Here is a 69,638-nt window from a genome sequence, read left to right as displayed (position 1 = left end):
AGTTCATGAAGGAGGCAGGGCTGGTTGTTAAGTAAGAAGGCTGGCCGATTATGGCTGGCTGAGGGCAGACCAAGGTTGGTGGGGGCACTGGGGCGAAGCCCCCCATTTTTCCAGATGGTAAAGGTTAAAGGACCCCTGGATGGTTAAGTCCAATCAAACTTGACTATGGGGTTGTGCCACTCATCTTGCTTTCAGGCCGAGGGAGCCGGCATTTGTCCACAGACAGCTTTCTGGGTCTGATGGCCAGCATGACTAAACCGCTTCTGACACAACAGGACACTGTGATGGAAGCCAGAGCACACGGAAAACCCGTTTACCTTCCCGCCGCAGCTGTACCTATTTATCTACTTGCACTGGCGCGCTTTCAAACTGCTAGGTTGGCAGGAGCTGGGACAGAGCGACAGGAGCTCACCCCGTCATGAGGATTCGAACCGCCGACCTTCTGATCTGCAAGCCCAAGAGGCTCAGTGGTTTAGACCACAGCACCACCCATCCCTAATGTCCAGATGGACCGGCCTGCCTCAGCAATAGTTCATAACTATTTTCATAGCCAGCATGCTCTTTTAGGTAGTCCCTGAGATTATGATGAAAATATGCTAAAGAGAAAGTAAAGGGTTCTTGTCTCTTTTCAATTTAGAAACTGAAAGCAACTTGCCTTTTTAGCAGCATAAGCAGCTCCAGCGGAAACATCAGAATTTTCTTTGCTCCCCTATGCAATATTTGAGGCTTTTGAGTTTTTAGGTTCTCTAGTGGCATGAGAAAAGGAGAAAAAAAATATTTCTCCATCCCATGCATAAATTTATTCACCCTCGCCTATTCTTCACCTTATTTGCTTCCCCTGCCTAAACAAAAAAGCATCAAATATCACCACCTATCCCCATAGGGGTGTTGCTGCAGCAGGCACGATCTTTTTAACAACCAATCTGCCACAATAAGTATTTTTATAATATAGAAATAAATGATAAACCTGTTAAATCCTGAATGCCTCCTCTGATGGCCTTATGATGATTTTGCTGGGCCTTTTTCTGCAGTTATAACTTCAGTTATAAGTTGCTTCGAGACGTTTTTACGTAGCCTGCAGCTAATAACTGTAATAGCAGTACTAATAATAACAATTAACAGTTTTGTGGTTTTATGTTAGAATTGTGAGCTGCCTTGAGTATCATTTCTGCAGAAAGGTGGAGACACAAAAGACTGCAACAAAATTATGTGATTATTATTTAAATATGCGTAATAAATGCATATTAAGCATTTACACCACATCTTTTCCCTAAGTAGCTCAAGATGGCTTCCTCCCTAGTTAATCCCCACAACAACCCTGTGAGGTTTGTCAGGCTGACAGGCAGCAACTGGTCCTACGTCACCCCAGTGAGTTTGATGGTTGTGCAGGGATTTGGTCTCCCGTGTCCTATTTTGATACTCTAACCACTACACCACACTAATAATAACAATTTGCTGGTTTTGTATTAAAGCAGTGAACTGCCTTGCCTCTGCAGCAAGGTGGAAACACCACTACCAACAACTTGCCACTTTGTGGTTTTAAAATGAAAACGGTGAGCTGCCTCGAGGGGGGGGGGGTTATGCAGAAAGGCGAGACACCAACCATTGCAATTAATTATTATTACTACTGTTACTACCACTGTCTGCTGCTTTGTGGTTTTTCAGATTAAAATTGTGAGCTGCCTCGAGTGCCATTTCTGAAGGCAGAAACACAATACACTGCCATCATTATTATTATTATCACCTGCAGTTTTGCATTAAAATTGCGAGATGCCTCGAGCAGTTTCTGCGGAAGGGCGGAGACGCATACCAGAGCAGCGAAATAAGTAATAATAAACTAGGACCGGAATGTAATTGAAATTAGTAAGATTTTGGAACGCAGAATTAAAGAAAACCATCACACCATCCATTCTAGCACGCGGTGGCCCACCTTATCAACATTATACAATTCGCTATTTGATCGATTGGTATTAGTAACGGTATTATAAATTGGTATTGTTTTAACGAGGCTATTATTGGATTGTAATGGAAAACTAATAAAAATTATAATATCTGAAAATAAATAGTAATAATAATTCGCAGTTAAGTGGTGGTTGTTTTTTAAATATTGAAATTGTGGGCTGCCTCCAGTCCCGTTTCTGCAGAAAGGTAGACGAAGATAACATAATAATGAAATAATAATAATAATAATAATAGGATGCAATATCCTCCAGCAGCATCCTGCCCCCCTCTCTCTTCCCCCTTTTTTATTGGGGGTCTTTTCCTTCCTCAAGCCCCTCAGGTGTGGGGATCCAAGGAAGAAAAGTCGTCCCCCTGTCCGGCCCGGGCCCTTCCCTGCGCGCTGCCCAGCCGGCGAGGGTCCGAGGCGAGGCGGCCTCCGCTGCTTCTCCCCGCACCTGGGCAGGTCCTTGACGAGGGCCTGCAGCTCGGAGAGCAGCTGGTAGTGGCGCTCCTGCTGACGGGCCAGCCGGTCGCCCCCGCCGAAGCCTCCCAGTCCCCCGGCTCCGGCTCCTGCTGTTCCGGCTCCGGCGGCCAGGCTTTCCCCGTCGTCGTCGTAGGCGAAGCCCGCGCCGAAGCGCGCCATGGCTGAGGGAGGCGGCTAGGCCCAAGCGCCAGACTCCGCCTCCCCGAGCGCCTTCCCCTCGCGCGCGCTCCCTCCGAGAGGGGCCTGCCCTTAAAAGCCAGGCGCTTCTTGCTGTGCCCGCCTACGGTGCCTCTGGCTGTAGACAGAGGACTGTCCCTCTCTCCTCCGTCGAAGCAGAACCTGCCCTGAAGTGCTTCGCTTTTGGGTGTACAGAATGAGGGCTGGGTGCTTTTGAGCTTGGGCAGAGCGCCCTTCTTATCCTACCCCCCCCAAAGCAGAACCTTAAGTGTTTTCTCTGGCTTTTGGGTCTGCAGAATGAGGACTAGGTGCCTCTGAGCATGGGCAGAGCGCCCTTCTACCCCCCCAATCAGAACCTTAAGTGTTTTCTCTGGCTTTTGGGTGTGCAGAATGAGGGCTAGGTGCCTCTGAGCATGGGCAGAGAGCCCTTCTACCCCCCCCCAGCAGAACCTTAAGTGTTTTCTCTGGCTTTTGGGTGTGCAGAATGAGGGCTGGGTGCTTCTGAGCATAGACAAAGCGCCCTTCTAACCCCCCTCCCCCAAGCAGACCCTGAAGGGTTTTCTCTGGGTTTTAGAAGTGCAGAATGAGGGCTGGGTGTTTTTGAGCATGGGCAGAGTGCCTTTATAATCCCGCCCCCCAAAAGCAGAACCTTAAGTGTTTTCTCAAGTTTTTGAGTGTGCAGAATGTGGGGTAAGTGCTTTTGAGCATGGACGCAGCGCCCTTCTACTTCCTACCCCCCCCCAAAAGCACAACCCAATGTGTTTTCTCTCCCTTTTGCCTGGGCAGAAGAAGGACTCGGATGCTTCTGAGCATGGCCTGAATGCCTTGACAGAATGCCCACCCCAAAAGCAAAATAAGCATGATGTACTTTTGAGCATGGGCAGAATGCTGTCACCCCTAAAACCAAAACTGAACAATTTCTCTTCCTTTTGTGTATGCAGAATAAGTACATAATGGCTAAGTGCCTCTGGACACGAGCAGAGTGTTCTCACCCCTTAGCAGAATAGCAGGGTTTTGTGACATGAGGATACAGGAATGAATTATTTCTGAGCATGTACAGATAAGAAGTAGTAGCATTTAAAAAAATAATCACGGCAAGCACAGAGTGTATTTGAGCAGAGTTCTACTCAGAGGTAAGTCCCATTGAATTCTGTGGGGTCTATTCTCGGGTAAAAGGGGTTAGGACTGCATCCTATTGTGTTCAGGTTTGAGGCCTACCAGCCTATATTTATCACTTAGGCCACTGGGTGTTGAGCAAGCTTTGCCCATGTGTCTACTTTAGCATCCCCTGGGCCACTGCTGGCAACCACAGGCTGTGCCTTTTTAATGCTCTCCTGCTTCCTTGGTGCCCACCAAAGTCTCCTGCCTCCAAAACCACCACTTGTGTTGCCTCTTGGAGTCATCCCAACTCCAGGGAAAAGCCTCCTCCTCTCCAATTGTAGAGTTGGAAAAAGGTTTAACAAAGGGCAGCCCATATGATCAAGGGGGTGAAGAAAGGTTGTGGCATATGGAACTTTTTAATAAGAGCTGACATGATAGAAGTTTATAAAATGATGCATGCTATCATTTTGAGAGTGGATAGAGAAAAGTTCCTCTCCCTCCAGAGGTGGTGGACATCCAATGAATGTTGGAAGATTCAGGACAGATTTTTAAAAAAGTCCTTCATGCAACACATAACCAAGGAACTCTCTCCATTGGATGGCTTTAAAATCGGATTTGCACATTAGTGGAAAGGGCTTTCAGTGGCTACTAGCCACAATGACTGTGGTGGAATCTACACACATTTTTAAAAACACTGAAAATGTTATTTTAAAACCGTTTTTTTGGGGGGGTGGGGGTGGAATTACATTGAATTTGCCTTAGCTCACTGTTGCCATCTAGTGCAACATTTGTATATTGCACTTTAAAAAACACTTAAATTGCCTTACAGTGGTGCCCCGCAAGACGAATGCCTCGCAAGAAGGAAAACCCGCAAGATGAAAGGGTTTTCCGTTTTCAGAGGCGCTTCGCAAGACGAATTTCCCTATGGGCTTGCTTCGCAAGACGAAAATGACGAAAATTTTTGAGTTTTTTCCCCGCTCCCCAACCCCTTTTTCTAAAGCACTAAGCTGCTAATAGCCTTTTAGCAGCTAAACCGCTAATCCCTTAAGCCTTAAAAAGCCGTTAATAGCCCTTAAACTGCCAATAGCGCTAATCCGCTAATGGGCTTGCTTTGCAAGACGAAAAAACCGCAAGACGAAAAGACTCGCGGAACGGATTCTTTTTGTCTTGCGAGGCACCACTGTATTTGCGGCTGTATAGCTGAGTCCTGTCTCTGTGGTCAGAGGCAGCAATGCTTCTGAATGCCAGCTGATGGAAATCACAGGAGGGGAGAGCACTCTTGCGCTTGAATCTTGCTTGGGGGTTTTCCACAGGCATGTGGTTGTCCACTGTGAAAACAGGATGCTGGACTAAACGGGCCACTGGCTTGATCCAGCAGCCTCTTCTTATGTTCTTAAAGCTCTCAGATCACCCCTCTGATTCCCTTTGCACTTTGTAGACCAGTCTTCCCTAATCCAGTGCCCCCTGAGGCTGATGCCCCCAAGCAACCAAAGGGCACCAGGTTGGGGAAATCTGCTGTCGGCTGTATCGAGTCTCCCACAATTCCTTGCACTCCTCTCTCCCCCCTCCTCTCCCCACAACCCCACTCAATAGCTACCAGATGTAGGTCCCAGGCATCTTCCTAATTCGTCTGGCAAGAGCCTCCGTGCAGTTCTCGGCTGCCTGCCTGTCTCTGGGAAGGGCTGGGATCCTTGTGGGAACCGCAGCGGTGCCCAGAGATGTTTAATTTGGCAAGGAGCTTGCGGGGTACCGCTAGAGTAACACTGATGCCTCTCGCAGGCCTTGTTGAGGTGCTCTTGGCAGGCCTGGGCAGTGGGGGAAATTGGGTGGTGGAGGTTGCAGCAAAGGGCCCGTCAAAACATTTGCAGCCAGTCCAGAGATCCCCCTTCCATTTCCTATTGCATTGCGATGATCAGGCACCAGGAGGCGCACAATTGGGATATGCTGGGGTGAGAGCTGCTCAGGGGCAGGATTAGTTCTGTAAACTGGGGGCCCAATCCATTGAGAAGTTTATGCCATTGCAGTTTGCCTCAATCCTTTTCTGTTACGTCACTTCTCCAGGAGTGTTCAGTCCTTTGGCTGCAGGGTTCCCTGTAGGATACATGCTTGCTGAAGCAGCACCCACCATTGTCTGGGGAAATGGCCTCAAAGGGATAACTCCAGCAGTTGTCAGAGTCTATTATTTCTAGTGCAAATCTGAACTCATGGTTTCCTTGTACAGAAAAGAAGAACGGGGCAGAGAGGTGGTGGTGAGACAGTTTGGCCTAGCAAAATGGGAGAAGCATTTTAGAAAATGTGCTCAGTGCTGCGTCTTATTTAAATCCCCGGTATGAAGATCACCAGAGACGCGGGTGGCGCTGTGGGTTAAACCACAGAGCCTAGGACTTGCCAATCAGAAGGTCGGCGGTTTGAATCCCCGTGACCGGGTGAGCTCCCGTTCCTCGGTCCCTGCTCCTGCCAACCTAGCAGTTCAAAAGCACGTCAAAGTGCAAGTAGATAAATAGGTACTGCTCCAGTGGGAAGGTAAACGGCATTTCCATGTGCTGCTCTGGTTCGCCAGAAGTGGCTTAGTCATGCTGGCCACATGACCCGGAAGCTATACGCCGGCTCCCTCGGCCAATAAAGCGAGATGAGCGTCACAACCCCAGAGTCGGCCACGACTGGACCTAATGGTCAGAGGTCCCTTTACCTTTTATGAAGATCACAGAGGCAGTAATGCTTTTGAATACCAGTTGCTGCAAACCACAAGGGGACTGGGAGAGTGCGCTTGTGCTGCTTGTAGTCGTTCTCCCCTGCAGGGCCAGTACTCCAGCAATGCGGGGCCTCTCTGCTCCTCAAAGGTTGAACGGAGGCTTGTGCTCGCATCTTCCCAGGACCACTCACTCCGCACCTTTCAAATCTCAGAATGGATAGTTCCTTCTGGCTATGCTCTGTCTCCACGACTGAAGGCAGCAATGCTCCTGAATACCTTGCTGGAAGCCACAGGAGGAGAGAGCATTCTTGAGCTTGGGTCTTGCCAGTTTCCCACGGGCATTCTGACAACAGGATTCTGGACTCGATGGGTCATTGGCCTGATCCAGCAGAGCTCTTTTTATGCTCTCCCAGTGGTTGGCTATGTTGCAGGGGCAATGCTCCACCAGGAACCAAACAGACTTTGCTCACTCACTTTGCAGGCTCCCGCATACAACCGGTTTATACAACATTCACTTTGATTTGCTTGCACAAAGCAGAGAATGGAAAGGTGTCGCTGTGCTCCTGCGTCCTCCACAGCACATATTTTGGGTAAGGAGGCCAAGGCATCAGCTGAGGCAGCTCACGTGGGCCCTAATGAAAGCCAGACCCTGCCATAGTGATGACATTGGGCTGTGATTTGTGCTCTCCTGCACAGACTAAACAGGCAGGGGGGGGAAAAAGGAACTTTGGCACAAGCCACATCTCAGCTCCAAATATAAACCAGGAAGCAGCTGACGGCTGCCCAGTCTCCAGCAAGGGGGTCTGTCCATCTTTTTCCGGTTTCAAATACTCATTGCCTCAGCTGGATTTTGATGGCTACAGAAAAGGGTGTGATCTTGCTTATAAACCCAGGAAGGGACATGGAGAGCCCATGAAGGAAGATGGCAGCGTTTGGGATTTTTTTTTTTTTTTATTTAGAGAAAAGGCAAGCAAGAGGCGACTGGATGGAAGTTTATTTAATTATGCCTGGCATAGATAAAGTGGATAGAGTTTCTCTCTTCTAATGCTGGAGCTCGTGGACCTCCAATGAAGCTGAATGTTGGAAGATTCAGGACAGGCAGAAGAAAGTAGTACTTCATGCAGCGCATAGCTGACCTATGGAACTCCCTGCCACAGGAGGCAGTGATGGCCACCAACCTGGATGGCTTTAAAGAGGCCTGGGCAAATTCATGGGGAAGAAGCCTGTCAGCAGTCACTAGCTAGCTATGATGGCTATGCTCTGTCTCCACATCCGAAGGCAGAAACACTTCTGAATGCTAGTTGCTTGGTGCATTTGAGGACAGGTTGCTTGGAGTATTCTGTAGCATGTCAGGGGTGTACAGTATATGTACAGTGGTACCTCTGGTTACGTATGCTTCAGGTTACATGCGCTTCAGGTTACACACTCTGCTAACCCAGAAATAGTGCTTCAGGTTAAGAACTTTGCTTCAGGATAAGAACAGAAATCGGGCTCCAGCAGCGTGGCAGCAGCAGGAGGCCCCATTAGCTAAAGTGGTGCTTCAGGTTAAGAACAGTTTCAGGTTAAGAACAGACCTCTGGAACAAATTAAGTACTTAACCCGAGGTACCACTGTATATGGGTGTTGTGGGAAAGGCCGTTTCTTAGGAGTTTGGTGATATACAGTGGTGTAGTGGTTTGGGGTCTTGGGGAGTTGAAGCCCTGTTACTATTTCTGCAGCATCCTAGAGCCGCCCAATCAGCATGAAAGGGAAGCCTTTTAGCCACTGAGAGGAAACCTCCTCACCCTTTTGTGCCGGCTGGAGTCCATCAGAAGGCAAGTCAGCCCCTGAGAATGGGCTCCTAGGGCCACTTTGGGGGAAGACATGCAGGAAGAACACTGAGTTGTTCTATACGCTCCAAAGCGAAGCATCTAGGAACCCTGAAAATGCGCGGTGCTTCAGTTGCAAGAGAACGGCGAGTGCAAGTTCTGCTCCACACAGTAGAGCTTCACGTTAAACACTACTTGGGTCTCTCTGGGAAAAGATACTGGAGCACTAAAAATTATTTGCCTGTGCGTGTGCACAGAAAATAGCAAATCTATCTTTAAGGCAACACATGGAGATCTGCAATGCATCCCTAATTATTGGAAGAGTAGCAGATTATCTTGCATGGGTGTGACTATCATGAAGGTACCTTGTACACCTGAACCTGCAGCTACTGGCAATATAGCCCTGCAGGGCTTTTATAGTTCTGTGAAGCTGAGGATGTGTATATTTGGCCACATACCTGCATTTAGGATCATAGGAAGTCAGAGCATGGGTCCATTTAACCCAGTATCAACATCAGGAGTCACCAATCAGGGGCCCTCCAGGTTTCTGCAGAATACAATTCCCCATCTTCCCTGGCCATTGGGCTATGATGACTAGGGCTGATAGGGCTTGTAGCCCAACACTCATGGCGGTTGTCACTGGCTGTGGCTCTTCAGGATTTCAAAAAGGAGCCTAGTCCCAACATACCTGGAGACACCATTTGGTTGATGACCATAGCCTTCTAGTAAAGGGCAGCTCTTCTTCTCTGGATGTGTTTCCTGGGTCGAAGAACGTGGACCTGGACATGCTTATGCACTCATCCCTGCAGCAGCAGTGGGCTGCTGTAAGGCGCCATTTGGAATGGCCAAACCAACATGGCAGTTGCCCCAGGGCACTGTGGGAGATTCAGCACAGCAGCTCTCGCCACCCCACCTGCCATGGTTCCTTGAGGGTGCTGATCTCAGGTGTGCTGGAGGGCCAGCCGACTCTTACCAGATTGCAGGGAAGGGTCCAAACAGTTGGCAGGAGAGTAGACAGCTGCCAGGAGAAGAGGTCAGGAAAGGCCAAAGCACAGGCACCGAAACCACACAGGGAGATAGAAATACACCGTTTCTTTTTAATGGAGGAAGCTTTCAATGGAGACGCTAGACTTGTGTACCAAACTGCCCTTATCATAGCCAGGACAGGCGGCCTCTTATGGTGGCCAAAACCACTGATGCAAAATGGGGGGGGGGGGGCACAGGGCGTCCATCGAAGCCAGCTCGAGGCAGCACGGCTGCAAGGGAGGACGGTGCCCATGTTGGCACCACAGGGTGAAAAAGCTCCAGCAGAAGGCATGCCCAGTCAGGTCTGGGATGCTATCCCAAGACTGGGTGTGCTGAAGCTCCAGGCCAGTGCGAGGCCTGCACACATGGCCGGCTTGAAAGGAAAGTTGCCTCCCACATCTATGCCCACAGAGCAGCCTCCTTTGCCAACCTGATGCCCCCTTGCGCGCCTCTGGCCTGTATCTCCCATCAACTGCTAATGCAATTCTAGGCTGCATCAACAGAAGTCCAGGGTTGAGATCAAGGGAAGTCATAGCACAACACTATTCTGCCTAGGTCAGACCCCACCCGGAGTCCTGTGCCCACCACAGTTTAAGAGGGAGTGGCAAGCTGGAATGTGTGCAGAGGTGGGCGGCCAAGATGATTGAGGGTCTGGAAACCAAGCCTTATGAGGAATAGTTAAGGGAGTTGGGCATGTTTAGCCTGGAGGAGACTGAGAGGTGACACGAGAGCCATCTTCAAATATCTGAAGAGTTGTCACAGGGAAGATGTATTCTTCTGCTCAAGAGAGAAGGATCTGAACCAACGGATTCAAATGACCTGAAAGGAGATTCCGACTCAGCATTAAGAAGGACTTTCTGACGGTGAGATCTGTTTGGCAATGGAATGCACTCCCTTAGAAGGTGGTGGGCTTTCACCATTGGAGGTTTTTAAAACACAGGTTGGGTGCCCATCTGTCAGGGATTCTTTAGCTGTGATTCCCACAGGGCGTTGAATTGAATGACCCCCTTTGGTCCTTTCCAGCTCACCAATTCTATGATTCTACGACCAGCCCTGGTCAGCATGGCCCCATCACAGCCTCAGCATCAGGCGGATGTTTAGCTTGGGGCTTTATGTGAGCGATAGCCCAGGACGTCGGGAAGCAGGGCAGCAGATTGGCAAGGGTCTCTGCCCCGTGAAGCTTATGCCATGGCCTTTTGCGACCACCATGCTCAGAACCTGAAAGCCAGCGACTCCATTGATGCAGGTTATAGCAACTTGGAAATCCCTAGGGGAGAGAAGCATGGCATACGCAATTATAATACTGGTACAAATAAAAGCCACCCGACCCACCCTGCTAAGCCCTCCCCCTCCCCGAGCCCCAGGCGCCCAGCGCTTGGTCCACAAAATCCCTTTCCCGCTCCACAAAGGGGGGGGGAAAATCAGAAGTGCTTTGGTTCTGCTGTCGGTGGGGGGGCGAGGGAGAAGGCCTCTGTTGTCAATAGGGTCTGTGTCTCAGTGGTGGGGGGCACCCTCAAAAGAGTCTTTGCCAGTCTCCTGGCTCCCCCCGAGACAAGTTCTGTGCTTCCCCTGCAACCCCCAATCCTCACTTCCTTTGTTTTTGTGTGTGTGTGTGCAGTCCTCTCTTAGTAATGTGGCCACCTTCTACTGCACGGTTTGAGGTGACGTGGTGGCCGCTTTGGGCTGCTGCTCCATGGCGGCTTCTCTGCTCTTCTTCCTGGGGGGCTTTTTGATGGGCGTTTTCTTGACCACCTGGTCCCCGGCCACAGGCGTCGTTGGCTCTTGGCTGCCACCGGAGCTGGGCTTTTCCGCCTTTCTGGGCTCGCCGGCTGGCGCCTCCGCCACGGGGCTGATCAGTTTCTGCAAGTTCGGGGAGGTCGGCAGCACGGGCTTGCTGGACTTCTGGCTGCCGGCGGCCACGGAGCGCTTGGCCTTCTGCGGCGGGGTGGGCTTCTCCCTCTGGGCCGGCAGGGGGCTTACCCCGTTCTGCCGTGTGCCCCCATCACCCCGGTTTAGGCTCTGAGTCTTTTCCTTCAGCTGTGCCGCCAGCAGCGTGGCTGCCTCTGAAGACAGGTGGGGGTGAATGACTTCGGAGCGTAGTTTGCTGTGACTGGGGCTTTTGGGGGCATCGCTCCCTTTCCGGTCCGGAGGGTAACTGCCCATCTTCTTGATCACGTTCTGGACAGCTCCGTTGATGTTCTCCATCTGCTCCGCGCTGGCCTTGTGCCTCTGCTTGAGCTTGGACGGGGACAGCTGCTCCCCGGAGAGGGAAAGGGCCTTGCCTTCGGGGGAGCTCAGCTCCCTCGGGTGCTTCGGGGCTTTCTCTTTGCCCCTGGCGGCAGGCACCTTGCCATGGACCCCGGCTGACGTCTCGCTGGGGCTCCTCTTTCTCTTCGCCAAGCCCTGTTTGTGCTCCGTCAGGTCAGCCATCCCAATGGCAGGCAGGGAGTTGGACTGGTTGGAGCTGTACTTGCTGTGGATCCAAGAGACTTTGGGCTTTGTCGAGGGGTCCGGCGGAGGGGGCTTGGCTCTCTCCGGCGATGGGGGCTTGGCGGCACCTGCGTTGTCATCCTCGTCTCTGGACTGCTTGGAGAGGCGAGCGATCCGGGCGTAGAGGGCCCCGCTGACCGAGCCAGACCCGGAAGAGGAGCGTTCGCTGTCAGAGGATTTGAGCAAGGGCGTCTCGCTGCTGTCCGCGGGGATGGAGGGGCTCTCTTTCAAGACGGTGTACTCTCCGGCTTCCTCCTCACTGATGGGTGGTGCCACCTTCTCCACTGGGTTGCAGGGAGCGGAAACTCTGTCCTTGCTGTCGCTCACACTCTCTGCAGAGGGAAAGCAGGCGGGGGTCATTAGGGGTCAGTGTGGAGCCATGTTTTAAATATCCCACAAGGATGGAGGACTCTTGTGGCCCTCCAGGTGTTGTTGGGATGCCAGGGACTGACAAGTGTGCATTGAGGAAAGGGGGTCTGGAGTCTGTCTCAGGAGAGAGGGGGCAGTGATTTGTGGGGATCTGTATCAGCCAGCGGGCAAGAATCAGAGACAAGGGGAGATTCAGAGCTGGAGGAAGAGGAGAAAGTTGCAGGCCTGGCAAGTAAAGAGCCAGGTGCTTCCTCACCCTCTCCTGCACCCCTGTCTCCCAGAACCAGGAGGGGATTGAAGAGGGAAGAGCAGAGGCAGTTTCCATGCAGGCATAGTCTCCAGCTGCATGCATGCAGTCCATCAGGAGGAGGTAGTTAACTATCTGCTGTGTCTGGGGTGCGTCTGTGATATGGGACTACAGATGGGATTGCTGCAATGTGCTCTAGGTGGGGCTGCCCTCGAAGACGATTTCAGCTGGTTGAAAACACAGTAGCAGAGTTCCTGGCTGGGTTTCTGTTTAGATCTCATATAACCCCTGTTTCTAAACAGCTGCACTGGTTGCCAAGTTTGTTTCCAGGTCCAATTTATGGTGCTCAGGCTGGTGTTTAAAACCCGGAACAAACTTAGGCCCCAAATATCTGAAAGGCAAACTCCTTCCTGACAGAGCCTCTCGGTCGTTAAGTTCAGCAGAGGGGGCCCTCTTGGTAGTTCCAGTAACCTCAGAAGCTTGCGGCTATCTGCAGTTTGGGAGAGGTTTTTCTCTGGGGCAGCCCCTAAGTTGTGAAAGTGCAGCCACGTTCACTGTACAGTTTTTGTTGAGTGCTGAAGATGCACCTCTTTATCCTGACCTTTGGCACTTGAGATGTATATTTTCAAGACTCAACTTATTCTGGTGATTTAAAACTATTATTAATCTTTTATTTTAAATACCTGTGGCTCATCCTGGGCCCTTGGGGTAAGGGCACATAATAAATGATACATCATACCCCTGACTATGCTAATTGGGGGTGATGGGAACTGGAGTTCAACCACATCTGGAGGTCATGGGTTTCCCATCCCTGGCATAAATGAAGCTATGAATGAATTAGGGAGAGTGCAAGCTCCTCCCCACCTTCTGCTTGAGGGGGGGGCACTTGATCCACCCCCCCCATTTTGTAAGATGTGTTAAGGCAGCCTCTCTCAAACCTGTGGCCCTTCTGCTGTTTTGTACTACAACGCCCATCAGCCATAGAGCTCAGGTCCTGCTTTTGGGCTTTCTAGAAGAGGCATCTGGTTGGCCACAGTGAGAGCAGGATGCTGGACTAAATAGGAGCCTTTGGCCTAATCTTTGGCTGGGGCTGGTGGGAGTCCAATGGGGCAGTTGGGTGCCTCATTGATTTTTTTCTACCTGTGGAAATAAAGGACTGGGATCCCAGGAGTTAATTTCCACTGGTGGGAAACTCTCTGCCTGGCAATTATGGTTTTCTGTTTTCTTTTTTCTCCCTCTCTTTTGGAGTCACGCATGTGTGGCCTTAGAATTCTTTAGTCATTACAGGGCTATTTCACGAAGGCCTGCTATTTGCTGCAGAAGGGTTGCGGTGGAGCTGGGCTCAGGCCAAATTCCTTTGCTCTGTAACGATTGCCAAAATTAAAGGAAGAGGGAAAAGAAAGGAGCTCAGCGGCTGGTATAGCAATTTAACCTCCTGGCTATGGTTAGGCTGCAAGATGGGAATGTGGACTTCAAGCACTGTAAGCACCGATGTACCCATCCCAGTTCCAGACAACCCCAGCTCTCTTTTTAAGGGTTCTAGTCCTCAGTGCCGCAGATGAAAGCTTAGAGATGACATCAGGGGCTGCTGACGTCATCTTCAGAAAATATTCATTGCAATGAATGGGATAACTCCTTAGGTACAGTATGAGTCTTAATCTCAGGGTTGTGGGTTTGAGACCCATTTTGGGCAAAATAATTCCTGAATTGGAAGGGGTTGGACTGGATGGTCTTCGTGGCCCCTTGCAACTCTACAATTTTATGTCTCTGACTTAAGGTAGGAATGTAGGAAGCAGACAATTGGGCCCAGCAAGTTCAGTATTGTCTACACTGACTCGCAGCTTCTTTGCAAGATTTCAGGTGGGGGTCTCCTCTGGTTAGGGATTTAACCAGAGACCCCGTGCAAGCAAAGCAGAAGCTCTACAAGTGAACCATAGCCCTTCCCAATACTGAGTCTTACACTGAATCAGACCATTGGCCCATCTAGTCCAGCATTGTTCGCACTGACTGGCAGCAGCTGCCCAGGGTTTCAGGCAGGGTTCTCTCCCAGCCCTCCCTTGCTAAGCCACTGAGGACTGAACCTAGGCCTTTCTGCATGCAAAGCAGATGCTGTACCACTGAGTTCATCCCTTCTCCATAAAGCAGCCATATTCATTAATTTAAATGGGTCAGCTCTGAATATGACATTATTAGCTACAGCTCAAAATGTTTTTTTCTATATTACAAATGTTCAATGTGTCACTTGACTCATATCACCTCAACACACAGAAGGAAAACCAGATATAGTTATGCTCCGGTTATCTCCCGCTTAGACTACTGCAATGCGCTCTATGTGGGGCTGCCTTTGAAGGTGACTTGGAAACTACAACTAATCCAGAATGCGGCAGCTAGACTGGTGACTGGGAGTGGCCGCTGAGACCATATAACACTGGTCCTGAAAGACCTACATTGGCTCTCAGTACGTTTCCAAGCACAATTCAAAGTGTTGGTGCTGACCTTTAAAGCACTAAATGGCTTCGGCCCAGTATACCTGAAGGAGCGTCTCCACCCCAATTGTTCAGCCCAGACACCGGGCTCCAGCTCCAAGGGCCTTCTGGTGGTTCCCTCACTGCGAAAGGTGAGGTTACAGGGAACCAAGCAGAGGGCCTTCTTGCTAGTAGTGCCCTCTTTGTGAACACCCTTCCATCAAATATCAAGGAGGTAAATAACTTTTAGAAGACATCTGAAGGCAGCCCTGTATCAGGAAGTATTTAATGTCTAATGTTTTACATTTTTTATGTGTTGTAAGCTGCCCAGAGTGGCTGGGGAAGAATAATAATAATAATAATAATAATAATAATAATAATAATAATTGTCCTGGCCTAAAGATCTAGGGTGATGTAGTGGTTTGAGTGTCAGACTAGGACCTGGGAGAACAGAGTTCAAATTCCCACTGGGTGGGACCAGTCCCCACCTCTCAGCCTAACCTACCTCACAGGGTTGTTGTGGGGCTTAAATGAGAAGGGGAAGAAGCACAGTGTGTGCCACCTTCAACTCCATGGAGAGGAAAGGTGGGATATAAATGCAATAAATTAATTTCAACTAAGGTTTTCACTTTGGAAGAAGCCATGGCAGCAGGGGATGCTGTAAGAAGGTGGCAGGTTTTTATGGCAGATGCGCCCGTTGAGGCTCAAAAGTCTGGACTGCCATTGTACTGGGGTTCCCCAGAGCCCTGCCTTTCTGCCCTGCTCACCTTCGTGTGGCACGCAGTAGACGGGGCCCTCATCCGTAGTGTCAAAGGACGAGAAGGAGCCCCGGGAGGACCACGAAGGCGACGGCTGCTCCACCACTGATGGGGGCTCAATGAAGCTGCAGTTCATGGTGTTCTCCAGGTCATGATGAGCCACTGCAACACAGAGAAAAGGTTGAGAAAGAGGTTCTTGGTCTGCATCTGAAAAAAGCAGGGCCGGATTTAGGTTTGATGAGGCCCTAAGCTACTGGCAGTAATGGGGCCCTTTATATGTCCAGCTGTCCTTTGTCAACAACAAATTGTTGCTATTTTGTGTTGAACATATGGTAATTTATACACCTAATAGGTATCTAAAGCCATTTGCATATAACAAATAGGAGCCTACAAAACACTGTTACTGTATGTAGGTTTTATTTTATTTGTTTTTTATCTTATATTGTGGAAATGTACATCCAGTTTCATTTCCTTTAATTTGGGGGGGGGGGCGAAGAGTGTGGGGCCCTAAGCTATAGTTTGTTTAACTTATACGTAAATCCAGCACTGGAAAAAAGCAATGAAAAGAAGAAAAAGAAGGGGGGGAGTAGCCGTGTTGGCTCAGAAGGAAATGAAATCCACACCCGAGAGACTAGATTCCCTTAATTATTAGGCCAACTAAAATCTCACCAAAAATTAGTGTGCAAGCTTTTCAGCTTTCCACAATTCTTCATCAGGCTAGAGGGGGGGACAGGGGACGGACGGACCCATAACCCTTCTTTTGTTTGTGTGTGCGTGTGCATATTACTGATTTTTTTTGCTCTTTAATTGCTTTGAGATTTTGTTTTTTGTTTTACAATCAAGCGGTGTGTACACACACACACACAATGTATATACTGCTTGATTGCAAAATAAAAAACAAAATCTCAAAGCAGTTAACAAAGAACAAAAAAATATTTAAAGCAGCCAAATATATATATATAAATCAGCAATAAACTAGAAACAGCCAAACATACACCAACATTCCACATGTCTGGTAGGCTTGTTTAAACAACAACTTTTTTTTGGCAGGTGCCGAAAAGAGTACAGTCAATAGTCAGGGAGTTCCAGAGTGCATGTGTTGCCATGCAAACACATTTATTACAGATGTGGGACGGGTATTATCTGGCACCTGTGACAGACGAGACTCTTGACAGTCCCATGGACTGCAAGAAGGTCAAAGATCTCCATTCTTAAGGAAATCAGCCCTGAGTGCTCACTGGAAGGACAGATCGTGAAGCTGAGGCTCCAATACTTTGGCCACCTCATGAGAAGAGAAGACTCCCTGGAAAAGACCCTGATGCTGGGAAAGATGGAGGGCACAAGCAGAAGGGGACGACAGAGGGCGAGATGGTTGGACAGTGTTCTCGAAGCTACTAACATGAGTTTGACCAAACTGTGGGAGGCAGTGGAAGACAGGAGTGCCTGGCTCTGGTCCATGGAGTCATGAAGAGTCGGACATGACTAAACGACTAAACAACAACAACAACAATATTGCACTGCTCGGTATTTTATATTAGTACTTTGATAGGGGTTTCATTGACAGCATTTATATCTGTGTTAATTTTTAGATTGTGCTGCTCGTTATTTTCTTTTAATAATAATGATTCTGGATTTTTACCGAGAGTATTTTCATTAACCTCCCCACACACAATCAGAATGAGTGCTCAGTGAAGACCAGGAATTGGGCTAACCTCCACAAAAGCTTCGTGCGACCAAATCAGGTTGAATGCTTGAATAAGCAGGCTGGCTTCAAGGAGGAACCGCCATCCTAAACTCAAGAGGATTAAGAGAGACCCAGAAGTCCTCACAAAGAAAAGAGAAACTTTTAATTTATTCTAACAGCAGAGGGTGCCCTCTCCCTTTCTGGCTAAGGACTGCCTCAGGAGGGTTTATGCCGCCTGCTGAATTTGGCTGTCCTAGGAAATGAGAAGGTGCGCACAAGGCACTGAAGCTTAACCACAAGAGTTAAGAAAATTGGGCTTGGGCTGACAGGGGATGTGAGGTCAGGGGCAGCAATGCTTCTGAATCCCAGTTGCTGGAAACTATAGAGCAGGGTATATTGCGCTCCAGAATCTCAACATCAAAAAAACTAAGACTATGGCCACTGGGCCAATCACCTCCTGGCAAATAGAAGGGGAAGAAATGGAGGCAGTGAGAGATTTTACCTTCTTGGGCTCCATGATCACTGCTGATGGTGACAGCAGTCACGAAATTAAAAGACGCCTGCTTCTTGGGAGAAAAGCAATGACAAACCTAGACAGCATCTTAAAAAGCAGAGACATTACCTTGCCAACAAAGGCCCGTATAGTTAAAGCTATGGTTTTCCCAGTAGTGATGTATGGAAGTGAGAGCTGGACCATAAAGAAGGCGGATCGCCGAAGAATTGATGCTTTTGAATTCTGGTGCTGGAGGAGACTCTTGAGAGTCCCATGGACTGCAAGAAGATCAAACCTCTCCATTCTTAAGGAAATCAGCCCTGAGTGCTCACTGGAAGGACAGATCCTGAAGCTGAGACTCCAATACTTTGGCCACCTCATGAGAAGAGAAGACTCCCTGGAAAAGACCCTGATGCTGGGAAAGATTGAGGGCACAAGGAGAAGGGGACGGCAGAGGACGAGATGGCTGGACAGTGTTCTTGAAGCTACCAGCATGAGTTTGACCAGACTGCGGGAGGCAGTGGAAGACAGGAGTGCCTGGCGTGCTCTGGTCCATGAGGTCACGAAGAGTCGGACACGACTAAACAACAACAACATATTGCACTCCAGTCCTGATTTTGGGTTTCCCATTGAGACATCTGATTGGCCACTGTGAGAACAGGATGCTGGGCTAGATAGGCCATTGGCCTGATCCAGCAGACTCCTTATGTTCTTAACTGATATTCAGAGGCACACTGCCTGCAACAGTGTAGACAGAGCACAGCCGTCGTGGATAGGCTTCTCCTCTGAATTTTTCTAGCCCTCTTCTAAAGCCATCTAAACTGCTGGCCATCCCTGCCTCTTGTGGGAGCAAATGCCATAGGTTAACTCTGTGCTGTGTGAAGAAAAATAGCAACACTCTTTTTTTTCATCTGTCCTGAAACTTTCAGTGTTCAGCTTCATTGGATGGGTCCTGTATGGTTCTGGCATTATAAGAGAGAAAGGAAAACTCTTGGCAGCTGGCATAATGATGGATTCTGCTGAAATGGCTAAAATGACCGGAAGAACCAGAAATCAGGAAGATCAAAACTTTAGAAGAAGAAGAAGAGTTTGGATTTGATATCCTGCTTTATCACTACCCGAAGGAGTCTCAAAGCGGCTAACATTCTCCTTTCCCTTCCTCCCCCACAACAAACACTCTGTGAGGTGAGTGGGGCTGAGAGACTTCAAAGAAGTGTGACTGGCCCAAGGTCACCCAGCAGCTGCATGTGGAGGAGCGGAGACGCGAACCCGGTTCCCCAGATTACGAGGCTACCGCTCTTAACCACTACACCACACTGGCTTTTTAATAAGGAATGGGGGAAATTTATAACTTATTTTAAAGACCATCGTAAACAGTTGAAATTGTTAGTAGGATTGGGATATCACTTGTAGTTTAAGGCTGGATTCTGGACACAATGGTGATGTAAAAGACTTGGATCATCATAAAAGATACAGGAGGAAATGATTAATAATAGGACCCACAAAGGGGAGGATGGAAGTTCAGGAGATTCCTTGGAATCTTGTTTTTACGATTTAGGTCTGATTATATCTCTGTGGAATTTTAATTTGAAAAAAACCAAATAAATAAATTTAATGGAAAACTCTCAGCAGCCACTTTAGAGAATGAAGATGCTGGGAGAACGAATTGCAGCGCGCTCGCACAATAACATGGCCACTGAGCCTTCCCCTGCCGCATAAGGCTTTGCAAATGAGACTGGGACCTGCTTGCCTGAACAGCCCCTGGGCCAAGGAGACCCCAAACAGGGCGGCTTCTGTGCAGAGTGAGCCCCCCGAGGGATGCAGAGTTTCCTGTAGCTGCTCGGCACTCAGACATCTGGTTCTGGGTGACTCGTTGCCAAATAAATCATGCCAAGAGCGGCTGCAAAAGCGCCGCGCTGCTTCCTGCGGGCCTCTCGCTTCCAACCAGCGCCATCCCCCCCTCCCAGCCACAGCATTTCTCCCCACAGATCCCCGTTTTCACTGGCCTGCCTCCTGGGCCAACGCTAGTCAGAGGAGGTCTCAGCCCTTGTTTCCTAAAGTTAGAGAAGAAGGGCAAGGGTGGGAGGGGGCAGGATAGCAGTACATCCGCTTTGCATGCAGAAGGTCCCAGGTTCAAACCCTGGCATCTCCAGGTAAGGCTGGGAGAGACACCTGAAACTCTGGAAAGCTGCTGCCAACCAGTGTCAACAATACTTAGCTAGATGGAAGAATGGTCTGACTCAATGTAAGGGAGCTTCCTGCCTCCTTATCGACATAGATATCTCCAGACTTGCCATATATTCACAAAAATTCTATGGATAAGATACTGTAAATATATATTTTTTCATCAGGCTGATGTTTTTAGTTTCCTGCAAAATATTTACAGTGGTGCCCCGCAAGACGAATGCCTCGCAAGACGGAAAACCCGCAAGACGAAAGGGTTTTCCGTTTGCAGAGGCGCTTCGCAGGACGAATTTCCCTATGGGCTTGCTTCGCAAGACGAAAAATGACGAAAAAAAATTGAATTTTTTTTGCTCCAAAACCCCTTATTCTGAATCGCTAAAAAGCATTTTAGCAGCAAAACCGCTAATCCCCCCCCTTAAAAAGCCGTTTTTAGCCCTTTTTTAGCCAATAGCGCTAATAGCGCTACTCCGTCAATGGGCTTGCTTCGCAAGACGAAAAAACCGCAAGACGAAAAGACTCCCGGAACGGATTCTTTTCGTCTTGCGAGGCACCACTGTATTTCTGTTGTCTATGGTTCTGGTAACCTTTTTTGGTTAGATTACTGCAATGCATTATATGTGGGGCTGCGCTTGAAGATAGTTCGGAAACTGGTGCAGAGTTTGGCAGCCAGGTTGGTCACTGGGGTAAGATGGACTGAGCACATCACACCAATTCTGGCCCAACTGCTCTGGTTGCCAATTAGCTTCCAGGCCGAATTCAAACTGCTGATTTTGACCTATAAAACCTTACGTGGCTCAGGACCCCGATACGTGAAGGACAACCTCGCCCCATACAAACTGGCCTGGACATTGTGTTCATCATTTGAGGCCATTCTTCGTCTGCCTCCTCTATGGGAGGTCCGGTGGGCGGCAACACAAGGAAGGGCCTTTTGAGTGGTGGCTCCCCACTTGTGGAATGCTCCCCACAGGGAGGCTTGCCTGGTGCCATCATTACAAGTGCCAGGTGAAAACATTCCCTTTCTGCCAGAGCTTTGGTTTTTAATTTTTCTGCAACCTTCTTCAGTGGGTGGAATGTTTTAATCCTACCTTTAAAAAACAAGAACGTCTTTTTAGATTTTTCTATGCTTTGTTCTATACCGGTTTTAATGTATGTGCTTGTTTCTATATGTATTGTAAGTTGCTTTTGTAAAAAAAAAAAGGGGGGGAGCAACTAATAAATTTAATAAATAATGTAAACCTATAGTTTTCATAATATTAAATTTCCATTGTTTTTAATATTTATACAGCGGTAGGCATCCACAATCCTTTTAACTCTTTCGGTTTTGTGCCTTAACTTCCAATGAAGAACAGTTTCAGCATTTGGGACTTTTTAATTTAGAGAAAAGCCAAGTACGAGACGACATGATAGAAGTTTAGAAAATGATGGAGAAAGTGGAGAGCGAAAATTTTCCACAATGCTAGAACTGGTAAAAGGTAAAGGACCCATGGATGGTTAAGTCCAGTCAAAGGTGACTATGGGGTTGCGGCGCTCATCTCGCTTTCAGGCCGAGGGAGCTGGCGTTTGTCCACAGACAGCTTTCCGGGTCACGTGGCCAGCAGGACTAAACCACTTCTGGTGCAACGGAACACAGCGATGGAAACCAGAGCGCACAGAAATGCTGTCTACCTTCCTGCCACAGCGGTACCTTTTTATCTACTTGCACTGGTGTGCTTTTGAGCTGCTAGGTTGGCAGGAGCAACGGGAGCTCACCTCATCGCAGGGATTCGAACCGCTGACCTTCCGATCGGCAAGCCCAAGAGGCTCAGTGGTTTAGACCACAGTGCCACCCGCTCCTCCCCGCTAGAACTGGTAGACATCCAGTGAAGCTGAATGTCGGAAGATTCAGGACAGACAAGAAGGACCAGCTTCTTCACACCTAGCATAGTTAAACACCCTCCCACTGTAAGCAGTGATGGCTACCAACTTGTATGGCTTTAAAAGAGGATTGGATAAATTCATGGAGAATGGGGTTTCCAACGCCTACTGGATAGGATGGCTATGGCTCTGTTTTCCACAGCTGGAGGAAGTAATGTTTCTGAAGATCAGTTGCCAGGATCTGCAGGAAGGGAGAGAGCTCTTGTGCTTACAGGTTTCCCAAAAGAGGCATCTGGTTGGCCACTGTGTGAACAGGATGCTGGACCAGGTGTGACCAGATGCACTGACCTAAGCCAGCAGCCTCTTCTGATGCTCACCCTATGGCATGGTCCATAGTATCTGCACCAAGGTTGCAACCTTCTTGCTGGATATGCTGTTCCAAAGAGAAGGCTGGCACCATCTTCCATTTCCTGCTCAGGGGAGGAGGAGCTGTAGGGCAACCCACCACCTCCTCCTCCTCTTCACTTCCATTCCTCCTCCTGGGGAAACCGAAAGGCCTCCATAGTGAAAGGGCCACCAGATCAAAAGCAGCTTTGAAGGCCACAGGAGAGCTGACCCGCTCCGGGCAGAACAAGCCACTTCCTCAGCTACTGCGTAAACAGAGACTTCCTTCGCCATCAAACAGGAAGGTTAGGCCTGTTCAAGAGTCTGCTTCTACCTCACAGAGCCAGGGCAAGTGGGCACAAGATCTGGGAAGGGCACTCCAGGGCAGTGGCGTAGCGTGGGGGGTGCAGGGGGGGCCGGCCGCACCGGGCGCAACATCTGGGGGTTAGGGTTAGGGTGCGCAAATCCACAGGTTAGGGGGCGCAAATCCACGGGTTAGGGGGTGCAAATTACTTGCCTTGCCCCGGGTGCTGACAACCCACGCTACGCCACTGCTCTAGGGCAGACCCTGTGCGAGCCTGGAGGTGGGTTTATGCATCGAGGGGCATTTGTTTTAAAGCTCCCAGGTGCTTGCAGCTCGTGCCTTTTTTTTTTTTTTGCTTCCTATGAGCGATGAGATAATCCCCTCCCCCAAGTGAAACCTCCATGTGCCAGGGCAGTCTATCTTAGAACACCAGACGCTGGAGACAAACGCTGTTGCTGCACACAGAGGAGGTCATAGTGTGTGAGAGGGAGAGGCAGGCAAGTTGCGCTCTCTCGGAATAATCTTGCTTAGGCAGTGCTGCTCAGCTCCATCCCTACAAGGGGATGTGGCAGCCCTTTCCGCCATTTTGAAAGAGCACTTTTGGTCAATGCGTTGAGACATGCGTGCCTTACTGGATGCATCCCATGGCAGGACAAAAGTAATCTCATTTCAGAAAATGGCCTTGAAGATACCTAATGGTAAACGACAAGAAACCTAAATCTATTATAAGTAGCTGTATGAACTAATGAAAATAGTTCATGTGCTGGTTGTGGGCACCTAGGAGGCACCGGGCTGCATGCAAGAGCACTAACACACAGAAAACCCACAATGTGATGCTCTATCTAGCTTAATATTGCCTACACTGACTGGCAGCAGTTCTTCAGGGGTTTCAGGCAGGGAACACTGGAGATGCCACTGGTGCCTGGAACCTTCTGCATGCAGAGCAGACGCTCAGCTACCAAGCTGCTACGTCCCCTTCTGCAGATCGTGGGCTGGCTTCTTAAAAACTGTGCCAGTTTTGCAGAAAGAAAGCGGGGTGGGGGGTGGGGAGAGAATGGAAACCTAAAAGGGGTGGATGGGAGAGATGGTCCGCTTGCCCTGGTCTCCCAGTGGCTCCAGCCTGCAAGCCCCCCCCCCGGCCCTCAACTACAGCTGCGCGGGACCTCAGCCCTCCGCGGTCAGGGATGGATAAAAAGAACATATGGCAAAGCCTGCATGCCAAGGCAAACAAAGGAGCCTGTGACCAAAGCATTTCATTCCAGTGAAATAACAGCCCCTCTGGCAGTCGAGCGAAGCCGCGGGAAGGAAGGCCAGCCTCGGAGAGGGTGTCCGCAGACAGGAGAGAGCGAGCAGATGCAAATCGACTTCTTCATGTCACAAGGGTCTCGGCTGCCAGGGTGGGTTGTCTGGTTTCCAACGTGGGCGCATCCCCTGTGGGGTAGTAGGATTCCCTGGGGGTGCGTGTGTGTGCGCTAAGAGGCAAGGAGGGGCAAAGGGATGCCGGAGGCGCAAATGACTATCACAGAACCATAAAGACTAGAGTTGGAAGGGACCCCCAAGGGCCATCAAGTCTAACCCCTTGCCTTTTCCTCTACGCCAGACATGTCCAACCGGCCGGGCGTGATCTACAGGTAGATTGCCGGAGTGCTCCAGGTCCATCGCTGGATTAAGAAAAGTTATTGCCTGTTTGCTCCTGGTCAATCGTGCCATGCCGCGCCCCTGCTCTATGTCCCACTGCCGCTGCTACAGCTGTGAAAGCTTGTCTTCTCAGAGGCGGTGGCATAGTGGGGGAATGAGGGAGGGCTTCGGACTGTTTAATGATTGATTTAATGCAATCCCACCCCTGCAAATAGCTCAGCAACAAAAGCTCAACCACTCTTGTCAATCGTTCCTAAAAGGCTCAGCAATTGGGCAATGCTCCCCCCCAAAAAGCTCAACAAATCTGGTCTGCCCCCCCCCCAAAAAAAACCTCTTGGCAATGACAATGGGTAGATTATTGCCAGTTTTATTATACAGTGGTACCTCAAGTTGAGAACTTAATTCGTTCTGGAGGTCTGTTTTTAACCTGAAACTTAACTGGAGGTACCTCTTTAGCTAATGAGGCCTCCCACTGCCGCCGCCATGCAATTTCTGTTCTCATCCTGAAGCAAAGTTCTTAACCCAAGGTATTATTTCTAGGTTAGCGGAGTCTGTAACCTGAAGCGTCTGTAACCTCACGCGTCTGTAACCCACTGTACTGGGGGTAGATCGCAGTCTCTAGAGAGTTTGACGTGTCTGCTCTACACTAAAACTCTGCAAGCTTTCCTCAACGGGGAATTGCTCCATCCCCATGATGGTTTTAGTTGACCTTTCCTGAGCTTTTTCCAACTGAACCTCAGCTGGGTAGCCAGGAGGTGCAGTTTCCACACCGAGTGCTGATGTTGTTTTCCTGCATGCATCTTCATCCTCATCTAAGGGGTCTCACACACACTGTTAGGAAGTGTGGCACTGTTCCTATTGCTTTTAGTTTAGTTAGGTAAAGGTAAAGGGATCGCTGACCATTAGGTCCAGTCGTGACCGACTCTGGGGTTGCGGTGCTCACCTCACTTTACTGGCTGAGGGAGCCGGCGTACAGCTTCCGGGTCATGTGGCCAGCAGAACTAAGCTGCTTCTGGCGAACCAGAGCAGCAACGGAAACGCCGTTTACCTTCCCACCGGAGTGGCAACTATTTATCTATTTGTGCTTTTGTGCTTTCAAACTGCTAGGTTGGCAGGAGCAGGGACCAAGCAACGGGAGCTCACCCCATCATTGCGGGGATTCGAACCGCCGACCTTCTGATCGGCAAGCCCTGGCTCTGGTTTAACCCACAGCGCCACCCGCGTCCCTCTTAGCAGGCAGCAAAAAGCAATGCGGGGGCAGGGGGAGGAGCAGAGCTGCTCTGAGCTGGACTATCCACTCTTGCACAAATGGTCTTTCACCCCCTTTGGGATTAATAATAATAATAATAATAATTTTATAATAATTTTATATTTGACCGGAGGGCATTCCACAAGATGGGCTTCACTACTGAGAAGGCCCTCCGCCTAGTTCCCTGTAACCTCACTTCTTGCAGAAGGCCCTCGGTGCTGGACCTCAGTGTCTGGGCTGAACGATGGGGGTGGAGATGCTTCTTCAGGTATACCGGGCCAAGGCCGTTTAGGGCTTTAAAGCTCAGCACCAGCACTTTGGATTGTGCTTGGAAACGTACTGGGAGCCAATGTAGGTCCTTTAGGATGGTGTTATATGGTTCCAGTGGCTGCTCCCAGTCACTGGTCTAGCTGCCACATTCTGGATTAGTTGTAGTTTCCAAGTTGCTTTCAAAGGTAGCCCCATGTAGGGTGCATTGCAGTAGTCCAAGACGGAGATACAGTGGTACCTTGGGTTACAGACACTTCAGGTTACAGACTCCGCTAACCCAGAAATATTACCTCAGCTTAAGAACTTTGCTTCAGGATGAGAACAGAAATTGCGCAGCGGCAACAGGAAGCCCCATCAGCTAAAGTGGTACCTCAGGTTAAGAACAGTTTTAGGTTAAGAATGGACCTCCAGAACGAATTAAGTTCTTAACCCGAGGTACCACTGTAACCCCAGCATGCACCACTCTGGCAAGACTGTGGAGGCATGTAGGGTCTCAGCCAGCATATCAGATGGAGCTGCTAGACAGCTGCCCTGGATACAGAATTGACCCAGAAGTGCCTCTGTCCAAACCCAGGGTCCTCTTTGCTGATTCCGGCAGAGGCAGCAGTCAGCAGCTCCAGCCTCCAAAGTCAGCAGAGGCCAAGAGGGGAGCCTCTCACTGCCCCGTTTATACAAAAGCCCCAAGCAGCAGGGAAGTGCCAGGAAATGGGGAAACACAGGCCCATTCAGCCTGGGCCTCTGCTTCACAGAAGGAGCCTCTATTCGGAGAAGAGGGGGGGAAACTCAGCCCAGCGGCGCTTCTGTAAACACAGCGCTTGTTATCGTTTCAGTGGGGAAATGGTTGCTGCTGCTCTGAGCCGCAGGCTTTTCAGCGCCAGGGATGTACCACTGTGCTCCCCTGACCGAGATGGGGGGTGGGTGGGGAGGCAGCTCTCAGAAAAGCTGAGTGCAAAAGAATCCTGATCAGCTTGAAATTGCTTAAAAGACGGGACAGGATCGTGTTTCTACCAGAGCTGAGCCAAAGGCTTCACAAAGTTTAATATTTGGAGCAAAGACTGCAGCAGAGAGGTCCATGACCTCCCCCTCTTTTTTGCACATTTCCCATGCCTGTTTGCAAGCCATGGTTCCCCTGGTCTGCTGCTGCTTTGTAGACATTAACCCCTCCCCAATAAAATTTGAAAGGGCTTCCTCACTGCTAAAATCCCAGCCAATCAGGGATCACATAGTGATCATGTTGACATCACAGTGCCAAGCAGCCTGTTCTATGGTTGTATTCACACCCATATTTAAAACACAGCTGCCTCAACTGTGGTTTGTTCAAGCCAACAAACCATGAATCGTTTCGCAGACCAGCCATAGTTTCTGTAACCAAATCCTCTTGCCTTGTGCCTCTGTAGCTTGATTGAGTATCTTGGTGGAGCAAAACACACACACAAAAAAACCCTCCACAGTCAGGCAAGGCTGACAATGCGTTCTGACATAACACAAAGCCATAGCTAGGAACAAGCCATGGTTTGTGAGCTAACAACAAACCGCGGCTTCACACTGTAGTTTGTTGCAAGAAAACAAACCCTGATTAATTCTACCAGGCTGGGCTTAGCCATTCAAAGACATGACACAGGGGCACTGACTGAACTGTCAGAATGGATCCTGACACATTTGCAAACCTAATTTAAGCCTCTGTCACCGTGACAAGAATTCTGAATCTCGCACGCCTGTTCATCATTCGTTTGTCTACACCGGGATCGTGATGCCACACAGTCAGACCTGCAAACCATGGTTAGCTATGGGGCCCTTAACAGGATGTGGGGAACACATAATAATGGAGCTTGGGGGGCGGGAGACAACCGGAGCTGGTCCTTACCTACAACCTTTGGCAGCTTCTGGCGGCGAAGAGGGATGCGTGGAAGTTTCATGCTGATGCGGCTGAACCTCCCACAAAGACGCCTCGGGGATTTCTTATGGGGTGGGTCCTGGTTTGAGCTGCAAGGGAAGATGTGCATTTTGGGTTAGACTCCTGGCAGATGTTAACAGTGTGGATGCAGATGGACTGGGACCAGGGTTGTCCTGGTGGATAGTGTGACGAAGGCCCCCATCACTTTGCTTTACTGTCCTCTGTTAGGGTTGCCCCTTCTTTCTGCATTGCAGAAGGTTGGAGTAGATGCTCCTCCAACTCTACAATTCTATGATTCTTCTGGCACTGTGTCTGGTCAACATGGGCAAGCACAATGAGGAAGTAGTAGAGTCTTGAGCTGGCAGAAGGGGCTATACTACTTTCAGCCTTCTCACATGTGAATTCTTCCTATCCTCTTTTAAACCCATCCAATTTGTCGGACATCACTGCCTCCTGTGCCAGGGAGTACCATATCTTTGTAAATTTACCGTATTTTTTGCTCTATAACTCACTTTTTCCCTCCTAAAAAGTAAGGGGAAATGTGTGTGCGTCTTATGGAGCGAATGCAGGCTGTGCAGCTATCACAGAAGCCAGAACCACAAGAGGGATTGCTGCTTTCACTGCGCAGTGATCTCTCTTGCTGTTCTGGCTTCTGAGATTCAGAATATTTTTTTTCTTGTTTTTCTCCTCCAAAAACTAGGTGCATCTTGTGGTCTGGTGCGTCTTATAGAGTGAAAAATACGGTATTTATTTGGTTTTTCAAATTAAAATTTTATAATCACATATCAACATACAATAGAAAAAACAAGATTCCACAGAATCTCCTGGATTTCCCTCTCCCCCTTTGTGGGTCCTGTTGTTAGTCCTTTCCTCCTGCATCTTTTATAATAAACCAAATCTTTTTGCATCTCCATTATACCCAAAATTCACCATTAAAATATGGCAGGGAGTACCATAATTTAAGAAGCTACGCGAAGGACTCAAATTTTATCTGTCCTGAATCTTCCAACATGCAGCTTTTTTTTAACCTTTAAAGCCCTATACAGCCTAGGACCCTCGTACCTACAGGACCGCCTCTCCTGGTATGTCCCACAGAGGAACTTACGGTCTTCAAACAAAAACATCTTGGAGGTCCCGGGCCACAGAGAGGTTAGGCTGACCTCAACCAGAGCCAGGGCTTTTTAAGCTGTGGACCCGATCTGGTGGAACGCTCTGTCACAAGTGACTAGGGCCCTGAGGGACTTGACATCTTTCCGCAGGGCCTGCAAGACAGAGCTGTTCCACCAGGCCTTTGGTCAGGGCACAGCCTGACTCCCTCCTTTGGCAATCTTCACAGAACTTTGGCCCAATGGTTGCCATCAATTTGATTTGAATTACTTTTATAATGAAATGATTTTATTTTATTGTTGTTAGCCGCCCTGAGCCTGGCTTCGGCTGGGGAGGGCGGGATATAAATAAAATTTATTATTATTACAGTGGTGCCCCGCAAGACGAATGCCTTGCAAGACGGAAAACCCGCTAGACGAAAGGGTTTTCCGTTTTTCAATGCGCTTCGCAGGACGAATTTCTCTATGGGCTTGCTTCGCAAGACGAAAATGTCTTGCGATTCCTGGGGTTTTTTTCCCGCTCCCTACCCCCTTTTTCTAAGGCACTAAGCTGCTAATAGCCTTTTAGCAGCTAATCCGCTAATCCCTTAAGCCTTTAATAGCCGCTAATAGCCGCTAATAGCCGCTAAACCGCTAATCCGCTAATGGGCTTGCTTCGCAAGACGAAAAAACCGCTAGACGAAGAGACTCACGGAACACGGATTCTTTTCGTCTTGCGAGGCACCACTGTATTATTATTAGGATGATGAGAGAGGGAGGAAAACATTTCTCCCCCTGCCGTGTACAATTTAATTCATTATCATGTGGCCTCTAGCTCACCTTTTCTATAAACTGAAAAGTCCCAAATGCAGACACCTTAGGCAGAAGCAGACCAGACCCCCTCAATCACCCTCCCTCCTGCCCACCAAGGAGCCTTGGTAGCCCCCCTGCCAATGGACTCAGGGTTCCCAGCATTGATGCTTACTCCCGACAGTGGTCTTTCTTGCGGCAAACGCAGCAGCAACACAGGAGGGAGAGGAGGAGGAGGAGGAGGAAGGCCAAGAGGGCACCGGCTCCAATGACACCCATCCGCTGGTTAGCCTCTGAAATGGAATCGGGAGAGAAACAACACCCCCCCTCTTGTTTTATTTTATTTATTTAATGGAATTTGTACATTGCTCCATTGTAAAAAAAAAAAAAACAACTCTCAGCAGTTCCCAGAAATAAAACATGCATTGAAATGATTGATCAAAGTCAGAGTTACAAATTAAATTAAGCAGAAACAATAGCCCCCCCCATTAAAAAATATAGACATTATAAAATAAAATTAACCTATTAAAATGCATGTCAACTTTACACATCCAGGTAGGCTTGCTGAAATAAGCAAAATAGGTTTTTGGCAGGTGCTGAAAAAAATACACAGTGATGGCAGCTACCTGGTTGTAAAGGGGCGGGGAGTTCCAAATTATAGGTGCTGCCATACTAAAGGATTAACTCATTGAACGTGCAGAAAGACACTGCAGTTCTAAGTGGTTCGGCAGGCATATAATTCCAATTGTTTTCAGTTTCTCAATCTTAAATTCAGTTCTCCACATTTCCACATCTTTTTGCATATTTTTAAAAATAAAAAATAAGAAAGTCCATGCAAATTCAACAGCATTTTAGCATGTCTTTCTACCTAAACTACATTTTTGGATGCAAAATTGCCTAATTGTCAAAACAGTCCCCCTAATATGATGCATTTTCCTATGGCACCTTCACAAACTTATGCATTTATTCGACTTGGCTGCAGAACTGCATTGCAAAATTCAGAGAAGGGCAAAAATTTGTAGTGTTTCGACTCACCTATTATTACTATTTTTAAAATAAGGGGTCAATTTAGTTAAGTTTGCCTTTGGATGCAGATGGAATCAATTCTATCTCTCATCCCTAGTTAGGTAGGATGGAAACTAGTCCTGTTAGCCTGCAGAGGGAGCCTTGCCATAGAACTCTGCAGACTCCAAACTTCCCAATGGGAACAGTTCAGAACTAGCAGCCCAGGACTCGACTCAGCTGATGGATGCTGGTGATGTCTGTTCCCCCAAGCCACTTACCCATGTGGCAAGATCCAGTCAGTGGGTCGCAAGAATCTTCGTGGCATTTGCAGGATTCTGAACAGTTCACCCCGTAGTGACCAGTCTGGCACGTCACGTTACACCTGTGGGATGTGATACACAAGTAGCAGTCAAGTACAACATTCCTTGTTTGCCTAGAGTGGACATGCAAAGGGGATGTTTGTTCCAGCCAGTCGAAAACTTCCTGTTTCCTCCTGGGCTGGGACATACTTCCTTTTGCATGTGACTAGAGGTGGGCGTGACCTTACCTGTGCAGGTAACAAAAGCACCAGGCACGCAGCACACACACTCTCTTTGACTTCCTCTCTTCATTGGAGCAGCTTTTTTCAGAGAACAAAGAGACTATCTCCATATGGTATAGACTCACATGTATATATCTGTAACTAAATCTGCCTTCAGGGATCCAACTGTGAACTGATGATGATGTGAGTAAACTTCTTTTATACACCTTAAATAAGATTGTGGCGTGTTTATCCTTTTAATAGGGAAATAAGGGATCTTCTCAGTATTGAGAAGCTTAAACAAGCTTGCAACCAGCTACCTGCTGTGTGTTTAAAGGGGAATGTTAAAACTCTGCTAAGTTATAGAACTTGCTAGCTCAAGTTAGGAAGGATATTAAAAAGGTAAAGGTACCCCTGCCCGTACGGGCCAGTCATGTCCGACTCTAGGGTTGTGCACCCATCTCACTTAAGAGGCCGGGGGCCAGCGCTGTCCGGAGACACTTCCAGGTCACGTGGCCAGCGTGACGAAGCTGCTCTGGTGAGCCAGCACCAGCGCAGCGCACGGAAACGCTGTTTACCTTCCCGCTATAAAGCGGTACCTATTTATCTACTTGCACTTAAGAGTGCTTTCGAACTGCTAGGTGGGCAGGAGCTGGGACCGAAAGACGGGAGCTCACCCCGCCGCGGGGATTCGAACCGCCGACCATGAGATCGGCAAGCCCTAGGCACTGAGGTTTTACCCACAGCGTCACCCGTGTCCCATAGGATATTAATAAACAATATGTCCTCTCCTGCCTCTCTGAACATTCCCACAACACCTGAGGAAGGAATTATCAGGTGAGTGGGGGGAAAGAGAGAGAGAAGGCAGGCAAGTCACCCTTTGCTCTCCCCTCCAGAAGCAGGGGTGGCTATTAAATCACCCAAGGGTGTCCTAACGGAAAGCATATTGGAACGTTGTCGTTTCCAGCTGGTGCCCAAAGACAAAATAAGGGTTAGGAGAGACAGAGGGAAATGGAATGATAAGACCATGTCTGGCCATGAGGACTAGAAACATGCTGAATTTCAGAAAAGAAAACTGATAAGGCCACAACCCAGCCTTCAAGGTCTATGATCACCTGTCTAAAGCTGACCAGAGGTAGCATTATTCTCAATTTATGATGGGGTGGAAGGTTTGCAGGCTAGAAAGGACTTGCTCACAAATTTATTGACAGCTGCATGAATTATGATAGCTAGGAAGTGGAAGGGGCAAGCAGACTATAAAATGGAAGAATGGTATGAAGAGGTGTGGGATATAGCTATTGATGATAAATCAACATGTGCCATTAAGGTAAGACGGGGGGAATAAGCAGGAGAAATGATTTTGAGGAGACACGGAGGGTGTTTGTAGAATTTGTACTGTTAAAACGGAAAGGGGTCAAACCATCGCAAGGGGTGTTGAAATTTTGGGAGGTTGGATGGTTATAATGGAATGGTCTCGGTGGTGGGGTGGACATTTTTATTCTTATTTATGCGTGATTATTACTTTGTCAAATAATAATAATAATAATAATAATAATAATGGTCTATGATCACCTGTCTGTAGGAATGGGTTACATCCCAATTAAACGTGTGTCAGTTCAACACTAGGCTACGGGTTGTTCCCTTTCTCTACTGCAAAGCTATGCAAAGCTAGCTGACAAAAAATAAAAAGGCATTCTGGAGAGCTGCTGTCCGTCAGTGCAGACAGTATTGAGCAGGTTGCATGTGAAGGCCAGCTGCTGGGAACCAGCAGTGGGGAAGGGGCTGCCCTCGTGTCCAGGTCCTGGTTTTGTGTTTCCCATAATGGGTGTCTGGTTGGCCACTGTGAGCAGAGGATACTGGGCTAGTTGGGTCGCCGGTGTGATCCTGCTGGGCTCCTCCAAGGTTCTTATGGATCAAGGTTCTGACTCAGTATAAAGCAGCTTCCCATACCATGATGATCCCTTTATTGTATCTGGTTGGCACAACATCTGGCAAAGGGTTGGGTGGTCACCTGCCAGGGTATGTTCGCTGCATTGTGCGGGTTTGGGCTGCCTGGCCCTTGGGTTTCCTTTCAGCTCTACAATTCTGTATTTCAGCTAAAGGAAGGTCCAAGCTGCAAAGCTGCTGGCTGAATGTCAGACGAGAGCAGCTGCTGCCATTCCACAGCCATCAGATTCTGTCAGGGATTTTCATGCCTCTTGAACATCCAAAGCTCTCCTGCTGGCTAGGGTCCCTGCCTCTCCGGTGCCACGTGCCTCTTGGCAGAGAAAAGGGTAGGGGCCACTCACGGCCTGCAGAGCAGCTGCAAGCAGGCCTGTTCTAGAGGGCTTCTTCGCACAACGTGGAATTTATTTGCAGAACCTGCTGCCACAAGAGGTGGTGACAGTCAGGAGTCCAGGTGGTTTTCAAAGCAGGATTTGCTGTGGGCTAAAAGGATGCTCGGGGACGCGGGTGGCGCTATGGGTTAAACCACAGAGCCTAGGGCTTGCTGATCAGAAGGTCGGCAGTTCGAATCCCTGCGATGGGGTGAGCTCCCGTTGCTCGGTCCCTGCTCCTGCCAACCTAGCAGTTCGAAAGCACATCAAAGTGCAAGTAGATAAATAGGTACTGCTCTGGCGGGAAGTTAAACGGCATTTCCATGCGCTGCTCTGGTTTGCCAGAAGCGGCTTAGTCATGCTGGCCACATGATCCGGAAGCTGTACGCCGGCTCCCTTGGCCAATAAAGCGAGATGAGCGCCGCAACCCCAGAGTCGGCCATGACTGGACCTAGTGGTCAGGGGTCCCTTTACCTTAAAAGGATGCTTTTAGTCCAGGGATGGAAAGAAGACCCTACCAGAGAGGAATGGCAAACTAAATTGCTGGAATATGCAGAAATGGCAAAAACGACTGGAAGAATCAGAAAGCAAGAGGATGAAAGCTTTCAAAAAGAATGGGAGGAATTTACATTTTATCTGAGAGACCGCTGTAAACAAATGAAAACATCGGCAGGTTTTTAACAACACTTGCAACGTTAACAAAAACTTTGGATAATAAATTGAAAATATAGAGGAGGAGATAACATGCAGTTGAAAAGGATAACATAAATATCCATGGAAGGAATGTGGAGGGGGGCGGGGAGTCTGAGAGTCAAGAGAATCTTGCATTTTGAGTGTAATTGTGATACAGTGGTACCTGGGGTTACAGACGATTCAGGTTATAGACTCCGCTAAGTTTAAAATGCTAAATATAAGTTTAAAATGCTAAATATTACAAATTCAACTAAATGAAGTACAGTGGTACCTCGGGTTACAAAAAAGAAAAACCTTTTTACAATTGTGCGGCTGATATTCCACAAAACAGTTGTCACTTATTTGACGCTGTTTATGAATCGCTTCCCATAAGGTACGTCGAAGCAATTTTGCAAGAGAAGCAATTGAAAGCCGTTCTGTGTATGAGAACGTTGGCCAGTGTGAGAGAAGGATGCTGGACTAAATGGGCCACTGGCCTGATCCTGCAGGCTCTTCTGATGCTCTTATGTTCTTAAGTCTGTTCTGCCAGGTTTTGGTGTGGGTCAGGTGTAACCAGAGAAAAGTGAAAAGCTAGACAAAAAGAGCCCTATAGAATCAGTTGTGCTGCCATTGGGCTTTTGCCTCCCTGGCCATAATAATGTGTTTGTGTTGGGGGTGTTTTTCTAAAAAAAACAATCTTGTGATTCCCCCCCCCCCCCGCAACAAACACCAGCCCAGGGAAAGAAACGAAAGTGTTTTCGCAGTTGACCCTCTGCACTTTGCTTTCTTTTGCACTCATTTAAAGATGACTCGGAAGAGCAAAGTGTCCCCCAGAAAATCACCCGTGTCATTTTCTTAGTTTCTAGAGGATAAGAGGATAGAGGGACGCGGGTGGTGCTGTGGGTTAAACCACAGAGCCTAGGACTTGCCGATCAGAAGGTCGGCGGTTCAAATCCCCGTGACGGGGTGAGCTCCTGTTGTTCGGTCCCTGCTCCTGCCAACCTAGCAGTTCGAAAGCACATCAAAGTGCAAGTAGATAAATAGGTACCGCTCCGGCAGGAAGGTAAACGGCGTTTCCGTGCACTGCTCTGGTTTGCCAGAAGCAGCTTAGTCATGCTGGCCACATGACCCGGAAGCTGTACGCCAGCTCCCTCGGCCAGTAAAGCGAGATGAGCGCCGCAACCCCAGAGTCATCCATGACTGGACCTAATGGCCAGGGGTCCCTTTACCTTTTTAGAGGATAAGAAAAGCTGTGCTGGATCAGGCCAATGCCCATCTAGTCTAGCATCCTCCTTCTTCTTTGGCGATCACTCATAGCCGAGTTAGATTGTCTTCCATAAACACGGTTTTAAAAGTGAGTCCGTAAGTGACTGCGGAGGACATTTCTGGATCCACACTTCCTTCCACAGTGGGGACATAGGTTTCCGGGCAGGAGTTGAGCACTGAGGGTTTGCTAAGCGTGCCTTCCTCCCTTTCGTCCTGAGTTCGAGGGTCTTCACAGTCTATGACACCTTTGGTAAAGGCTGTTCTCCAATTGGAGCAATCGCAGGCAAGTGTTTCCCAGTTGTCAGTGTTTATACTACATTTATTAAGATTTGCCTTTGAACCTCTTTTGCTCTTTTGCTGACCACTAGCATTAGGCTTACCATTTTTAAGTTCGGAAGCATTTCTGCAGAAGCAGAGCATGGTCATCATGGTTAGTAGCCACTGATAGCCCTATCCTGCAATCCTCTTTCAAAGCCATCCAAGTTAGTGAGCGTCACTGCCTCCTGTAGTAGTGAGTTCCGCAGTTTAACTATGCGCTGGAAACATTGCACAGTTGCAAAGGAAACAGCAAATTGCAACTTTGCCCACTGAATCCCAAGTCATTTCCCAATGATATAAATCTTTTTAAAAGACATTTTCAAAAACGGCATCATGTTCTTCCTCTCTGCCTCCGGATCTGGATTTCTCGTCTCCTGGGAATTAAGGGAGAAACCAGCTTTTTATTGCTGCTGCTGTTCTACCGAGAGCTGGCCTGATTACATTTGGCTGCTTAGTCTGTTTCCAAGGCTCAATTTGGGCTCAGTGAACCATACCAGGGTTTTTTTTTCGGGGGGGGGGGGTAGTTCCACTGGGGCGTCTTGCTGTCTTCTTCCTTAGCTCTGTTAGCACAGCCCACTCTGCAAGTTTTGCCTTCAGACCATTACTCATCACTTCCTCTGTCAGCTCCAATCTGCAGCGGAGCCTTGCTTGCATTTTTCCATTTCTTGACAAATACTTGGTATATTTTCAGCACAGCAAGCACGTCTCTCTGGAAGTGTATATGGGAACTTCTCCCCTACTTTCTCAGATCTTAGTATATGTGCCAAAAGTCATCTGTCTGTCACCGGATGAGAGCTGTTCCATTTGTTGTTGTGCGATGTTAAGAGCCCTCGTATCCAGAACGTGCAATTCTAGCGTTCGGGAGGAGCACTGCTCAGTGGTTAAGAGCATCCGCTTTGCATGCAGGAGGTCCTGGGTTCAATCCCCAGTGGCACCTCCAGGCAGGGCTGGGAGCACCCGCTGCTTGAAACCCTGGAGAGCCTCTGCCAGTCAGAGTTGGTAATACAGAGGTAGAGGGACCAGTGATGTGAATCCTTATGAGGCTGCCTTATACAGTGATGGGGAAGATTTAAATAAAGGAGGTCCCAGTTTCAATTCCTGGCATCTCCGGGTAGGGCTGGGTGAGAATCCCTGCCTGGAGAGCTGCTGCCAGTCAGTGCTGACACCACTAGGCTAGATGTTGATGTCTGTTGCCCACAGCAGTCCTGGCAAACGGAGGAACCTGCGCGGCTTCAGAGCTGTGTCAGCAAATGGAAAGCCCTGAGCAGGCTAAAAATAAGATTTGGTCAGGAGTTACTCATCAGCTTGCTTGCTGGCTACCGAGAATGACTGTGTGTTCAAACGGGCTCCGTGGTGTGATTGTTTTGCAAGCGAAAGCTCTTCTTTTCTTCCTTTTGCGGTTCCTTCCTCCCCACCACGAAAGTTGGAAGCAGGAATCTCTGCACAGCTTCCTTGGAAAGCAACACAGAGCAAAGTGTCCCGTTTGTCTGAAGAGGGCTCTTTGTTTCGATTTGGGCTTTTTGTTGTTGTTTTTCCATCACAAAAAAGCTAAAGGATAGTTCAGAGACCTCCTACGGATGGTTTCATGGCCTCCCGCCACAAGGTGAAACTGGGACCTCCTTTATTTACCGTATTTTTTGCACCATAACACTCACTTTTTTCCTCCTAGAAAGTAAGGGGAAATGTCTGTGCGTGTTATGGAGCGAATGCCTATGGGTGGCGGGGGGGATCTGCTACAGTTGTGAGCAGAGGATCCATGGTTCCCCTTCCTTCCCTCCTCCGTGGCTCGCTTTGAAACAGCAAAGCGGGAGAAGAGCCGCTGAGTGGGGAGGAGAGAGGGACAGAGAGCCTGCTTCTTTAAAGGAGCAAAGCGGGAGAGGAGAGGAGTCTTCTCCCCTTATACCCCTCTTCTTCATTATTAGCAGCATCCTTCTCCACACACCCCACACGTGCTCCTTGTCCCTTGAGTGCTTTTCCTTCCCTCCCCACTTAAAACGTGGTTACAAAGCATGGATCCACAAGGATCCTCAGGATTTTTGCATTCCAAACTCACTGTCAGATCACAAGTCTGTGGCCACAGCATGAACCACAAAAATCATACATCCACTATTTTGTTTAGAATATTTTTTTCTTGTTTTCCTCCTCTAAGAACTATGTGCGTGTTATGGTTGGGTGCGTGTTATAGAGCGAAAAATACGGTAATTTGTGCCAAGGTGCTGTTTTGTTTATTGATCAGAATTTATATATATATTGCCCCTTTCTAGAACAAATAACAATATAACATAAGACCCTGGGGCTTTCTCTCTTTCCTCTTAAAATAAAGCAAGGGCAACATCCATCTAAATAGACCTGCTTGCATTTTAGCTGAGATTCCTTCTCCCGATGACCCTCCAAATTTGTTTCGGGTGTTCCTTCAACCCTCTGGAGCAGATTTGGGGTGGCAAAGAGGGAGGAGAGGGAGAGGAACTTCTCTTGTGCAAGCAAAAATCTTTGCACTAGTACAGTGTTTCCCAAACTTTGGTTTCCAGCTGTTTTTCGGACTACAATTCCCATCATCCCTGACCGCTGGTCTTGCTAGCTGGGGATGTTGGGAGTTGTAGTCCAAAAATAGCTGGAGACCCAAGTTTGGGAAATACTGCACTAGTAGCTCTGTTTAACTGGATGCCTCCCCAAGATTCTAGTCCTCATGGTTCAGAATAAAAACCTGTTTTAAATGGGAACGTAAGAACGTGCCTTCTGCCAGGTCTGACCATTGGTCCACCCAGCTCAGTTCTGTACACACTGACTGGCAGCAGCTCTCCATTCAGCACCATGTTTTGAACTATAGTTCCCATCAACCCAGCACCATACAGCCATACTGGCTGGAGCTGATGGGAGACAAAGTCCAAAACATCCGGCGGGTGCCAGGTAAATTCAGCTAAATTCAAATTTAGTTGAATTTGTAATATTTAGCATTTTAAACTTATCGTACACAGATTCAAAGAGTTGGAAGGGATCCTGAGGATCACCTAGTCCAACCCCCTGCTATGCAGGAATACGCAGCTGTCCCAAAATGGGGGGGTCGAACCTAAAATCTTATTATTATCAGCACTGCGCTGCAATCAGCTGAGCTATCCATGCTGCTTCTTTGTGAAGCAGGTGGCAGGTCTGTACAAGAATAATTAAAAGAGCAGAATGGAGACCCTGCATTGGGGTGCTGAGTCACTTACCAAATTCCTTGGAAGCCTGGCCGGCAGAGGCAGCGCCCCGACTCAAAGTCGCACGTGCCGTTGAAACAGTCGTTGCAGACAAAGGCGCAATTCTCGCCATAGGTCCCGTTGCGACACTTCGTCTCACACCTGGAGGAAGTTCAAGATGGTGAGCGGGGAGTGGGGGGCAGCAAGAAGGAACAGCTTTCAGCACAACAGCTGTTGTATGTTTCTGAGCACAAGTCAAAGTGTTGGTGCTGACTTTTAAAGCCCTCAGCGGCCTCAGTCCAGTATACTTGAAGGAGCGTCTCCACCCCCATCGTTCTGCCCAGACACTGAGGTCCAGTGCCAAGGGCCTTCTGGCTGTTCTCTCACTGAAAGAAGTGAAGCTACGGGGAACCAGGCAGAGGGCCTTCTTGGTAGTGGCGCCCAGCCTGTGGAATGCCCTCCCATCAGATGTCAAGGAGATAAATAACTATACAACTTTTAGAAGACATCTGAAGGCAGCCCTGTTTAGGGAAGCTTTTAATGTTTGATATTTTGTCACTTTATTATTATTATTATTTGATTGGGAGCCACCCAGAGTGGCTGGAGAAACCCAGCCAGATGGTCCAGGTATAAGTAATTAATTGTTGTTGTTGTTGTTGTTGTTGTTACCTATCACTCCCCGAACAGCATACAGATCAATATGGCTGACACAACAACACCTCCCCCCTCACATACAAACAAACCATACTGCAACCAACCAAACACAACCAAGCAAACCCTGGACCCTCCAATCTCTCACAACACCAATAAAAAGATAACTATATAAATAAAGGACCGACCCACGAGACGCTGACATAAAAACCCTGCACAAACACTATGCTATAGAATGAACAGATAATCATCCCCAACCCCTCCCTCTCTCTCTCTCTCCTCTTTCCCCCCAGTATCTATGACAATAGTGCCCTATTCCAAATGTAAACAGACTGTAAGAAAAAAGACCCTAGGAGCTGAAAGTGGAGGTGCTATGCTGTATGTACTTTTCCTTGTTTATTTGTTTGTTTCGTATCCCAAAAATCTTTAATAAAAACTTTTTTTTTTTAAGAACAGCTTTTTGCTTCTGCTTCTTAGCTTACTGACACGGCTTTTTCGCATCACCATCTCCAGCAGTTCATTGCCTTGACCACAAATAGGTGGAGAACAGACCAGGATCTGCCGTTAGATCTTTGCCTGATTTGCAGTAGATTAGTAAGCGTGTGGCGCTGTGGGTTAAAGCCTCAGTGCCTAGGGCTTGCCGATCGAAAGGTCGGCGGTTCGAATCCCCACGGTGGGGTGCGCTCCCGTTGTTCGGTCCCAGCGCCTGCCAACCTAGCAGTTCGAAAGCACTCTCGGGTGCAAGTAGATAAATAGGGACCGCTTACTAGTGGGAAGGTAAACGGCGTTTCCGTGTGCAGCTCTGGCTCACCAGAGCAGCGATGTCATGCTGGCCACATGACCCGGAAGTGTCTTCGGACAGCGCTGGCCCCCGGCCTCTTTGAGTGAGATGGGCGCACAACCCTAGAGTCTGTCAAGACTGGCCCGTACGGGCAGGGGTACCTTTACCTTTTAGTAAGCGTTTCCAGCTCTTGATAACAGCAGCAGCAACGTTTATATATTTCTAAATCGGGCTGCTGAAATTGAGAACTGAACGCTGGAAGATTCAGGGTGGATTTTTATTTATGTATTTAAAAAGCACTTCTCCCCACGCAGCACGTAGTTAAACTGTGGAACTCACTCCCACAGGAAACAGGGATGTTGGGTGGCTTTGAAAGATGAATGGACAGATTCATGGCGAATTTGGATAGCTATTAGCCATGACGGTTATGCTCCAACCATGAAGGCAGCAAGACGTCTGAAGACCAGTCACTGGATACTGCATGCAGGAAGGGAGACTGTTCTTCTGCTTGGGTCCTGCCTGCCTTCTTGGCTACTGTGCAAACAGGATGATGGACTAGATGGGCCACTGGCCTGACCCAACACACTCTTTTTATGTTCTTAACTCTAACTAGGAGTGGACGTTTGTATCTCCACTTCAGTACCCAGTTTTGGTGCTGAAAACTAATTGTTGGGCTCAGAATGTGCTCAGAGCCACTCTGCACTTGAACCCTCTCTGTCTTTTAAGGTTATGCTGAATCAGGCCACCTAGTCCAGTTTCCTGTTCTTACAGTGGCCAACCAGATGCTTCAAAAGGAAGCCCCAAAATTACGCCCCCCCACCAAGTTGGCATTCAGAACCATCCTGCCTCTGACAATATGCATTTTGCACCAGGTGTTTCAGAGGCTGGAAATCTAATATAAAACAAAGTAGAATTGGCAAGCCTGAAATCTGCCTGCCTGTAACCATCAGGCAAGCAAGTACAGAGTGTTGGCATGCAGGGGGCTGGGAGGCCAGCTGGCTGGGCCATTCCTTTCCAGCTGTCCCGCTGCGAAGACCATCACCTCTGCTCCAACGTAAATGAGCAACCTGGGCTTACTCAGCCAGGGCGCACTATCAGCAGATCGAACTGTGCACACAGAATAGGTGTGAGGCTTGTAGAAGCATACTACAACTACAGATTTATTAATCATAAATCAGGACAAAAAAACATGTCGTCTCTCTCTCTCATGTCGTCTCAGAAATAACAGCTAAAAGCAACAGCTATACACACAACAGAAGTTCCCAGCATACTGTGCTGGAATGTAAACAGACATGTGGCACGTAACAATTCCATGTCTGTTCCTTAAGGTGGAATGGAAATGTCAACACAGAGATCATTATTACTGTCGTTATTGTTATTGCTCTACCACTGCACTGTGGTAATAAAGATGGAGGTAGGGCAACTCACAGCCTGGTGCTCTAAGGGCCCTTGACAAGCCCATGCCAAACTCCCTTGCTAGACTCACCTGTCCCCGATCCAGCCAGGATTGCAGTGGGAACACTTGCCGTTGATGTGGTTGCAGGTGTGGCCGTCCTTGCAGGGAGGGCAGGTCTGGTCACAGCCCTCCCCGTAGAAGCCTGCCGAGCAGATTTGGTCGCACTTGGTGCCGTTCCAGCCAGCTTCGCATGCCAGGCAGCGCCCATCTGCAATGGTGCAGGGCTGAAGCTCCTTGCATTGCCCACACCTGGAAAAGCCACAGAGAGGCAGGTCAGTCAGGAAGGAGATCAACAAAGCCCTGCAAAGTAACTGGTCCTCCCCAAGTGTAGCAGGCTGGGGTCACAGGGGGTGCAAAGCCTTTTACTATTTCTGCAGCAGGGTCCCACCCTCTAGCATCCTAGAACTGTCCAATGAACATGAAAGGAGAGGGGGGTTTTTAGCTACAGAGAAGACGCCTCCCTTTTAGTACTGATGGGAGCCAATCAGAATTTAAGGCGGTGAGTCAGCTACTGAAGATGAGCTCCTAGGCCAGTGGTGGCCAAACTTGGCCCACCAGCTGTTTTGGAACTACAACTCCCATCATCCCTAGCTAACAGGACCAATGGTCAGGGATGATGGGAATTGTAGTCCCCAAACAGCTGGAGGACCAAGTTTGGCCACCACTGGCCTAGGGTGACTCTGGAGAAGATGAATGGGGTAAGGCAAGGAGGACTTGTTCTGTGCACTCCAAAAAGCTAAGCATTTAGGAACATGGAAACCCACAGTTTCCAGAGATTGGGCTAGATAGGTACCTTTTATCACATGTGGTGGCTGTGTAAGGTAATAAAAGCATTCTGGGAAATGATATATAATGAACTGAAAAAAATGTTTATAATAACTTTTGTAAAACAAAACAAAACCCAGAAGCTTTTATATTAGGAATTGTAGGTACCAAGATTGCAAAAAAGCAAAAAAGACTTTTTATGTATGAGACAACAGCAGCATGGATGCTACTAGCCTAGAGATGGAAGTCCCTACCAGAGAGGAATGGCAAATTAAGCTGTTGGGGTACCCCAAAATGGCAAAACTGACTGGAAAGCTCAGGAACCAAGAAGACAAAAACTTTAAGAAAGAGTGGAGGAAATTTGCAACTTATTTAGGAAGCCACTGTAAGCAGATAAAAACATTAGCAGGATTTTAATAACAGTTGTAATGTATCAAATGCTGGGGACAAATATGGAGAGATATTAATATATGGATTGCGAAACAATATGTAGCTGAAGATGGACCCACGGAGGGGAGGGGGAAAAGTCGGGAGATTGAGAGAAATCTCAATGTATGGTTATCTACTTGGTATTGTTATAACTTTGTGTTTGTAAAATCAAATGAAAATTATTTCAAAAAGAAAAGAGAAAAAAAGATGGGACCTTTTTGGCCTGAACCAGGTACAAAGCTCTTCTCACATTCTAGTTTACAGGAAAGCTAAATAGTAGTAGTAGTAGTAGAAGAAGAAGAAGGGGAGAAATTTGGACTTGATATCTCGCCTTTCACTCCCCTTAAGGAGTCTCAAAGCGGCTAACAATCTCCTTTCCCTTCCTCCCCCCCACAACAAACACTCTGTGAGGTGAGTGAGTCTGAGAGAATTCAGAGAAGTGTGACTAGCCCAAGGTCACCCAGCAGCTGCATGTGGAGGAGCGGGGAAGCGAACCCAGTGCACCAGATTACGAGTCCACCGCTCTTAACCACTACACCATGCTGGCTCCCATGGTGGGAAGCTGAGGAGGCGTGACTAAGTGGGAGGAATCAGGGGCGGGGCTTGGGGATATTATTCTGGGCCATCCCTCGTTCCCCCCAAACCAGAGCACTGATCCACCTTTCGGTGCATGAGTTTCCGCTAGGCATGATTTGCAATTTCGCCACACATGTTTCGCAGGGGACTCTTGGCTGGGGGGTTGGACCAGATGATCTTTGGGGGTCTCCTAAGGTTCTATGAGGGACGCGGGTGGTGCTGTGATCTAAACCACAGAGCCTAGGACTTGCCGATCAGAAGGTCAGCAGTTCGAATCCCTGCAACGGGGTGAGCTCCCGTTGCTCAGTCCCTGCTCCTGCCAACCTAGCAGTTCGAAAGCACGTCAAAGCGCAAGTAGATAACTAGGTATCACTCCGGAGGGAAGATAAACGGCGTTTCCGTGCACTGCTCTGGTTCGCCAGAAGCGGCTTAGTCATGCTGGCCACATGACCTGGAAGCTGTACGCCGGCTCCCTTGGCCAATAAAGTGAGATGAGCACCGCAACCCCAGAGTCGGCCACGACTGGACCTAATGGTCAGGGGTCCCTTTACCTTTACTAAGGTTCTATGATTCTATGACCGCTGCCCCCCTGCCTTACCTCCTCCGGCAGCCTTGCCCGTAGAATCCGGCCGGGCAGGGCTCCCTGCAGAACTTTCCCCGATATCCCGGCTCGCAGGTGCAGGTCCCGTCCAGCTGGTTGCACTTGCCCATGTGGCACTGGCAGTATCGGTCGCAGCGAGGGCCGAAGGTGCGCCCCCGGCACTGGCACCGGCCCGTGAACTGCTCGCAGGGCGAGTTGTTGCAGGAGCACTGGTTGTTGCAGCTGCGGCCCCACCAGCCCGGCTGGCAGATGCAGGTGCCCACCTGCTGGTCGCATTGGGAGTTGAGGCTGCAGTAGCAGGCGCTGGAGCACTGGGGACCCCACCAGTTGGGCTCGCAGGTGCATTTGCCGGTCTTCTGGTCGCACTTGCCGTGCTTGCACAGGCAGGCGTTCTCGCACTTGGGCCCCCAGCGGTTGGCGTTGCAGGTGCACTGGCCCGTCACGTCCTCACATTGCCCGTTGGGGTGGCACTGGCACATCTCCTTGCAGTCGGGGCCCCAGAACTGGCGCGGACACTCTGTGGGGACGGGGGGAGGAATGGGGGAGGATGACGACAACATGGTTAGCGCAGGGGCTGGAGGAGCGGGAACCTGTTTTTTTTAAAAAAAAATAATCGAGACCGAGGGCCGCATTCGCTCCTTCTGAGGGCCACATGATGTGGTGGGCAGGGCCACAGGCCAAAGTAGGCGAAGCAACAGGTATAAATGTAGAGGTGTGTACAGTGCGTTGTATACTGGGCATGACTAAGCAAGACCTGTGAATTTCAATGGGTCTACTCTGCGTAAAACGTGGATGACTACCATCCAGTAGGAGAGTCTTGTTTAAAATATATTTGATGTAGTTGTGTTTTTATGAACAGTATAATAATAATAATAATAATAATAATACCCACCCATCTGGCTGAGTTGCATAAATCGTCTTATTTAGAAGGCAATTAATAAATCAATGATAATGATAATAATAAAAAACATTCAATACAGCCCTTAACATAGAGGTTTTGTTGTACAGTGGTGCCCCGCAAGATGAATGCCTCGCAAGACAGAAAACCCGCTAGATGAAAGGGTTTTCCGTTTTCAGAGGTGCTTCGCAGCACGAATTACTCTATGGGCTTGCTTCGCAAGACGAAAATGTCTTGCGATTCTTGAGGTTTTTTTCTGCTCCCCACCCCCTTTTTCTAAGGCGCTAAACTGCTAATAGCCTTTTAGCAGCTAATCCGCTAATCCCTTAAGCCTTTAATAGCCGCTAATAGCCGCTAAACCGCTAATAGCGCTAATCTGCTAATGGGGTTGCTTCGCAAGACGAAAAAACCGCTAGACGAAGAGACTCGCGGAACGGATTAATTTCGTCTTGCGAGGCACCACTGTATATATATTATGGAATACGGCTTCATATACAGTGGTACCTCTAGTTGCAGACACGATCCGTTCTGGAGCGCTTCTTCGCATGCACAAAGCGTGCAGAACGCTTTTGCGTATGCGGCGAAACCCGGAAGTATACACTTCCGGGTTTGCCGCAACCCGAAAATCCACAACATGAAGCGAACGCAACAAGAGGTATGACTGTATGTGTCATTTCAATTTTTAAATGTTCAGTTATGCATATTCAACCTTGAAGAATTGAAATGTCACAGGTCAACTCTGAATAGCCCTTTTATTTTATATTTAACAAAAATGAGATACCATGTACCAGAACAGAAGGCCTCTAAGCCGTTTACAGTGGACCGCTTAGTAAAACCATCAAGGTGCTAAAAATGCTGTCAATTTAAACACACTTCCCCTCCTCATTTAATTCCCACCAACCACCCTGTGAGGCAGCTCAGGCTGAGAGGCAGTGACTAGCCCTCAAGCCTCTCCTGGGTCCTAGTATGGCGCTGTAACCACTACACGGCCCTGTCCTCTGTACTCACTGGTTTCACAGTTGGCACCAAAGTAACCATGGCGGCAGCGGCATTCGTTGGGCCTCACGCAGACCTCATTGTCCTTGCAGGTGAAGTTTCCCTCGCACGCGGCTACGAGGGGGAGAGAAAGAGAGGGGATAATTGAGAAAACAGGGACATGTGGAACTGACGGCTGGCGGGACACCCGTGCGAAGAGGGTGGGAGCCTCTCCCCCACCCTTGCGCACCCAACAGAGGTGCCACTAAGCCAGAGACCCCCTAGCGGGTGTCAGCAGGTGACTAACTTGGCTGGAGTGTCAGTTCAGAGAGGGATGAAAGGCAGCTAATTGGAAGAAACACACCAAACAAACCTTGAAGGAATGCCCACAGAAAAGGATGCCTGTTTGCCAGCTATGACCATTCCTACACTGGCATAGCCTGGCCTCAGCTGCCCATGCGCTAGTGACCTTCTGCTTGACTACTGCAATGTGTTGAATGTGGGGCTGCCCTTGAAGACGGCCTGCAGGCTGCAGCTAGGGCAGAATGGGGCGGATAATGGTGCATATTCTTGAAGGGAACATGCATCGCTGGTCCTGAAAAGGCTGCACTGGCTGCTGCTGAACTACTAGGCCCGATTCAAGGCCTAGTACGAGCGTATCAAGTCCTATCTGAATTGGGGCCTGAGTACCTAAATGGGTGCTTTCCCTAATATCAACCATCTTGGACCCTACGATTGGTAGGTGAGGACTCGTTGGTGCTACCTAGTTGGTACTGACCCCCTGACATGACCTTTTCAGTGGTGGCTCTATGTGTGTGGAACACCCTCCCTTGTGAGGTGCGCCTATCTCCCTCAGGACTGGCTTTCAGGAGATGTTTTAAAACATTCCTGCTCACTCAGGCATTGGGCGTCTGCAAGACACTGTTCTTGACAAACCTTGAGAGAATGGCTTTAAACCTTTCGTAATAGTGCTTTAAACTGTGTTTAGAATGCTATTAGCAGTGCCTAGGTTTTCAAGAACGTATTAGCGCGGCTGGGGCTGGGTCACTCTGGGCTCCTGAGAGAATTAATTACCAGAAACAAGTTTACTTGGGAGTATGTCACATTGTGTTAATTGAGGTTTTCTCCCGAATAAGTGTGCACAGGACTGTCTTCTTGACGCTGGAGTCTCTGTGGAGAAACTCCAGCAGATAATAGCAAACATGGACTGCAATGAACAAACGCAGGGGGTCAGACTAGATGGCCCCTGGGGTCCCTCCTTCCGACTCTTGGTTAAAAGAAGGTAGCTCACTTTGGGCAGACAATGCAGCGTTTTAAAATGCAAACTAAGAGAGTGACAGGGACAGTTTTGGAGGAAGGTTTTTAATTTGATTCGGTATTCTAACTTTTGTGAGTTTTATAGTAGGGTTGCAATTTTTTCTTGATATGACTGTTTTATAAACCGCTTTGAGGCATTATTTCTTTTCTTTTTTTACTATCAAGCAGTGAATCAATTTTATGAAGCAAACAAACAAACAAACAAAAAACCCGAGCGAAAATAAAATAGGCTTTGGGGTGGTAAAATGGCTCCAAGTAAAACCAGGTGGGGTGTGTCAGAAGCTAGAGAGTTTTTAGCTTCTCTGGGTTACTTTGAAAACCAAACACGACTTTTTTTTTTTTACCTCAACAGGTTAATAATAGTGGGGTAGGCAAACAAACACCACCCTATTGGATGGTTTTTTGGGATGTGTTTCGTTGACAGAAGAAAAACCGAAAATGGAAAGTGGTTGAAATTTGGGGGCGCTGTTTACTATTGCTCAGCCAGGTGACAGGAACCTAAAAAGGTTGTGGTGTAGGGCTAGTTCACTTACAGCATCATCAACCTTCCTTCATGAGGGCATGGGTCTTTAGCAGGCTGCACACTGAAGATTTCCAGACTAGGTCACTCGTGGGACGGGAGACTGCAGGCAGAGGCAACCCCCCCTGCCCCAATACAAATGGAAGAGGCTGCTGAGAACACCATCCTTCCTTCAGGTTTCCAATTCAAGCCTTTGCTTCTTAAGAACCAGACTAATCCCTGGGAAAAGTGCCTCATTTTCCCGCCTGGGAACCACCACTGAAAGGACATTGACAGGTACACAGTCCCCACATGGGAAGGAGGCAGAAGGTTCCAGAAAGCCCAAAGACGGACACCAGAAAGAAATCTAGAAAAGCACAGAGACATTATTAGGCGGCAGCAGGCTAAGAGTTTAGCATGCACACAGGAAGATTTTTTAAAATAAAAAACCCCCACAGAAACCCAGTTCCCAACACCTGTGAGATGGCAGGCAAAGCACTTACTTACCCCATGGACGGTGGAGACACTACTCTGGCCCCAGCGGAAGTGCTTTGGGTAGGATCCGGCCAAGGCGCTACAGACATGCAAAGGAGGAGTTGAGGGAGGGGGGAGTTAGTCAGAAGAACTCTGAGGTATTAGTTGGTTATTCAGCCTTTTAAAAACACAGGCAAAAATGCAGAGGAGCATCGCTAGCTTTCCCTTGTGGCAACGGTTTCCAGAGGGGGCGGCAAAAAAGAAGAGTCCTGGGGCACTTTAAGGACTAAGCAATTTGTGACGGCACAAGCATCTGGGGACTGCTGCCCCTTTCATTTGTGAAAACTTAAGCCATTTTTTTTTTTACCACCAAGCCACGGCAGCTAGACTGGTGACTGGGAGTGGCTGCCAAGACCATATAACACCGGTCCTGAAATACCTACATTGGCTCCCAGTACATTTCAGAGCACAATTCAAACTGTTGGTGCTGACCTTTAAAGCCCTAAAAGGCCTTGGCCTTGTATACCTGAAGGAGAGTCTCCACCCCCATCGTTCAGCCTGGACACTGAGGTCCAGCTCCAAGGGCCTTCTGGTGGTTCCCTCCCTGTGAGAAGTGAGGTTACAGGGAACCAGGCAGAGGGCCTTCTCGGTAGTGGCACCCACCCTCAAGGAAACTACAGTGGATGCTTGAGTTGCAAATGTGATCCGTGCAGGATGCACGTTCGCAACCCGCAGTGTTCGCAACCTGCAGCGGCACGTCTGCACACGCGCAGGTTGCGATTTGGCGCTTCTGCACATGCATGGCCGCTGAAACCCAGAAGTAACGCTTTCTGGTACTTCCGGGTTTCGGCGGTCCGTAACATGAAAAAACGCAACCTGAAGTGTCTGTAAACCAAGGTATGACTGTATCTGACTTTTAGAAGACATCCGAAGGCAGCCCTGTTTAGGGAAGTTTTTTATGTTTGATATTTTCTCATGTTTTTAATATTCTGTTGGAAGCTGCCCAGAGTGGCTGGGAAACCCAGCCAGATGGGCAGGGTATGTATGTATGTATGTATGTATGTATGTATAAATAAATAAAGGAATTGTAGAGTTGGAAGGGACCCTGAGAATCATCTAATCCAACCCCCCCGCAATGCAGCTGTCCTTACGGGGAACGAACCTGCGACCTTGGCATTGTCAGCACCAAGCTCTAACCACCTGAGCTATCCACTTAGTCCAGCATCCTGTTCTCACAGGTCCCATAGGTCTGTGGGAAACCCACAAGCAGGACCTGAGTGCAACAGAAACTCTTTCCTCCTGCGGTTTCCAGCAGCTGGTATTCAGAAGCATTGCTGCCTCTCACTGGGGAGGCAGAGCACGGCCCTTGTGGCTGGTACCCATCCATAGCCTTTTCCTCCATTAATTGGTCAGATTCTCTTTTAAAGCCATCTAGGTTGCTGCCCATCTCTGCCTCCTGTGGGAGGGCGTCCCATAGTTTCGCTCTGCCCTGAGCGAAGGACTTTCTTTTTTCTGCCCCGAACAAACATCACCAGAGGAGAAGCCCCTCGGCTTACAGCAGGTCTGCTGCCGGCCTGGAGATTTGAACACTGAGCTGGACAATTGCACAGATGCACGTGTGCACACACACACATATATGCACACACACACACACACACAGGCTGGCTGCTCCCGAGGCCAGGAGGCGGCCGCTGTTGATCAGCACCGAGAAATATTACTCCACAGGAAAGGAAGGGGGGCCTCAGCCAACTGGAACGGCGGCGGATTTACTAGGCCTCCAAAAATAGCTCCTCCAAGTTTCCCAGCAGCGCCTTGGGACTCCAAGTCCCGAGAACTTGTGCAGCCGCCCTTTCCCCGCTCGGCCGAGTTCTACAAAGGATTTCAGCCGGAACCTGGGGATGCCAAGTTCCAGCGCCGAGAGGGGACCTTCTGGCTACGGACAACAGAGAACAGTGAAGGAACGGTGGAGAAACTGCTGCTTCCTTTCTTCCAGCTTTTTGCCTGGGCAAGCGACAACTCTGCTAAGAGTGAACAGGGGGGGAAAACCCTGCTCCCCCGTACCCGGGCTATTCAGGGGGCATTTGTTTATTTATTGTACTTCCACCCACCCCTTTGGCCAAGTGGCTCAAAGTGGCGTACCTGGTTCTGCTCCCCTTCCTCATTTAATCCCCAAAATGACCCCAAGAGGCAGCGACTAGACCCCGAGATCACAGGCAGTGAGCTTCATAGCCAAGTGGGAGGATTCGAACCTAGGTCTCCCAGGTCTTAGTCCGACACTCAAACCCCTACACCACCACTGGCCTTGCCTCGGAAGAGCCTGATTTAAAATAAGCTGTATTAGGGCATTTGTTTACAGTGTTACCTCGGGTTAAGTACTTAATTTGTTCCGGAGGTCTGTTCTTAACCTGAAACTGTTCTTAACCTGAAGCATCACTTTAGCTAATGGGGCCGCCCGCTGCTGCCGTGCTGCCGGAGCACAATTTCTGTTCTCATCCTGAAGCAAAGTTCTTAAGCTGAGGTAATATTTCTGGGTTAGTGGAGTCCGTAACCTGAAGCGTATGTAACCTGAAGCGTATGTAATCTGAAGTACCACTGTATTTACTGCATGAATAAATTGCATACATGGAATTGTATCTCGCCTTCTTTTCTCGCAGGAGCTCAAGGTGGTATGCTGGCTCCCCCTCCCCCCTCCTCATTTAGCCCCCACAATAACCCTGTGAGGTAGGTTAGGCCAAGAGGCAGAGACTGGCACAAAGTCGCCCAGTGAGCTTCATGGCGAAGTGGGGATATGAACTCCCAGGTCTGACACTCTAACCACTATACCACCGCTGCCTCTCACATATGGTGTGTCCTCGGTTCTTCCCTCAGGTGGCCAAGAGCCAGGGCTGCACACCACACACTGGCAAAATTCAAATTCTGCAGCATGAAATGCTAATTCTGCAAACTGCACCAATCGTGTGAAATTCATCCACTTTCTACCAGCAATCAGGGTAAGAGCAAGGAGCTAGAGAGCAGTGAAGCTGCCCCCCCCCACCGAAAACCACCGAAAAGCTTCCTCTGCAACCTATCTGTCTCCTGAGACTTCTCCCAGATGATGCCCTCAAATTTCCAGGCAACTCTGGGCAGTCATGAGGACTACTAACTTGATTAAACATGGCATGGAGAAAACAGATGGAGCAGTTTTGTGTGGTTAGTGGACCAGGGGGACTAGGCTATTCCCCTAAATGTCTCCAGTAAGTATTAAAGCATAGCGCCTCCTTTCCCAAAGCCCGGGAAGCTTCTGCCCACATAGGGAGGGAGGTGCGATGCTCATGCGAACGACATCCCCTCACAAGCTGCTGCCTCCGGCCGTCACTGATCCTCTGTGAAAAATTTCACTGCATACCACTGAGATAGAGAAAAGTTTTCCTCTCTGTCTTGCAACACTGGAACTCATAGGCACCTAGTGAAGCTGGGCGTTCTACCAAAAAACCATATCAGAACGTCGCCATTCCTAGATGATGGCAAAAAGCAGAATGTGGGTTAGAAGAGAAAGAGGGAAATGGAGCAATAAAGCCATGTCTGGCCATGAGGACTGCAAACATGCTGAGTTTTAGAAATGAAAGCTGACACACCCAGGGTTTTCGTCAAGATGCTAGAGTCTGCATTTCAAAGCCCAACCCAGCCTTCATGGCATAGCTACAATCCAGGGCACCCCCCCCCTCCCAGCCAGAACTCGCCGGAACTGAGTTCCAGCACCTCTCAGGTGGGCACCATTGCAAATAAAACAAGGGAGGTGTTAACGGTGAGTTCTGGCACCTCTTTTTTCTAGAAAAGGAACACTGATGATCACCGGCCTGTGTGTAGGAAGGCATTAAAGGTAAAGGGACCCCTGACCATTAGGTCCAGTCGTGGCCAACTCTGGGGTTGCAGCGCTCATCTTGCTTTATTGGCTGAGGGAGCCGGCGTACAGCTTCCGGGTCATGTGGCCAGCATGACTAAGCCGCCTCTGGCGAACCAGAGCAGCGCATGGAAACGCCGTTTACCTTCCCGCCAGAGCGGTACCTATTTATCTACTTGCACTTTGACGTGCTTTCGAACTGCTAGGTTGGCAGGAGCAGGGACCGAACAACAGGAGTTCACCCCGTCACGGGGATTCGAACTGCCAACCTTCTGATCGGCAAGTCCTAGGCTCTGTGGTTTAATCTCCTAGCGTCACCCGCGTCTCATTGTAGGCAGGCATTACATCCCAATTAAACAGTATGCCAATCCAACACAAGGCTACAGGCTGCTCCCCTTCTCTATGGCAAAGCTGTGCAAAGACAGAGCCATCGGAAAATTTACAAAGGCATTCTGAAACCCAGGAGAGCTGCTGCCAGTCTGTGCAGACAATACTGAGCAGCAATAAGAGTTGACATGAGAGAAGATTATTAAATTTTGCATGGCATGGAGAAAGCCACCAGAGAAAAGCATTTCTCATTCTCTCCTGACTCTAGAAGTCATAGGCAGCCAGTGAAGTTGAATGTTGGGAGATTCAGGACAGACCAAAGCAAGGAGTTCCTCACACAGGCTCTTCTTTGGTCCATAGCTCCCATCAGCCCTGGCAAGCACGATCCAGTAGCCAAGGATGATGGGAATTGTAGTCCTACCTGGGGGAGCAAAAGTTCCCCACACTTGATATGAACTACCGTATTTTTCGCTCTATAAGATGCACCCGACCATAAGACGCACATAGTTTTTAAAGGAGGAAAACAAGAAAAAAAATATTCTGAATCTGAGGCCCCTCCTCTCCTTGCGCTATGCATTCGAGCGCTCCTGAGCCTTGCCAGGGGCTGCCACTGCTGCTGCTTCCAGCACGTCAAGGGGCTTGCGAGGAATAGAGCCAGGCAGCCGGCTTAGGGGGCAGCCAGGCTCTCGGGTAGGCTAGAGAGAAGCCCGAGGCAGGTGGGGAAAAGAAGAGGAAGAGGAAGGAGGAGGGAGGATCAGGCTAAGGAGCCGCCGGTCCGTCTGCCCATAAGGCTCCCTTCCATCCCTCATCCTGCTTCGCTGGGAAGGCAGCACAACATGAGGAGCTGGGCAGCTCTCCCTCTTGCTCTGCTGGCTTCAGCGATACCTGTGCAGCCTGCATTCGCTCCATAAGACGCACACACCTTTCCCCTTACTTTTTAGGAGGAAAAAAGTGCGTCTTATGGAGCGAAAAATACGGTGCATGAAAATGAAACAGGCAAAGTAGATGGAGAAAGAGAGAGGGAGGGAGAGAGAGATATCGGTGGAGACAAGCGAACGGCATCTCTGTTTTGTTCTGACTCGGGACAAGGCGGCTTCCGGTGGACCCTCAAGAAGGAGGGCATCAAACTGAAGGCAGCTGTACATGCCAAGGGACCATTACCTAGAGGCTCTTGGGAGATGGAAGGGAAAGGACTCCCCTCCTCAAGGTGAAAAGGGAAGGGGTTCTTCCTTCGGGCAGCCTTGAACCTGCTTAGAGACGGAGGAGAAAAGCGGGGGAAGGCTCGCTCTTACCTATCAAACATTCCTCGCCCTGTTGCCTCCATCCTGAGCAGCAGACGAATCCAGCAGAGCTGTAGGCAGAGAAAGAGAGAGGGTTAGAAAAGGCTCGGCGTGGGAGGAAAAAGGTAACCTCCCCCCCCCAGTCCAAGGGCCGCACTCCCCCAAGGGTGACTTTATGGGGGCCGCATGTCAGCGGTGAGAAGGGGCAAACGCACAGGAGCCAGGGGCAGTGTAGTGCTTAAGAATGTCAAACTAGGACCTGGGAGAAGCCAAGGGTTCAGATCCTCCAACCAGGAGATATAAATGCAGTAAACAAATAAAATAGCAGGGGCAGAGGAGCAGATGTGGTTCTTTATGCTGCATTTGGGGGCTGGAACCCTCGTCTCCCAGGCTATAAAAGGTAAAGGGACCCCTGAACATTAGGTCCCGTCGTGGCCGACTCTGGGGTTGCGGCGCTCATCTCACTTTATTGGCCGAGGGAGCCGGCGTACAGCTTCCGGGTCAAGTGGCCAGCATGACTGAGCCACTTCTGGCGAACCAGAGCAGCGCACGGAAACACTGTTTACCTTCCCGCCAGAGTGGTACCTATTTATCTATTTGCACTTGACGTGCTTTTGAACTTCTAGGCTGGCAGCAGCTGGGACCGAGCAACGGGAGCTCACCCCGTCGCGGGGATTCGAACCGCCGACCTTCTGATCGCCCAATCCTAGGCTCTCTGATTTAACTCACAGCGCCACCCGCGTCCCTTCTCCCAGGCTATAGTCCTCATTTAATCTCCATAACCACCCCGTTCCTTAAATGTGCATAAGGGAAATTCACCTTTAATTGGGAATGAAACTGAATTTTTGCTGCATCCTGAGTCAGACCCAGGGGCTGTTTCCAGATCTCAAAAAAGGTCATGTGAAACCCCTTCCCAGATTCTGTCTGGGTGCACACCCCAATAAAGCTCTTACAATGCTGATATAAAGAACTGCTCATTTCACATAACTGGCATCAAGCTGGTTAAGCGACAAGATTCCCGCCAGCTAATGCCCACAATGATGTCACTGGCTCCCTCTTGAATTACGCAGGCTGCATTTTCCCACTCAACATCGAACGTATATATTAAAATCACATGGTGAGCCCCACATCCTGACCCCATGATGTTTTGCTATCCCAGAAAAAATATTCTTAGGGGAACCAGAACAGAAGTGGATGACCCAAAAGCAAGTGGTGTGGGAATTTGGGGGTGGGGGGGGAGGGGATTCCCATGCAAATTAAGAGTAATTAAGAAAAAATTAAGAGTAATTTTTGAATTTGCATTGGAAGATTTCCTGACACCTTAGAAAAAGATCTCACGCAGCATGTTGAATTTAGTAAACAGATGAAAGGTTGACTAATATGCCATTGTTTTAAACCCTTGGTGTTCACAGCTCTCTCTGATGCCGAAAACAGAGGGGGAGGTGAAAACTCTTGAGGATTTAAAGAAAATTAAAATGAAAGGAGGCTGGTACTGTGTTTGAAACTGCCATTTGTTCATTGCTACTAATGAACTCTGCATGGGACGCGGGTGGCTCTGTGGTGTATACCACTGAGCCTTGGGCTTGCCGATCAGAAGGTCGGCAGTTCGAATCCCCGCAACTGGGTGAGCTCCCATTGCTCGGTCCCTGCTCCAGCCAACCTAGCAGTTCGAAAGCACATCAAAGTGCAAGTAAATAGGTACCGCTCCAGCGGGAAGGTAAACGGCGTTTCCGTGCACTGCTCTGGTTCACCAGAAGCGGCTTAGTCATGCTGGCCACGTGACCCGGAAGCTGTATGCCGGCTCCCTCGGCCAATAAAGCGAGATGAGCACCGCAACCCCAAAGTCGTCCATGACTGGACCTAATGGTCAGGGGTCCCTTTACCCTTTACCTAATGAACTTACAAAATGGATTTCCCCCAAATTTTGGGAAATTATTTTCCATCCAAAAGGAGCACCCCTGGCCTTCCAGAATTCCCGAGGGGCACATCTGGGAGGATATGGAACTGCTGGATTGAGCACACAACACAGACTGGCAGCAAGCACATCAGTGGTGGCTTGGTATGTACCATATTAAATACTGTACAAGCAAAACACAACTTATTTATTTATCTATCTGTTGTGTTTATAGCTCACCTCTGTCTCCACAGACTTCAAGGTGGTGCACATGGTTCTTTCCCTCTGCAAACCCCCCAGATACCGTATTTTTCGCTCTATAAGACGCACCAGACCACAAGACGCACCTAGTTTTTGGAGGAGGAAAACAAGAAAAAAAATATTCTGGATCACAGAAGCCAGAACAGCAAGAGGGACCGCTGCACAGTGAAAGCAGCAATCCCTCTTGCTGTTCTGGCTTCTGGGATAGCTGCGCAGCCTGCATCTGCTCCATAAGATGCACACACATTTCCCCTTACTTTTTAGGAGGGAAAAAGTGAGTCTTATAGAGCAAAAAATACGGTAATAGCTTAATTGGTTACAGCGTGGTGTTGACAATGCCACGGGTGCAGGTTTGATCCCTGCATGGGACAGTCTCATTGCGGGGGGTTGGACTAGATGATCCTCAGGATCCCTTCCAACTCCATGATTCTAATTAACACCCCGCAAGAACTCTGTGAGGTAGGCCAGGCTGAGAGGCTGTGGCTGGCCCCCAAGGTCACACCCCGTGAGCCTGGTGGCGGAGTTCGAACCCTGGTCTCCCAGGTCCTGGGCAGACACTCCTACACAACACAAAAATAACTCATCTAGGAAAGAAATTGCAGGGTGCTCCCAAATGACCCATTTATTGAGCATTCATCCTGATTTTCTTGTACAACGTTTGCAAGGAGTATACGTGCCATTAGCTCTTTACTGAGTGATCATTCTGACTTGTTTGCAGGGAGGTAATAATAATAATAATAATAATAATAATAATAATAGTAATGATGTATTATTTATACCCCGCCCATCTGGCTGGGTTTCCCCGCCACTCTGGGCTTCTTCCAACAGAATATTAAAATACAACAGTCTATTAAATATTAAAAGCTTCCCTAATCAGGGCTGCCTTCAGATGTCTTCTAAAAGTCTGGTAGTTGTTTTTCTCTTTGACATCTGGCGGGAGGGCGTTCCACAGGGTGGGTGCCACTACCGAGAAGGCCCTCTGCCTGGTTCCCTGTAACTTGGCTTCTCGCAGCGAGGGAACCGCCAGAAGGTTAGACGATGTTGCATCAAAAGTGTTATCCCACAGCTTTTTTTTAGGGGGAGAGAACAGAGGTGTTGAGCTTTTTTCTTTTCTTTTTCCCCGGTCGCTCGCTGAAGATCACGCGATCGACCAGGGGCAGCCCACAATCAACTGGTTGGACCGCCCTGAGACCTTCAGGTATATGGCGGTATAGAAATAAATAATAATAATAACAATAATAATAATAATAATAATAATAATAGTCTATAACACTCTCTTCCAGGAAGGTTACTGAAAACTGAGAGGAAATTGGAGGGGAGTATGTGGGAGCAGCTTCCACAAGACCTCCCTGGCTGCAGAGTGCCCTCTCCTCAAACATGTGCTGTAATGTGGGGCGGGGGGTATAGCCCAGAGCTCTTTCTCTGAATGGAGCCATTATCCAAAGACCTGCGCACACACACAAACACACAGGGATGGATGACTCTTGTCAATTTTTGGTCTTTTCTCAAATCTTAACTTCAGCTCTCCATATTTCTTCAGCCATTTGCAATTTTAAAAAATATATCATGGATATCCATCAACTTTTCAGTCCAAATTTTCCCTTAATAATACACGTTGTTTGCCAGCCATTTCTCCCTGAACATAATGCAATTATTTGGGAGTGAACTTCACAAACACGGGCATAATTTAACCTGAATATAACACATTTCCAGCTGTAGAACTGTACTGCAAAGTGCACTATAGTGTGACTTTTCAAAGAGTGGTTTGTGTAGCCTTTCAGAGAGTTCAGGAAGATTGCCTTTAAATGGGACCCAAACTGGCACTGTTACAGCCACCAAATAATACCCATACCACGACTTTTAGTGTTTTAGCACCCAGACATTGGAACTCTCTGCGTCTTGACATCAGGCAAGGAGATTTTGCTGTCCTTTTTTTCACTGCCTGCTTAAAGCATTTTTGTTCAGGAAAGCCTATCCAGGCTGCCCTCCAGATGTTCTGGACTACAATTCCCATCAGCCCCAGAATCGCACCGCCATGGTGGCTGGGGCTGATGGGAGTTGTAGTCCACAAAACGTCTGCTAGGCAACAGGTTTTGGGATAGCTGCTCTAAGCACATGAATTGTCTGGAGCACCAGAATGGAAAGCTTCCAGTTTTCCATACAAAAACCCACTCCCCAAATATTCTGCATTTCAACAGCTTAACAAGGGGGAGAGCTCAGTTGCCGTGACTGCTAAACAACTGGAAGTCCGAATGTTTGGGCACTCTAAAGAAACACGAAAATCTACTAACAGGTTTCAAGTTGAGGCAGGGTGGTGCTGCAGTTAGAGAGTCAGACCTGCGAAAGCAGGGTTCAAATCATCACTCAGCCACCAAACTCACTGGGTATGAGGCCAGTCACTGCCTCTCAGCCTATCCAACCTCGCAGGGTTCTTATGGGGATTAAATAGGGGCAGGGAGAGCCATGTACACCGCCTTGAGCTCCTTGAATAGGCAAGAATTAAACACGATAAATGAAAGAAGCTCCTTTCTGATCTCCCCTAGAGTTAGAGGCAAATTTTGATACTGGGGTTTGAGGTTTGAGCTGCCACACATTTAAAACAGCCATCTCGCAAGAATCCCAGGAACCGTAGTTTGTTAAACGCGCTGGGAACTGTAGCTCTGTGAGGGGTAAAGGTAAAGGGACCCCTGACCATTAGGTCCAGTCGTGACCGACTCTGGGATTGCGGCGCTCATCTCGCTTTATCGGCCGAGGGAGCCGGCGTACAGCTTCTGGGTCATGTGGCCAGTATGACTAAGCCGCTTCTGGCAAACCAGAGCAGTGCACGGAAATGCTGTTTACCTTCCCATTGGAGTGGTACCTATTTATCTACTTGCACTTTGACGTGCTTTTGAACTTCTAGGTGGGCAGGAGCAGGGACCGAGCAAGGGGAGCTCACCCTGTGGCGGGGATTCGAACCGCCAGCCTTCTGATTGGCAAGTCCTAGGCTCTGTGGTTTAACCCATAGTGCCACCCACATCCCTCTGTGAGGGGTAAACGATGGTTATTTTGGGTATGTGTGCTTTAACTGTAGGGAGAATCTTTTGGGGCCCTTCAGCCTGTGAGCAGCTACAGTTAATCTGGCTTTGTGGATCTCGCTGTTTGATGAAGCCCCCCTCGGAGGGCGCCCACCCAAATACCCTAAAAGAAGAAGAAAAAGAAGAAGAAGAAGAAGCTAAACCACATTTCTGCCCCTCTCCCATCGAATTGTGACCAGCTTTTCCCTTTATCACAAAACAGACTTTGTCTCGGTCAGGAAAAACAAGGACCAGAGAGCGTTTCTGGGGTGTGTGTTTGTCTGTGTTTTTTTGGGGGGGGCGGTTATGGTAAAAGCGCGAGAGAGAAACCTCATCCAGAAATTCCACAGCAGAGCCTGCAAAGCCCTCTCGCCTAAGCGAGCTTGTTTGCAAGAGTTTAAATCGAAAACAGATGTACAGTCTCTTTCCATCGGGTTTTAAGTTACACTTGGAAGGGGGATGGCGGGTGGGTTTCTCCCCCCCCCCTTTTTTTGGCGTGCCGTTTTGTTCTTTGATGGAAAAAATGGGGGGTACCTGTCAAGAAAGGGAGGGGATCCCCTGAAATGTCAGAAATGGTTTCTTGCTTCTGTTGCCATAATTTTTCTTTGGGGGAGCAGCTCTGGCACAATAGGGCTCTCAGTGGGCAATGTGCCCTGTGTGTGTGTGTGTGTGTGTGTGTGTGTGTAAAGCGGTTACCTTGGCAAGATGGGGGAGGAAGGGGGAACCGAAACCCCCACATCTTGAGACCGTTAAGTATAGGATGGGGTTAATCCTCTGGAAAGCGGTTTTTGCTGGAGGGTTAGGGGAAAGCAGAGGCTTCCAATGAGAGCCTGTTGCTGCTGCTGCTGCTGGCATCATCCACAGCCTAAATACAGGGTTCCAATAGACTGTCTCAATTAACACCCACCACCCCGAGGGCCCCCTTTAATCGCAGTGAGGTGGGGGTGGGCTTCAAGTTAACCTCCCCCCCCCCCCGCCCATCCTTGCAAGCAAGCCTAAAAGTGACGATCGCATACCTAAAAAACGGGATTCTCTCAACTCTCTAGGGATGCCCCCTCCCGAGAGGAAATTGGTTCAAGCAGGCACGAGAGGTCTCCAAGCGACGAGCGAAGGGGTTTGGGAGGAAGCTGTCGAAAATGCCTGAAGGAAATCCACGCGGGACGACAGTGGGAGTGGGGGAGAAAGCCTGTCCAGCCAGCATGAGGGAGGGAGGGGATATGGACCCCTTGTTTGCAACCCCCCCCCTTTGGAAAGGAGCACACAACCCAGCTGACATGATGGGGAAGGGGGTGTGTGTGTCACCCACCTGTCCCCAAAGCCACCAGCACTGCCTCGTAGCCCAGCAAGGAGAACTCACCAAACTTTTTTTTTTTTTAAAGGGGGACGTAATGGCAGTCGGGAGGCCCTCCATCAATCTCCACATCTGGTTCAAGAAGGGACATCTTCTCTGCCCCGTCTCTCCTCCCACACACGTCCCATGCCAAGAGACACTGGTTGCTGGGGGTGGGGGAGAGAAGCTTGCGGGACGGGTGGAAGGAAGAGACCCCCCTCTTCCAGGAAGTTTGGGGGAGCGGGCATCATGTACGGAAGGGATTAGAAGGCATATCCTATCTCCTTAGAAAGGCCGGGGGCCAGATGTGGTGCAGCATCACACTGGTGGACCAGGATTCTATCCACCCAGCCCCAGTAATAAAGCAAAAAGCAGTAACCCCGAGCCATACTGAAGACACCCGCGCCCCAAATGAATGTCTAACATAACACAATAGCGCCCCTGCGCCTCTTCCAAGGGCGCGGACGCACGAGACGAAACGAAATCCAAGCCTTTGGCTGCTTCAAACGAGGCGAGTAGGGGGGAAGTGGCTTCCCAGAAGCGCCCCAGCGCACCCCATGGAGCAGAGCCCTCTCCGCGCGTCTCCATTCCCCGCGTGTAAAAACTTGGCAAGGGGGGTCTCGCTGGAGCGCCCCGGACCTCTCTCCCCGCGACGGCTCGCTCTTGCTTACCCCGGCGCCGGGCACACGTTCCTCCCGCGGGGATTCAGCTCCTGGGCGGCCGCCGCCGCCGCCCCACAACCCAGCAGGAGAAGGAGAAGGAGCAGTAGCGAGAGGAGGAGCGCGCTGCAGCCGACGGCGGCGTCTCCATCTCCGGCGCGCCGGGCCCTCCGCGGCGGCTTCTCCATGCGCTCTGGGGCCCTTCTCGGGCAGCCTGGCTCCCCAGCGGCGGCTCCGGCTCCTCCTGGCTGCTGCCTGCTGCAAGAACCCGGCCGGAAGCTGCAGTGCGAGCGCCGCCGCTGCCTCCTGCTCGCCCCTCGCGGCGGCGGCAGGAGGGGCGGCCGGCCAGCCAGGAAATGCCGCATTGGTTCTCCCTCCTCCCGGGTCAGGCGCTCCGGCGGCGGAGAGAGAGGGAAGGAGATCCAGGGACGGAGGCGGCTGCTGCTGGTCCTGGCTGGAGGGCTGCAGCTCCGAAGGAGGTGGCTGCGGTGGGGGGTCCTTATTTGGGGGCCTTCAGTGGGGTGCATAGGAGCCAACTCCTAGCCCCCCCCAAACTAATAGGCATTGCCATTCAAATTGTGTGTGCGCGCCACGTCTTGTGATCGATTATACAGGGTGGGGCTTACTCCCCCCCCCCCAATCTTTTATTCAAGTTGATTCCCCTGGTGTGGTGGCGTCCTGGTGTGGGGGGCGGGGGAGGCCCAAGCGCAGTCTTAAACTCCCTAGTTTAGGATCGCACCGTTTGATTCACCGCCAGTGGTTCCGGCCACCTCCCCAGTCGATTCCCTAAACTCATCCCCAGTGCCCGCTACCCTATAAAAAGCGTTATTCAGGAGAGCAGTTTGCACGAAGGAAGAGAATAACGCAATGAAATTTCATACAGTAGCAACTGGTTTCGTTGAATGAAAATCCAATTAAAACTCTTCAGTTTAATTGATTCAGCAAAACTGATGAGCTTGATAGAGTCATACCAGCTTTTCACAGTCATTTGCACCTGTGGCATCCTCTTGCATGCAAGAAGTGGTAGGATGCTTCTGTTCAAGAGAGCAGGATTCTTTAGCCACTAAATGCACCTGGGTAGGGATGAATGCTTTCATACTCCTCCTAGAGCTGGAAGGGGTGCTAAGGGTCATCTAGTCCAGCCCCCCTGCAATCACAACTAAATAAGCCCTGATAGATGGCCATCCAATGTCTGTTTAAAAACCTCCAGCAAAGGAGAGTCCACTCTCTTCCAAGGGTATCCTTTCCATGGTCAAACAGCTCTTACCCTCAGAAAGTTCTTCAGAAAGTGTCAGAATCTCATTTCCTGTCATTTGAATCCATTGGTTCGGGTCCTCCCCGCTGGAGCAGGAGAAAACAAGCTTGCTCCATCTTCCATGGGACAACCCTTTAGATATTTGAAGATGGCTTTCATATCACCCCTCAGTCTCCTCCAAGCTAAATATATCCAACTTCCTCAAAAGGCTTGATTTCCAGACACTTTTATCATCTTGGTCACCTTTCTCTGCACACATTCTAGGTTGTCAATATCCTTCTTAAACGAAGGTGACAGGAAACTGAAAAGTGAATACAGTCATACCTCTGGATAAATACGTTTCAGGTTGAGCGCTTTTGGGTTGCGCTCCGTGGCGACCCGGAAGTAACGGAGCACATTACTTCCAGGTTTCACCGCTCGTGCATGCATAGACGGTCAAAATGATGTCACACACATGCGCAGAAGTGGCGAAATGCGACCCACGCATGCGCAGTCACGTCTTATGTTCTGTTCGGGATGCAAATGGGGCTCCGGAACGGATCCCGTTCGCATCCCTAGGTACCACTGTAGAGTAGTACCTTGGGTTACAGATGCATCAGGTTACAGACGCTTTGGGTTACAAACTCCGCTAACCAGGAAGCGTTAAGAACTTTGCCCCAGGATAAGAACAGAAATCACACTACAGCAGCACAGCAGCAGCAGGAGGCCCCATTAGTGAAAGGTTAAGAACCGTTTCAGGTTAAGAACAGACCTCTGGAATGAATTAAGTTCTTAACCCAAGGTGCCACTGTAGTGATGGAGACAGGAGCAGCTCACTAGGGAGGGCATTCCACAAATAGGGAACCGCCACCAAAACGGCCCTGCCACAAGGCAGCGCTCACTGGGGAGACCACCAAGCCTCGTGTCCCAATCATAGGATGAACTTTGAACTGGCTCACTGTTGAGTATTGTCTGGTTCCTCTTTCAACATCAGCCAACTTGCGTGCTTCTTTCAGCTCTTCAGGTGCCAAAGGACTCAAGCTTCCATCAGCCCCAGCCAGCATGACCAATGGTTAGTGTCAGGTGGCAGTGGATCCAACCCCCACGGCAGGTCGCCAGGAACGGATAAAACAAGCAAAAGTTCTTACCAACTGCTTTTTATTCAGTATTCACAGAGAGAGGCTTGGAAATGCAGTCTCTTGGAAACAATGGCATTGCCCTGAGTGAGTCTCCACTAACTCCCTCTATCTCTTCATGCGCCATCACTATGGGTGCTGAGAAGTGCCCTTTGCCTCTGAGCCCTTTGCTCTCCTACTTTCAATGCTTGCCGGTTTCTGGGAGGGAGGGGCAGTCTGCAATGCTTTCTAAAGACACTGTCTGCTGTTCCCCATCTGGTGCTTCTTCTCCCTTCTCTCCCATTATTTCCCAGCTCTCCCCACCCCTTATCTGCCTCTGAGCTGTGATCTCCCTCAAAGCCCTGTTTTAATTCTGAACTGTCTTCTTCTTCTCTGAAAGGGTCAGGCTGGGCAAGCGGTCTCTAGCATTCCTCCTCTGCCCAGTCCCTGACAGGGATGCGGGAAAGTTGAGTCCAGCAGCATGTATAGGGCCACAGATTCCCCACTGCTCATATAATGCCAGATGGATGTGTGTGTGTGTATGTGCATGTGTATGTATAACAATATAATCTCTGTTGCAGGGAGTTGTGCTCTACTGCCTATAGCTCAGTGGTACAACATCTGGTCGTAGGTTCAATCCCTGGCATCTCTGGGTAGGGCTGGGAGAGACCACCTGAAACCCTGGAGAGCTGCTGCCAGTCATTTTGCTGAGCAAAATGGACCAAGGGTCTGCAGCAGCTCTCCACTGGTCCATATAGCTAAGGAATGTCTATGTGATGGATAGCCAACATAGCATCCTCCAGATGTTGTGGAATGCCTCTTTCACCAGCCAATAACCAGGTATGATGGGAGTTGTAGTCCAAAACATCTGGAAGGCTCTACGTTGGCTGCGCCTGGTCCACACACAGGACTCTCGCTGGCACTGTGAACGGTGCAGGGCTTTTTCAAGTCTTGCTGATGTTGTCACGCAAACCATTTATGATCGCTGTACAAGAAAATTGGAACACGCTTGATCTCCTCTGCCCTCTGCTGGACAAGATTTGTAACTTTAAAAAATAAAATGATTTGAGAGATTTTGCTTTCCCGTTAAGTTAAGGTGAAGGTAAAGGGACCCCTGACCATTAGGTCCAGTCGTGACCGACTCTGGGGTTGCGGTGCTCATCTCGCTTTACTGGCCAAGGAAGTCGGTGTACAGCTTCTGGGTCATGTGGCCAGCATGACAAAGCAGCTTCTGGAGAACCAGAGCAGCGCACAGAAACGCCGTTTACCTTCCCGCCGGAGTGGTACCTATTTACTTGCACTTTGATGTGCTTTCGAATTGCTAGTTTGGCAGGAGCTGGGACCGAGCAACAGGAGCTCACCCCGTCACGGGGATTTGAACTGCTGACCTTCTGATCGGCAAGTCCTAGGCTCTGTGGTTTAACCCACAGTGCTATCCGCGTCAGGCTGCTTCAAATAGGGATCTTCATTGCATACCACTTTCATTTGTAATGTTTCAGTTCCGATATTTTGCAATACTCTGGCTGATGTTTTAAGATCATGGTGCGGGAGAGGCCATGCCAGCCCTCATCCAACAACCAAGGAGCAGTATCTGCTCCAACATTCACTTTCCTCTTCCCTTCACATCCCCTTCTCTTGTATTATGTCTCTTCCATAGTGAGCTTGCAGGCAGGGATTGTTATCTTCCACATGCACAACACTGTAGAAAATTTTGGACACTTTATGTTAAAAGTGTCAAACAAAAACACTGAGCCATAGCCAACATTATCTGTCCGGTAGTGCAAGAGTCCTAGCGTTAGGGGATGGCAAGGCTTAATAGCTGAAGAAGAAAGGAATCCAACACAACAGCTGCAAGAGCAGAAGCTTCTTCTGCATCCATCTTTGGTTATGCCTTTTGGTTTCCTCTTGTGCAACAGCATTCCATCAGCACAGCACATATACCATTAATTGAGGGCTGGATCAAATGCAATCCCAAATCCCTGTGCTCCTGTTCCCCCGCCTTCCATCCTACCCTCCCTCTCTCCGATCTGTTCCCCCACCTCTCAAGTCAGCCATCATTCCATGCTGTTGAGATCTCAGGAAGCTCTTAGCATGGGTTCCCCCATTTTTCTGTACATTTTGGTACTTTACCTTGTGCAAAACGCCGCCGTCGCCAGCACCTCTCTAGTGGCTGGGTACTTTTGGTTGCATAAGCGGAAGTTCACATTAATATGCAAACAGGCATAGCTTGAAACAAAAGGGTTGCAGCACGGAGTGGTTTCCAGTCACGCTGTTCCATCCCCTCTTCCCATTCATTCATTCATTCCATTCTTATCCTATCCTGCAAGGAACTCGAGCTGGTATAGGCTTCTACCTCCCCATTTTATATGGGATGCGGTTGGTGCTGTGGTCTAAACCACTGAGCCTCTTGGGCTTGCCGATCAGCTCCTGGCGACCTAGCAATTTGAAAGCACACCAGTGCAAGTAGATAAATAGGTGCTGCTGCGGCGGGGAAGGTAAATAGCATTTCCGTGCACTCTGGCACTCATCACGGTGTCCCGTTGTGCCAGAAGCGGCTTAGTCCTGCTGGCCACATAACCCAGAAAGCTGTCTGTCGACAAACACCGACTCCCTCAGCCTCTGCTCTGGTTATCTCCCGCTTGGAAGACTACTGCAATGCGCTCTACGTGGGGCTACCTTTGAAGGTGACCCGGAAACTACAATTAATCCAGAATGCGGCAGCTAGACTGGTGACTGGGAGCGGCCGCCGAGACCATATAACACCGGTCTTGAAAGACCTACATTGGCTCCCAGTACGTTTCCGGGCACAATTCAAAGTGTTGGTGCTGACCTTTAAAGCCCTAAACGGCCTCGGTCCAGTATATCTGAAGGAGCGTCTCCACCCCCATCGTTCTGCCCGGACACTGAGGTCCAGCTCTGAGGGCCTTCTGGCAGTTCCCTCACTGCAAGAAATGAGGTTACAGGGAACCAGGCAGAGGGCCTTCTTGGTAGTGGCGCCCGCCCTGTGGAACGCCCTCCCACCAGATGTCAAAGCGATAAACAACTACCTGACATTCAGAAGACATCTGAAGGCAGCCCTGTTCAGGGAAGTTTTTAATATGTGACATTTTAGTGTATTTTTCATCTTTGTTGGAAGCCGCCCAGAGTGGCTGGGGAAACCCAGCCAGATGGGCGGGGTACAAATAAATAATAAATTATTAATTATTATTACTCAGCCTGAAAGTAAGATGAGCGCTGCAACCCCAGTCGCCTTTGACAGGGGTCCTTTACCTTTACCCCCATTTTATGCTCACACCAATCCTGTGAGGTAGGATAGGTTGAGTGAGCAATTGGCCCAAAGTCATCCATTGAGCTTCATGGCCAAGTGGGATTCAAACTCTGGTATCTCAGCTTCTAGCCTGAGAATTAACAACTCTGGCTCCTCAATTTATCAGCATTCTGCTTGTCCTTTTGAGTACTTCTCTCTCCCTTTTAGGTATTTGTGTGTACAAATGTTGGCAAATTCCAGCACATTAGACCACTAGATACCAAGAACTCAGGAGCATTCAAGGAAGCTCAACAGTGGAACAGGCAAAACAAAGTACTTCTTCACATACCACCTAGTGAAACTATAGAACTCACTCCCACAGGATGCAGCCATGGCACACATGCTGCATACAAGGCACAAGTGTTTTTATTTTGCAGCTTCCCCACAATGGCAGTGAAGTGCAAACTGATATTTCAGCATGCCTCCCCATTCACATTTATCCCATTTCTGCTGGGTGAAAGCACAACTGTTGCCAATGACTTGTTTGCAGTATTAAGCCAACCTCACCCTGCTTGCAAATCTGGAAGCTCGCTCAGTGTGCCAGAGGCCTCAGAGAGGCAATGGGTGGGAGAGAGACCTGCCGACAGGAGTAAGGCCCAGGCTGCACCTGTCCCCATAAGCGTATCAGAAAAGCCTTGCTGGATTAGGGCAAAGGAGGTCTGTTCAATTCAGCATCCTGTTCTCAGAGTAGCCAGCCAGAAGCCTTTTATAGAACTCCCACAAGCAAAACAGCTGTGAGGCAGGAATGCTTCTGCATACCAGTTGCTGGAAACTGCAGGAGCGGGGAAGAGACGCAGTTGTGCTCAAGCCTTGCTTGTGGGTTTCCCACAGGGATCTGCTTGGCCACTGTGAGAACAGGATGCTGGACTAGATGAGCCATTGGCCTGATCCAGCAGTCTCTTCTTATGTCCATAAGTAGTACAACAGTGCTTTCTCCACCTGAGATTCCCAGCCAGCCTTTACTGCTCCTGAAAGTGCAGGCAGAATATAGTCACTGTGACTAGCAGCCACTGATCGCCGTGGTTCTCCTGGGATAAACCTGTTGAGGTTTGAGTTTTATGGATGCAAAACTTTCTCAAAAAATGCTTGCAGCTATTGTTTATCTGCTTAGTCTGTGAGACTCAAGGTCAATGCTCAGAGGCAAGGTAATCAATCTACCACTGAGCAGTTCTGTATTCTTTTCTATGTCTATCATGTTTTGCTTTTGTAGCAGGGTGCACTCTTTTGAGTTGAGGTTTTGTACCTTACTGGGGAGATCCAGCAAGACCTTTTATGCTTATAGTAATAAGACTATTACTATAGGGATGCGGGTGGCGCTGTGGTCTAAATCACTGAGCCTCTTGGGCTTGCCCAATCAGAAGGTCAGTGGTTTGAATCCCCGCAACGGGGTGAGCTCCCGTTGCTCTGTCCCAGCTCCTGCCAACCTAGCAGTTTGAAAGCACACCAGTGTAAGTAGATAAATAGGCACCACTGCGGCAGGAACGTAAATGGTGTTTCCATGTGCTCTGGTTTCCATCACAGTGTCCCATTGTGCCAGAAGTGGTTTAGTCCTGTTGGCCACATGACTTAGAAAGCTGTCTGCGGATGTGGCGTTTGCCTTCTAGGTGCGTCATAAGGAAAGGATTAAATGAGTGTGATGTGATTGGCCAGTGGGAATGCAAGGGTGGAGTAAATATTAGAGTGGGAGGTTTTTAAAGTCAGTTGAGGTTTGTGAGTTGAAGAAGGAAGAGGGAGGATTAGGTGTGGGTTGGTAGAGTTGTATTGTGACAGAGTGTGAGAGGAATTGTCAGGTGGAGTCAGATAGATAGTCGGGAATAATCAGTTTGAAGTTGTTAGGAACTAAGATTTAAGAAACTGACAAGAAAAATTAGCTGAAACCATAAGCTTGTTCCTGCATTTAAAAATAAACTTGATTATTTGTTTATGTTAACAACTGTCTGGACTCTGTGTGTCCCCGGGAGAAATGGGGTGGTGGCAGGGAAGAAAGCAACCGCAGTGGTGGCACAGGGTCAATAGACCGTCAAACGTCCGGGGGCCCTGTGTGATCGCCACAGTGGACAAACGCCAGCTCCCTTGGCCTGAAAGCGAGATGAGCGCTGTAACCCCATAGTCGCTTTTGACTGGACTTAACCATCCAGGGGTCCTTTACCTTTTACCTAAACTATTACAGTGGTGCCTCACAAGACGAAATTAATTAGTTCCGCGAGTCTCTTCGTCTAGCGGTTTTATCGTCTTGCGAAGCAACCCTATTAGCGGCTTAGCGCTATTAGCGGCTTAGCGGCTATTAAAGGCTTAATAGGGACCGCTTACTAGCGGGAAGGTAAACGGCGTTTCCGTGTGCGGCTCTGGCTCGCCAGAGCAGCGATGTCACGCTGGTCACGTGACCCGGAAGTGTCTCCGGACAGCGCTGGCCCCCGGCCTTTTGAGTGAGATGGGCGCACAACCCTAGAGTCTGTCAAGACTGGCCCATACGGGCAGGGGTACCTTTACCTTTACCTTAAAGGCTTAAGGGATTAGCGGATTAGCTGCTAAAAAGCTATTAGCGGTTTAGCGGCTTAGAAAAAGGGGGTGGGGAGTGAAAAAAAATCTCAAGACTCGCAAGACACTTTCGTCTTGCGAAGCAAGCCCATAGGGAAATTTGTCCTGCGAAGTGCATCGAAAAACGGAAAACCCTTTCGTCTAGCGGGTTTTCCGTCTTGCGAGGCATTCGTCTTGCGGGGTACCACTGTACTGATGAATTCTGCTGCCTTTGTGTGTCTCTCTTTGAACTCAGCACAGGAATTGCAGTCCACGCACCCAGCTATTCTGCTGCTTTCTGCCCATGCTCCGGAACTGCTGTACAGAGGCATGGAGACAGGGATGTGAGAGGATTTGCACACCAGCCCTGTCAAAGCCTGGGCTCACATTCAGGAGGGCTGGGAGTCCTTTCCCCACCAACGCCCATAACATTAACATTGCAACAGACCGAAGAAACTTTAGTCGAGTTAATTTTATTGAGCGACAGCCATCTCCATCTTAGGTGCTACAGAGCCGAGGGTTAATCCCAGAAGTGGCGAGTGGTGCTCAGAGGTGATCCTTCCTACCTCCCTACATTCCCACATACACGTAAACACTCAAAATCCATCAAATGGCAAAAGGCAGGGCACCTTGGTGCCGGAACAGAAACTTCAATTCTTGCATGGCAAGGGGGAACT

The 69,638-nt window shown here is 49.2% G+C and overlaps 3 protein-coding genes across 3 annotated transcripts in view; all 3 read right to left on the bottom strand.

Annotated features, from left to right (window-relative positions):
• DGCR6 (DiGeorge syndrome critical region gene 6) overlaps positions 1-2,765 on the bottom strand; it is a 4,890-nt gene extending 2,125 nt beyond the window's left edge. Inside the window, exon 1 of the mRNA XM_083417962.1 lies at positions 2,397-2,765. Within this exon, the coding sequence (XP_083274088.1) occupies positions 2,397-2,584 (188 nt within the window). The 5' untranslated portion in view covers positions 2,585-2,765. The remainder of the gene's footprint in view (positions 1-2,396) is intronic.
• A 6,515-nt stretch (positions 2,766-9,280) lies between these two features.
• LOC310666594 (scavenger receptor class F member 2-like) lies at positions 9,281-61,156 on the bottom strand. The gene is given in 13 exon segments (XM_083417640.1): positions 9,281-12,051; positions 15,568-15,720; positions 27,483-27,601; positions 29,583-29,700; positions 30,691-30,794; positions 38,713-38,841; positions 41,598-41,816; positions 43,936-44,455; positions 45,845-45,946; positions 53,601-53,659; positions 60,801-61,048; positions 61,050-61,135; positions 61,138-61,156. Coding segments are annotated over 13 exon segments (3,051 nt in total). The 5' UTR covers positions 61,154-61,156; the 3' UTR covers positions 9,281-10,873.
• An 8,262-nt stretch (positions 61,157-69,418) lies between these two features.
• The window catches only part of PRODH (proline dehydrogenase 1), a 20,312-nt gene continuing 20,092 nt past the window's right edge, over positions 69,419-69,638 (bottom strand). Inside the window, exon 14 of the mRNA XM_083417745.1 lies at positions 69,419-69,638. This exon is cut by the window's right edge and continues 419 nt beyond it. The gene's annotated coding sequence lies outside the window, so the exon portion shown is untranslated.

The sequence above is a fragment of the Podarcis tiliguerta genome (assembly GCF_965153285.1).
Source record: "Podarcis tiliguerta genome assembly, chromosome: 16".
Lineage (NCBI taxonomy): Eukaryota > Metazoa > Chordata > Lepidosauria > Squamata > Lacertidae > Podarcis > Podarcis tiliguerta.
The sequence above is the reverse complement of the archived record's forward strand: the minus strand, read 5'-3'. Positions and strand labels throughout refer to the sequence as shown.